This window comes from Symsagittifera roscoffensis, chromosome 5 (genome assembly GCF_963678635.1).
Source record: "Symsagittifera roscoffensis chromosome 5, txSymRosc1.1, whole genome shotgun sequence".
NCBI lineage: Eukaryota > Metazoa > Xenacoelomorpha > Acoela > Convolutidae > Symsagittifera > Symsagittifera roscoffensis.
In genome coordinates this window covers 20,241,486-20,313,574 of record NC_087066.1, presented here as the reverse complement: position 1 = coordinate 20,313,574, position 72,089 = coordinate 20,241,486, and positions in this window count along the sequence as shown.

The window sequence follows — 72,089 nt, the reverse complement described above, 5'->3', positions numbered from 1 at the left end:
AATGGCCTGGTTTTATTTGCTTTCTTTGAGATTTTCGCGATTTTCCTGAGATTTCTGAATACTCAATTGTGATTGGCTGAAAATAAGAAAATAAGCCCAAGTAAAATTCAAGCATTCGGTCCCTCCAGCATGAGGGACGCCACCTAATTTTGAGCGCGTTTTCACAAAATCCCCTGAAGATACAATTGGCGTTTTGATGAAATCCCTTTGACATACAATTGAGCCCACTTTTGAGCGTGTTTTCACAAAATCAATGCAAGAGTAGCGAGATGAAAGATTTCAGTAGTTAAATAGTTATCGCCTCTTAACTCTTTACATCTAAGTTTATGCTCAATTAATTAATTTTAAAAAAACTTTGCAAGTGATTGTTAATTATGGCCGCCAAAATAAAATACTATAATTATGTTAGTCTAAAAAAGATTTAGAATTATATAGATGGTTCCAAATCTAACAAAAAATTGCCAAAAAACTATTTTGAACAAAAATAATCAATGAATATTCAAAGTTTTTTTTTCTGATAAAAATGTCTGGCTGATTTTGTCTCCCGTATCGAGAAAATTAATCATTTCTGACCGGGATTACTTTATACCTAGTCTTATTTATTGGTCAGAAAGTCTTTGTGAAATGATGCAACAATGTGTAAATAAAACCGGGATTTTCTTAATTTTGTTTAGATCTCATCTTTTTTCTGATCAAAAATTAGCTAAGTCTAGGCTATTTCTAGCTAAAAAAAAGTCTTCGGCTGCTGTGCTAACTGCCAGGCCACATGAATTGACAATATTTTATAGTTTAGCAATCTAATGCAAAGCAACAATTGTTATAACAAGTGTTCAATTACATTGTATTGCAACTGCTATTTTGTATACTCGAAGCATGTTTATCTCGTTGCGGCTGAGCAGTGAACCGATTTCTGGTTTTTTCTATCCAGAAATTATTTGCTTCTAAACTAAGGAAGGAAAGATCATTTCTGTACAGAAAATACAAAAATTTTAGCTAGGTAATCCAATAACTTTTCTATCTAGAAAAGCAGCATCCGCTAGGTACGGGATGTTACAGAAAATTTTGAATATCGCAACAGAAGTTACAAATTAAGAGGTTTCTCAAAAATTGAAGAAATTTTTTTTGCTATAAGTGATAAATAAAGGGTCTACTTAACAATCCCCCCTATATACTTACTTAAGAATCTCCACCCCTATAAATAAAAATAGTATTTAGCGCCAGAGCTTTGTATTGAGAATTTTAATTTTGCTGCATTCTGGTAGGTCGAAAAAGATTCTAAATAAATTTGATAATGGGTTCACGGATTGATATTGCATGGAAATTCATTAGTGATTCATTGTTATTGCATTGTTATGACATGTTTCATGAAAGTAGCAGACCAAAAGAATGTATTAACTATGTTTATTCCTATGTTCATTGTTTTTCTATAACTTATTACGGAAACATTGATGTAACATTGATGAAAACTCAATGTGACATCTATGTTATGACAGTTTTGTTCATTGATGTTACATCGATGAAACCTCTATGTCACATCCATGTTTGAACTAAGTTTCTCTTTTTACGAAAATTCGATATTTGTTTTCAAAATTTTGTTACGTGTCGTTACAAAAGATAAAAACGATTAAAATGGCCTTACCGTATAAAATCTGCGAGAAACCACGTAAACGCGCGGTTTTTTTTTTGCAACAAAATAGAAATTTAGCTTGGCAGGGCTAGCCTTGGGAGAAACCGGACGTGAGAAACTGAATTTGTTTGGAAATGGTTGATTTTCTTTAAAAATACTGCAAAAAATTTGTATTCACCCCCACAGCTGAAAACAACCAAAAAAAAAGTTTTGGGCCGCAAAAAAGTTGAAATGTGTTAGCGTTGGTAGTTGAAATGCTTAAGTAACTAAATTTACCTGGAAACAAAAGGACATCGGCAACATGAATGATACATGGATGCAAAAAAATGAAAGTTTTTGATACATTTCTGAAACACAAAACAACCTCAACCCGGGTTGATTGAAGCATATTTGGTTTCATAAAAACTTTCGAAAGTTGACGGTTTTATTCTGTTCAAGTTTCACTTTTAAAAATTATTACAATAATAAATGGCACAAAAAAGTCAAAACTCACATAACATGGCTTAATTTCTAAAACCTATACTTAAAAGCTTTTCTAGAACTTCGCCTGGTTCGTGCAGGAAAAAGGGTTAGTTCATAAGAAAACCAGCTTGGTTCAGGTGCTTAGCGAACGTTCACGCATAAACAGAACAAAAAAATTGATGCTTTTTTAATCTAAACTTACACGTTTAACTAAAACCTAAAAAACATTTGAATTTAAAAGCTAAATCCTGCTCTTGACCCTTGATTTAGGAGATAAGCTTTACAATTTGAAATTTAACATCAATTAAACCTCAAGTTCAACTTCATGAAAAAGTGTGTGAACTCCTTCAACAACTTTTTATCCTGAAAACAAAATTGACTGAAACAAAATGATTTAAATAGGTTTCTCCACTTCGTTCACTGAAAATGAAAGAGAATTGTTAGTAGTATTGTATCGTGTCCCGGATCCTAAGGGGGGGCCTTCATGAGGGGGGGGGGGTCCTTCCTAAGGCGGGGGGTCCTCATGTAAAGCAAAATCCTAGGAGAGGGGTTGTCAATTTTTTGGAGGACTCTCATCCTAGGATTTTGTAAACGAAAGAAACTTTCCAATTGAAGATATTGATAATGAATATTTACAATTAAGAGTGTTTTCAACCGCAGAAAAAAACTCGTTTTTCAAACTCTGTAATGAACGCTACGTCGTCTTTCTCGAAAGGGCAAGGGAAATTTCAAAGAAAGAACACGAGTTAGTTTTCAAATAACAAATTTATTTTAGCGAGCTTCAACAAATATCTTGGTGCATTTGTACAAAACAAAAGCATGGTACTGTGAGCAATTTGAATATTGCTGATTATGAAAGTGTATTCGACTGTTCGTTTGATTTTAACTCAATATGGGTTGATAAAGACTTTAGAGAAAAATCCGTCTATACTTTAACAAGCTATCAAAATACAAAAAACTTCCGGTGGTTTATTTAATTTTTTTCGACTGTTATCTTAATGAGTCTAAAAAGTATCTGCAAGGTTACTTTTATTTCCACTGGCTTGAAATTCAGCAGGTTGGAGAGGTGTTGGAAAAAGCAAACAAAAAAATTGCAAAAAAGCAGAGTAACTCCTATTGATTTAAAAATATTTCACGAAATTTATATGTCTTTGAAACAAACTTATTCTGATAATTCTAACCAACGAAACTATTTTTTAGATGCATTTTCTCTGTTTTTTGTTATATACGTCATTACAATCCCAGGAATCATTGTGTCATGAAGAAAAGGAAGTTTTTTTTGATTGGTCTGGTTTTCGATTTTATCCGGCTTGGTTGGTTACGTAATGTCAAATCCGAGGATATGAATAAAGTGATTGATACTTCGACAAGTGTTTTCATGCCGAGAGTGAGACCCTCAGTATCCGAGAAAACTGAGTTAATCTTCAATTTTTTGATGGGAAGTACTTTTTAACCTAAATTTGGAACCGTTCTATATCTTTACAAAGAGATGCAACCTGCATTCTCAGAAAAGTGTCTTCTCGCGAAGTAAAAATGTGATGTTCAAGAAACTCAATAGATTCAAGTTGTTAAGAAATTTAGAAAATGTTTTTCAAGTTTTCGATGATTTATGTGGAGACATCTATAATGACAAGGAATTTGTCAGATTAGCGACAACGGGTAGACATAGCGGGATAGATGTAATATATGTTAAACAAAACTTGTTTCAACAAAGTCGATGGTCGCGTACGATTGATTTGAACGCTTCACACATCACTTTGTTCAAATCTTCTCGTGAGGATGAGTAACTAGATCTTTTAGGAAGACAATTGAATGTATCAAAAATTTTGAGAAGCTGATACGAATTAGCTACCAGAGACAGAGACTTTTTTGGGCATCTTCTAATCGACTTGGACCCTCGTATATCAGATTGTTTTAGATATTGTTCAAACCTCACACGGACTGGGCCAACAATTTTTTTAAACCCTTATCTAAAGCAGAAACTACTCCAATCGCAAATGAAAAAAAAACGTGTCTAATAAAAAAAATGGTACAACTGACACCTGACCAACTAAGACGTTTAATTGGAAAATTTTCAAATCGCAAATATCGAACGATTAGATACAGTAGACAAATAATTCATAACTTCAAAAACCAGTGTTGTCAAAAAACGTGCGATTATTTTGATTGAAGAAGGAAATTCAAAAAAAAAAAGTTTTTTTTTCCCAATTTGCTCAAACTTACCTCAGACTTATTATGTTGTCAAAAAATGAAATCAAAATTAAAAATACGTCTTATAAATCTATCAAAAAAGCAGGTAAATTTTATAGTATCTCGAGCACATTTCTAGTGGTCGCGTTCAAAATTTAAAAAACATAGTTTTTTGATTTTTTTTCTTCATTTTTAGCTTAAATTATTCATTCTCATTTCAAATCCAAGTGAATGTGGTAGGAAATTTTTAGCAGCTGCCGGATGCCTAATTAGGGCAAACGTAGAAATTTAAAATTGTTTATAGCCCATTCAGTTAGAGTAGACGCTTAAAAAACTTCGAGATTTTGAGAAAATCTGATTTTTGAGTAAATATTCATCAAAAATATGGGAAAAAAATTATTAAAAAATCTATTGAAAATACACTCAATGAAATTGCTTCGATTTTTTGAGCAGGATTAAGGGTCATGTTCAATTTTCGAAAAAAAAACATAAATTTTCATTTTTTCATTTTTTTACCAAAAAATTGTCAGTTTTACATCCAAAACGTGTATATAAACGTAATATAAAGAAAAATTATGGTCTAAAACACTATATTTTGAAAAAAAAGCAACATCTTGAAAAGGATTTTCCAATTGGGGTTCACTAATGAGCAAGTGTATTTATCTCTCTCTTTCATTCTTTCTCAAACAACAACTTTAGCAAAAAATTATATTCGATTTATGATTTTTTTTCTAGTTTTTTCTCTTACATTTTGTTGAAAACTTTACAGAGCAAAGTTAATTGATCTACTAGGCTAAATAAAAACTGAAACAAACAATATACTCACGTTAAAGCTAAAACAACTTAAAAATCAAATCAAACTAAAAAATACAAATCCTTGGAATAATTTTTGAAACAAAGGAAAGTTTTTTGTTTAAGTTATTAGAACTCTCGAAACTATAGTTTTCTCTTTTTTGGCGCATAGCAAGCTGCATTTGGAGGGGTACCTTGAATGAGATCTGGGTTCACTAGATCAATTGCTTCCGCACTCTCTGTCGATGAAACCCGAGCATCCGAATAGGAAGTTGATTGTTCTGGAGTTGAAACTGTTCTCTTACAAACGAATCGAGATACATTGCTGTCGGAATATCCCAATCCGCTCCACGCTCTGCATAATCACGAATCCATCCCTCCTGATTTTCTTACAACGGCTTTGACTCGCAGCCATACGCGAAGAGAATTTTTCTGGGAGACTGCTCGAGCGAGGTTGAGTCGTTGATCTCAGTCTTTTTTAATGCCGGATAGCTCTCGTAAACAGTGCAACTCTCCTACATTCGTTTTCGATTCTGTCGAAGTAGATCGATCTGATCAAGGATGTAGTTCGGTAGCAAGATATGACTTTTTGTAGTCCATTCCTCATTTTGATTTCTGTCGTTTTATCGGGGAGCCAATTCATTGAACGGACTTGCTCTAGACGGAGAGACTCTCTCTTTCCGTTGATGGATGACTGCAATCGACATCGACTCTCTCGTGTATGTTTGGTAGATAATTGTTCTTTTTCGATCAGACTCTGATTTAATTTGTAAAGGACTAGTCATGACTTGAAGATGTTTTAAAATTTTTTAAAATAAAATGACTGAATTACCGAAATGAAATTGAGAGAATGAAAAGTATGAAAAGTTTATTAATGAGATTGAGATCAGAAAAGGGTTGGCATGGTTCGATTAGGTCAAAGCTCATAATAATGTTTTAGGTGAGGCTATCAAGTTTTATTTATTCTTTCACGCATCACGCCTGAGGTCATGTTAAGAATGTATGTGAAAACCCGACTTTTTAGATTTATGTGATAGATTTATTATAGCGGCTACGGGCGAAAGCACTCAAGTTCAAGTTTTCTTGATAAACTGCCAGACATTCTTTGTCAAGCTGTTTAAGATTCTTTACCATGATTCAATGCAGTCATTAAATCAACCGTCACAAAAACACTAGAAGTTTTTAAAGTTAGCCGGTGGAAAAGCGAATAAATACCCGAATAAAAAAGATTTAGAATTATATAGATGGTTCCAAATCTAAGAAAAAATAGCCAAAAAACTATTATGAACAAAAATAATCAATGAATATTCAAAGTTTTTTTTCTGATAAAAATGTCTGGCTGATTTTGTCTCCCGTATCGAGAAAATTAATCATTTCTGACCGGGATTACTTTATACCTAGTCTTATTTATTGGTCAGAAAATCTTTGTGAAATGATGCAACAATGTGTAAATAAAACCGGGATTTTCTTAATTTTGTTTAGTTCTCATCTTTTTTCTGATCAAAAATTAGCTAAGTCTAGGCTATTTCTAGCTAAAAAAAAGTCTTCGGCTGCTGTGCTAACTGCCAGGCCACATGAATTGACAATATTTTATAGTTTAGCAATCTAATGCAAAGCAACAATTGTTATAACAAGTGTTCAATTACATTGTATTGCAACTGCTATTTTGTATACTCGAAGCATGTTTATCTCGTTGCGGCTGAGCAGTGAACTGATTTCTGGTTTTTTCTATCCAGAAATTATTTGCTTCTAAGCTAAGGAAGGAAAGATCATTTCTGTACAGAAAATACAAAAATTTTAGCTAGGTAATCCAATAACTTTTCTATCTAGAAAAGCAGCATCCGCTAGGTACGGGATGTTACAGAAAATTTTGAATATCGCAACAGAAGTTACAAATTAAGAGGTTTCTCAAAAATTGAAGAAATTTTTTTTGCTATAAGTGATAAATAAAGGGTCTACTTAACAATCCCCCCTATATACTTACTTAAGAATCTCCACCCCTATAAATAAAAATAGTATTTAGCGCCAGAGCTTTGTATTGAGAATTTTAATTTTGCTGCATTCTGGTAGGTCGAAAAAGATTCTAAATAAATATGATAATGGGTTCCCGGGTTGATATTGCATGGAAATTCATTAGTGATTCATTGTTATTGCATTGTTATGACATGTTTCATGAAAGTAGCAGACCAAAAGAATGTATTAACTATGTTTATTCCTATGTTCATTGTTTTTCTATAACTTATTACGGAAACATTGATGTAACATTGATGAAAACTCAATGTGACATCTATGTTATGACAGTTTTGTTCATTGATGTTACATCGATGAAACCTCTATGTCACATCCATGTTTGAACTAAGTTTCTCTTTTTACGAAAATTCGATATTTGTTTTCAAAATTTTGTTACGTGTCGTTACAAAAGATAAAAACGATTAAAATGGCCTTACCGTATAAAATCTGCGAGAAACCACGTAAACGCGCGGTTTTTTTTGCAACAAAATAGAAATTTAGCTTGGCAGGGCTAGCCTTGGGAGAAACCGGACGTGAGAAACTGAATTTGTTTGGAAATGGTTGATTTTCTTTAAAAATACTGCAAAAAATTTGTATTCACCCCCACAGCTGAAAACAACCAAAAAAAAAAGTTTTGGACCGCAAAAAAGTTGAAATGTGTTAGCGTTGGTAGTTGAAATGCTTAAGTAACTAAATTTACCTGGAAACAAAAGGACATCGGCAACATGAATGATACATGGATGCAAAAAAATGAAAGATTTTGATACATTTCTGAAACACAAAACAACCTCAACCCGGGTTGATTGAAGCATATTTGGTTTCATAAAAACTTTCGAAAGTTGGCGGTTTTATTCTGTTCAAGTTTCACTTTTAAAAATTATTACAATAATAAATGGCACAATAAAGTCAAAACTCACATAACATGGCTTAATTTCTAAAACCTATACTTAAAAGCTTTTCTAGAACTTCGCCTGGTTCGTGCAGGAAAAAGGGTTAGTTCATAAGAAAACCAGCTTGGTTCAGGTGCTTAGCGAACGTTCACGCATAAACAGAACAAAAAAATTGATGCTTTTTTAATCTAAACTTACACGTTTAACTAAAACTTAAAAAACATTTGAATTTAAAGCTAAATCCTGCTCTTGACCCTTGATTTAGGAGATAAGCTTTACAATTTGAAATTCAACATCAGTTAAACCTCAAGTTCAAATTCATGAAAAAGAGTGTGAACTCCTTCAACAACTTTTTATCCTGAAAACAAAATTGACTGAAACAAAATGATTTAAATAGGTTTCTCCACTTCGTTTACTGAAAATGAAAGAGTATTGTTTGTAGTATTGTATCGTGTCCCGGATCCTAAGGGGGGCCTTCATGAGGGGGGGTCCTTCCTAAGGCGGGGGGTCCTCATATAAAGCAAAATCCTAGGAGAGGGGTTGTCAATTTTTTGGAGGACTCTCATCCTAGGATTTTGTAAACGAAAGAAACTTTCCAATTGAAGATATTGATAATGAACATTTACAATTAAGAGTGTTTTCAACCGCAGAAAAAAACTCGTTTTTCAAACTCTGTAATGAACGCTACGTCGTCTTTCTCGAAAGGGCAAGGGAAATTTCAAAGAAAGAACACGAGTTAGTTTTCAAATTACAAATTTATTTTAGTTAGCTTCAACAAATCTCTTGGTGCATTTGTACAAAACAAAAGCATGATACTGTGAGAAATTTGAATATTGCTGATTATGAAAGTGTATTCGACTGTTCGTTTGATTTTAACTCAATATGGGTTGATAAAGACTTTGAGAGAAAAATCCGTCTATACTTTAACAAGCTGTCAAAATACAAAAAACTTCCGGTGGTTTATTTATTTTTTTCCACTGTTATCTTAATGAGTCTAAAAAGTATCTGCAAGGTCACTTTTATTTCCACTGGCTTGAAATTCAGCAGGTTGGAGAGGTGTTGGAAAAAGCAAACAAAAAAATTGCAAAAAAGCAGAGTAAATCCTATTGATTTAAAAATATTTCACGAAATTTATATGTCTTTGAAACAAACTTATTCTGATAATTCTAACCAACGAAACTATTTTTTAGATGCATTTTCTCTGTTTTTTGTTATATACGTCATTACAATCCCAGGAATCATTGTGTCATGAAGAAAAGGAAGTTTTTTTTGATTGGTCTGGTTTTCGATTTTATCCGGCTTGGTTGGTTACGTAATGTCAAATCCGAGGATATGAATAAAGTGATTGATACTTCGACAAGTGTTTTCATACCGAGAGTGAGACCCTCAGTATCCGAGAAAACTGAGTTAATCTTCAATTTTTTGATGGGAAGTACTTTTTAACCTAAATTTGGAACCGTTCTATATCTTTACAAAGAGATGCAACCTGCATTCTCAGAAAAGTGTCTTCTCGCGAAGTAAAAATGTGATGTTCAAGAAACTCAATAGATTCAAGTTGTTAAGAAATTTAGAAAATGTTTTTCAAGTTTTCGATGATTTATGTGGAGACATCTATAATGACAAGGAATTTGTCAGATTAGCGACAACGGGTAGACATAGCGGGATAGATGTAATATATGTTAAGCAAAACTTGTTTCAACAAAGTCGATGGTCGCGTACGATTGATTTGAACGCTTCACACATCACTTTGTTCAAATCTTCTCGTGAAGATGAGTAACTAGATCTTTTAGGAAGACAATTGAATGTATCAAAAATTTTGAGAAGCTGATACGAATTAGCTACCAGAGACAGAGACTTTTTTGGGCATCTTCTAATCGACTTGGACCCTCGTATATCAGATTGTTTTAGATATTGTTCAAACCTCACACGGACTGGGCCAACAATTTTTTTAAACCCTTATCTAAAGCAGAAACTACTCCAATCGCAAATGAAAAAAAAACGTGTCTAATAAAAAAAATGGTACAACTGACACCTGACCAACTAAGACGTTTAATTGGAAAATTTTCAAATCGCAAATATCGAACGATTAGATACAGTAGACAAATAATTCTTAACTTCAAAAACCAGTGTTGTCAAAAAACGTGCAATTATTTTGATTGAAGAAGGAAATTCAAAAAAAAAAAGTTTTTTTTTCCCAATTTGCTCAAACTTACCTCAGACTTATTATGTTGTCAAAAAATGAAATCAAAATTAAAAATACGTCTTATAAATCTATCAAAAAAGCAGGTAAATTTTATAGTATCTCGAGCACATTTCTAGTGGTCGCGTTCAAAATTTAAAAAACATAGTTTTTTGATTTTTTTTCTTCATTTTTAGCTTAAATTATTCATTCTCATTTCAAATCCAAGTGAATGTGGTAGGAAATTTTTAGCAGCTGCCGGATGCCTAATTAGGGCAAACGTAGAAATTTAAAATTGTTTATAGCCCATTCAGTTAGAGTAGACGCTTAAAACACTTCGAGATTTTGAGAAAATCTGATTTTTGAGTAAATATTCATCAAAAATATGGGAAAAAAATTATTAAAAAATCTATTGAAAATACTCTCAATGAAATTGCTTCGATTTTTTGAGCAGGATTAAGGGTCATGTTCAATTTTCGAAAAAAAAACATAAATTTTCATTTTTTCATTTTTTTACCAAAAAATTGTCAGTTTTACATCCAAAACGTGTATATAAACGTAATATAAAGAAAAATTATGGTCTAAAACACTATATTTTGAAAAAAAAGCAACATCTTGAAAAGGATTTTCCAATTGGGGTTCACTAATGAGCAAGTATATTTATCTCTCTCTTTCATTCTTTCTCAAACAACGACTTTAGCAAAAAATTATATTCGATTTATGATTTTTTTTCTAGTTTTTTCTCTTACATTTTGTTGAAAACTTTACACAGCAAAGTTAATTGATCTACTAGGCTAAATAAAAACTGAAACAAACAATATACTCACGTTAAAGCTAAAACAACTTAAAAATCAAATCAAACTAAAAAATACAAATCCTTGGAATAATTTTTGAAACAAAGGAAAGTTTTTTGTTTAAGTTATTAGAACTCTCGAAACTATAGTTTTCTCTTTTTTGGCGCATAGCAAGCTGCATTTGGAGGGGTACCTTGAATGAGATCTGGGGTCACTAGATCAATTGTTTCCGCACTCTCTGTCGATGAAACCCGAGCATCCGAATAGGAAGTTGATTGTTCTGGAGTTGAAACTGTTCTCTTACAAACGAATCGAGATACATTGCTGTCGGAATATCCCAATCCGCTCCACGCTCTGCATAATCACGAATCCATCCCTCCTGATTTTCTTACAACGGCATTGACTCGCAGCCATACGCGAAGAGAATTTTTCTGGGAGACTGCTCGAGCGAGGTTGAGTCGTTGATCTCAGTCTTTTTTAATGCCGGATAGCTCTCGTAAACAGTGCAACTCTCCTACATTCGTTTTCGATTCTGTCGAAGTAGATCGATCTGATCAAGGATGTAGTTCGGTAGCAAGATATAACTTTTTGTAGTCCATTCCTCATTTTGATTTCTGTCGTTTTATCGGGGAGCCAATTCATTGAACGGACTTGCTCTAGACGGAGAGACTCTCTCTTTCCGTTGATGGATGACTGCAATCGACATCGACTCTCTCGTGTATGTTTGGTAGATAATTGTTCTTTTTCGATCAGACTCTGATTTAATTTGTAAAGGACTAGTCATGACTTGAAGATGTTTTAAAATTTTTTAAAATAAAATGACTGAATTACCGAAATGAAATTGAGAGAATGAAAAGTATGAAAAGTTTATTAATGAGATTGAGATCAGAAAAGGGTTGGCATGGTTCGATTAGGTCAAAGCTCATAATAATGTTTTAGGTGAGGCTATCAAGTTTTATTTATTCTTTCACGCATCACGCCTGAGGTCATGTTAAGAATGTATGTGAAAACCCGACTTTTTAGATTTATGTGATAGATTTATTATAGCGGCTACGGGCGAAAGCACTCAAGTTCAAGTTTTCTTGATAAACTGCCAGACATTCTTTGTCAAGCTGTTTAAGATTCTTTACCATGATTCAATGCAGTCATTAAATCAACCGTCACAAAAACACTAGAAGTTTTTAAAGTTAGCCGGTGGAAAAGCGAATAAATACCCGAATAAAAAAGATTTAGAATTATATAGATGGTTCCAAATCTAAGAAAAAATAGCCAAAAAACTATTATGAACAAAAATAATCAATGAATATTGAAAGTTTTTTTTCTGATAAAAATGTCTGGCTGATTTTGTCTCCCGTATCGAGAAAATTAATCATTTCTGACCGGGATTACTTTATACCTAGTCTTATTTATTGGTCAGAAAATCTTTGTGAAATGATGCAACAATGTGTAAATAAAACCGGGATTTTCTTAATTTTGTTTAGTTCTCATCTTTTTTCTGATCAAAAATTAGCTAAGTCTAGGCTATTTCTAGCTAAAAAAAAGTCTTCGGCTGCTGTGCTAACTGCCAGGCCACATGAATTGACAATATTTTATAGTTTAGCAATCTAATGCAAAGCAACAATTGTTATAACAAGTGTTCAATTACATTGTATTGCAACTGCTATTTTGTATACTCGAAGCATGTTTATCTCGTTGCGGCTGAGCAGTGAACTGATTTCTGGTTTTTTCTATCCAGAAATTATTTGCTTCTAAGCTAAGGAAGGAAAGATCATTTCTGTACAGAAAATACAAAAATTTTAGCTAGGTAATCCAATAACTTTTCTATCTAGAAAAGCAGCATCCGCTAGGTACGGGATGTTACAGAAAATTTTGAATATCGCAACAGAAGTTACAAATTAAGAGATTTCTCAAAAATTGAAGAAATTTTTTTTGCTATAAGTGATAAATACAGGGTCTACTTAACAATCCCCCCTATATACTTACTTAAGAATCTCCACCCCTATAAATAAAAATAGTATTTAGCGCCAGAGCTTTGTATTGAGAATTTTAATTTTGCTGCATTCTGGTAGGTCGAAAAAGATTCTAAATAAATATGATAATGGGTTCCCGGGTTGATATTGCATGGAAATTCATTAGTGATTCATTGTTATGACATGTTTCATGAAAGTAGCAGACCAAAAGAATGTATTAACTATGTTTATTCCTATGTTCATTGTTTTTCTATAACTTATTACGGAAACATTGATGTAACATTGATGAAAACTCAATGTGACATCTATGTTATGATAGTTTTGTTCATTGATGTTACATTGATGAAACCTCTATGTCACATCCATGTTTGAACTAAGTTTCTCTTTTTACGAAAATTCGATATTTGTTTTCAAAATTTTGTTACGTGTCGTTACAAAAGATAAAAACGATTAAAATGGCCTTACCGTATAAAATCTGCGAGAAACCACGTAAACGCGCGGTTTTTTTTGCAACAAAATAGAAATTTAGCTTGGCAGGGCTAGCCTTGGGAGAAACCGGACGTGAGAAACTGAATTTGTTTGGAAATGGTTGATTTTCTTTAAAAATACTGCAAAAAGTTTGTATTCACCCCCACAGCTGAAAACAACCAAAAAAAAAAGTTTTGGGCCGCAAAAAAGTTGAAATGTGTTAGCGTTGGTAGTTGAAATGCTTAAGTAACTAAATTTACCTGGAAACAAAAGGACATCGGCAACATGAATGATACATGGATGCAAAAAAATGAAAGATTTTGATACATTTCTGAAACACAAAACAACCTCAACCCGGGTTGATTGAAGCATATTTGGTTTCATAAAAACTTTCGAAAGTTGGCGGTTTTATTCTGTTCAAGTTTCACTTTTAAAAATTATTACAATAATAAATGGCACAATAAAGTCAAAACTCACATAACATGGCTTAATTTCTAAAACCTATACTTAAAAGCTTTTCTAGAACTTCGCCTGGTTCGTGCAGGAAAAAGGGTTAGTTCATAAGAAAACCAGCTTGGTTCAGGTGCTTAGCGAACGTTCACGCATAAACAGAACAAAAAAATTGATGCTTTTTTAATCTAAACTTACACGTTTAACTAAAACTTAAAAAACATTTGAATTTAAAGCTAAATCCTGCTCTTGACCCTTGATTTAGGAGATAAGCTTTACAATTTGAAATTCAACATCAGTTAAACCTCAAGTTCAACTTCATGAAAAAGAGTGTGAACTCCTTCAACAACTTTTTATCCTGAAAACAAAATTGACTGAAACAAAATGATTTAAATAGGTTTCTCCACTTCGTTTACTGAAAATGAAAGAGTATTGTTTGTAGTATTGTATCGTGTCCCGGATCCTAAGGGGGGCCTTCATGAGGGGGGGTCCTTCCTAAGGCGGGGGGTCCTCATGTAAAGCAAAATCCTAGGAGAGGGGTTGTCAATTTTTTGGAGGACTCTCATCCTAGGATTTTGTAAGCGAAAGAAACTTTCCAATTGAAGATATTGATAATGAACATTTACAATTAAGAGTGTTTTCAACCGCAGAAAAAAACTCGTTTTTCAAACTCTGTAATGAACGCTACGTCGTCTTTCTCGAAAGGGCAAGGGAAATTTCAAAGAAAGAACACGAGTTAGTTTTCAAATTACAAAATTATTTTAGTTAGCTTCAACAAATCTCTTGGTGCATTTGTACAAAACAAAAGCATGATACTGTGAGCAATTTGAATATTGCTGATTATGAAAGTGTATTCGACTGTTCGTTTGATTTTAACTCAATATGGGTTGATAAAGACTTTGAGAGAAAAATCCGTCTATACTTTAACAAGCTGTCAAAATACAAAAAACTTCCGGTGGTTTATTTAATTTTTTTCCACTGTTATCTTAATGAGTCTAAAAAGTATCTGCAAGGTCACTTTTATTTCCACTGGCTTGAAATTCAGCAGGTTGGAGAGGTGTTGGAAAAAGCAAACAAAAAAATTGCAAAAAAGCAGAGTAACTCCTATTGATTTAAAAATATTTCACGAAATTTATATGTCTTTGAAACAAACTTATTCTGATAATTCTAACCAACGAAACTATTTTTTAGATGCATTTTCTCTGTTTTTTGTTATATACGTCATTACAATCCCAGGAATCATTGTGTCATGAAGAAAAGGAAGTTTTTTTTGATTGGTCTGGTTTTCGATTTTATCCGGCTTGGTTGGTTACGTAATGTCAAATCCGAGGATATGAATAAAGTGATTGATACTTCGACAAGTGTTTTCATACCGAGAGTGAGACCCTCAGTATCCGAGAAAACTGAGTTAATCTTCAATTTTTTGATGGGAAGTACTTTTTAACCTAAATTTGGAACCGTTCTATATCTTTACAAAGAGATGCAACCTGCATTCTCAGAAAAGTGTCTTCTCGCGAAGTAAAAATGTGATGTTCAAGAAACTCAATAGATTCAAGTTGTTAAGAAATTTAGAAAATGTTTTTCAAGTTTTCGATGATTTATGTGGAGACATCTATAATGACAAGGAATTTGTCAGATTAGCGACAACGGGTAGACATAGCTGGATAGATGTAATATATGTTAACCATAACTTGTTTCAACAAAGTCGATGGTCGCGTACGATTGATTTGAACGCTTCACACATCACTTTGTTCAAATCTTCTCGTGAGGATCAGTAACTAGATCTTTTAGGAAGACAATTGAATGTATCAAAAATTTTGAGAAGCTGATACGAATTAGCTACCAGAGACAGAGACTTTTTTGGGCATCTTCTAATCGACTTGGACCCTCGTATATCAGATTGTTTTAGATACTGTTCAAACCTCACACGGCCTGGGCCAACAATTTTTTTAAACCCTTATCTAAAGCAGAAACTACTCCAATCGCAAATGAAAAAAAAAAACGTGTCTAATAAAAAAAATGGTACAACTGACACCTGACCAACTAAGACGTTTAATTGGAAAGTTTTCAAATCGCAAATATCGAACGATTAGAGACAGTAGACAAATAGTTCATAACTTCAAAAACCAGTGTTGTCAAAAAACGTGCAATTATTTTGATTGAAGAAGGAAATTCAAAAAAAAAAAGTTTTTTTTTTCCAATTTACTCAAACTTACCTCAGACTTATTATGTTGTCAAAAAATGAAATCAAAATAAAAAGAACGTCTTATAAATCTATCAAAAAAGCAGGTAGATTTTATAGTATCTCGAGCACATTTCTAGTGGTCGCGTTCAAAATTTAAAAAACATAGTTTTTTGATTTTTTTTTCTTCATTTTTAGCTTAAATTATTCATTCTCATTTCAAATCCAAGTGAATGTGGTATGAAATTTTTAGCAGCTGCCGGATGCCTAATTAGGGCAAACGTAGAAATTTAAAATTGTTTATAGCTCATTCAATTAGAGTAGACGCTTAAAAAACTTCGAGATTTTGAGAAAATCTGATTTTTGAGTAAATATTCATCAAAAATATGGGAAAAAAATTATTAAAAAATCTATTGAAAATACTCTCAATGAAATTGCTTCAATTTTCTGAGCAGGATTAAGGGTCATGTTCAATTTTCGAAAAAAAAACATAAATTTTCATTTTTTCATTTTTTTACCAAAAAATTGTCAGTTTTACATCCAAAACGTGTATATAAACGTAATATAAAGAAAAATTATGGTCTAAAACACTATATTTTGAAAAGAAAGCAACATCTTGAAAAGGATTTTCCAATTGGGGTTCACTAATGAGCAAGTGTATTCATCTCTCTCTTTCATTCTTTCTCAAACAACAATTTTAGCAAAAAATTATATTCGATTTATGATTTTTTTTCTAGTTTCTTCTCTTACATTTTGTTGAAAACTTTAGAGAGCAAAATTAATTGATCTACTAGGCTAAATAAAAACTGAAACAAATAATATACTCACGTTAAAGCTAAAACAACTTAAAAATCAAATCAAACTAAAAAATACAAATCCTTGGAATAATTTTTGAAACAAAGGAAAGTTTTTTGTTTAAGTTATTAGAACTCTCGAAACTATAGTTTTCTCTTTTTTGGCGCATAGCAAGCTGCATTTGGAGGGGTACCTTGAATGAGATCTGGGGCCACTAGATCAATTGTTTCCGCACTCTCTGTCGATGAAACCCGAGCATCCGAATAGGAAGTTGATTGTTCTGGAGTTGAAACTGTTCTCTTACAAACGAATCGAGATACATTGCTGTCGGAATATCCCAATCCGCTCCACGCTCTGCATAATCACGAATCCATCCCTCCTGATTTTCTTACAACGGCATTGACTCGCAGCCATACGCGAAGAGAATTTTTCTGGGAGACTGCTCGAGCGAGGTTGAGTCGTTGATCTCAGTCTTTTTTAATGCCGGATAGCTCTCGTAAACAGTGCAACTCTCCTACATTCGTTTTCGATTCTGTCGAAGTAGATCGATCTGATCAAGGATGTAGTTCGGTAGCAAGATATGACTTTTTGTAGTCCATTCCTCATTTTGATTTCTGTCGTTTTATCGGGGAGCCAATTCATTGAACGGACTTGCTCTAGACGGAGAGACTCTCTCTTTCCGTTGATGGATGACTGCAATCGACATCGACTCTCTCGTGTATGTTTGGTAGATAATTGTTCTTTTTCGATTTGACTCTGATTTAATTTGTAAAGGACTAGTCATGACTTAAAGATGTTTTAAAAATTTTTAAAATAAAATGACTGAATTACCGAAATGAAATTGAGAGAATGAAAAGTATGAAAAGTTTATTAATGAGATTGAGATCAGAAAAGGGTTGGCATGGTTCGATTAGGTCAAAGCTAATAATAATGTTTTAGGTGAGGCTATCAAGTTTTATTTATTCTTTCACACATCACGCCTGAGGTCATGTTAAGAATGTAAGTGAAAACCCGACTTTTTAGATTTATGTGATAGATTTATTATAGTGGCTACGGGCGAAAGCACTCAAGTTCAAGTTTTCTTGATAAACTGCCAGACATTCTTTGTCAAGCTGTTTAAGATTCTTTACCATGATTCAATGCAGTCATTAAATCAACCGTCACAAAAAACACTAGAAGTTTTTAAAGTTAGCCGGTGGAAAAGCGAATAAATACCCATATAAAAAGTGGTTTATCGTTAAAGACATTATATCCTTGGTATTTTATATCAGTATGGGTTAACGCGCTCTTAAAAGTTATCACCATAAATTTTACTCTGGGAATGCATGATCTGTCTCGTATACTGTGATCAGTCATTCTTCAACGTTCCACACCAAAATCTAGTTGGTTGTTATTCATTTATAGTGTACACTTCTCTAGAAATGAATGTTGACTATTTCGATGATTTTCGGGATACACCTTTGAATGATAAACGTTTTGTTAGAGTCGGTGCAAAAAATTTCGCACAGACCGGTGCTTATATAACTATCGAATTGTACACAAAAGACGAAGAGGGAACTTTCAAGTATCGACAAGGAATAACTTTGTCAACTGGTGAATGGCGGGCAATTATACAAAAATCAAAAGATTGACGAAAGGAAAAAATGCGACGTGACTGAAAAACTAAGAAAAAAGCAAACAAATCTTAAAAATCTTTATGCTCGGAAAAGGAATGCGAAAGTGAAAACGATGATAACTGTCTGGTGGAAAACTTTTTATAATTATTACATGAGCAACATAAATACAAAAAAGTCCGCATAAAACTGAATCAGCTGATTTTGTTGGTTTTTTCATCAGTAGTTGATTTCCCTCGTGAATTGTACGTTGCATATTCTTGTACACGAGGGGATAATCATATAATCTTTTACCTAGAAGATCTGCGAAAAATATGTGTCTTCCAGCTTGAGCAAAAAGCAACCAGTGGGTTCCAGGTTGATCCGATGGCAAAGCATTTATAATCATGAACGTATTTTCAGAGTTGAAGAGAATAGTGATTATGCCGGGAAAACACCTCTGAAGCGTTATTTCAAATGCTTACGATGGTTAATTAGTTCCATTATTTGAAGATTATCTATGTCTAGCTTAGGTCATAGGAGTGTTTTTGGTAATTTTTCTAACTGAACGCACATAAACTGTTGATGCACACTCTCCCATAAATAATAACTCGACGTTATTACCGAGAGTTGCGTCAAATTTGAGTTCACCCGAAATAGTGCAAATGGTCAACTCAGGATGAATGAAATTGTGTGCAGCCTCCTGAGTAGACGTGAGATCAAAAGCCATAATATGATGATTATCATAATTAGCGAGACTGATTCCATGAATAGTGTTCAAAACAAAATCAAGAGCCTCAAGCGTATTGTAATAAATTCTTTTATTGTCTGATGTTGAGATGGGAGTTCCGGCTATGGGTAGGCCGTTTCTGTATACAATGATCTCATTCAACGCAAACTTCTGGAAATGAAAAGGGTTTGCCCTATTAGTACCCAAGTATGCTTCGTTTATGCCCATTGCTACAATCATTCTTTGAACAGGTTCTTTTGCGAAACATCCTCTTGTCGCCAGCTTTGTATTCCTGCAGTTGCGAGAAAAGTTTTTGGTACTACTTCGATGTAATTGTAATTTGCCGGGTTCTTTAACAAAGTGTTTTCTCTTGATAAGATAACATAGTCAGTCACAGTCATCTTTCTGACACAGAGAATAGCTTCGATTATTTGAATCTTGTAGTGTTTAGCTGCATTTTCAGATATAACAACAAAATTGCTGGGGAACGTCTAACAGACCATCTAATCGTCACATCACCATGTTTTCTTGGCATCATAACCGTATCGAAAATCGGTCTCAATAAAGCTTTTATGGGCAAAATTAGCGTTGGTAGTTGATATTTTCGCACCATTCAGAGACAGTGTACACTGAAAATAAAGATCATAAAGGATTGCTAACTAAATACGGCGTATCTCTGTTTGCCACCTCTGTAGCATGTGTTCTAAGCACGGTTCCATTGCTTCGAATAATTCGTGCAGCTATTTCCAAACGAGTACGTGGACGATCGATGAAAATGTTTCTGTCGCCGAGTACTACTTGAAAATGTTTCTGTCGCCGAGTAAAGGCGGTTTTTCAAATAAGTCAACGAGCTGTGAGTTGCTTCCCTCGGGATTAAATTAGAAATCATTTTGAACCCTTGTAAAGAAATCGAAGCGATTTCTCTGTGCAGCTCGTTTTCTGATAATGACGCGTCTCGTTTTTCGTTTCACCACCGTTGTTCTTTTCGTATGATTTTTCGAGATCTACTTCTTTATTCTACCTCATTTTTGATTGTTTTTCTGACGGTGTTTTCAGTTCCTGCTTAGGGCTTTTTCTTTTTGTTGCAACTTCTATCAGTTCTGGAGCTGCCTGAAGAAGAAGTTCTTTTTCGATCTTTTTTGCTGCTGTTATGACAAATTTTCGAGCCAATGGAAGTTCCACTCTTCTTATTCTCAGGGCTATTGCACCGAATTCACTGCCTCGTTTTGTATAATGCCCCTAGAAATGTGGTAGGTTTGCTCAATATGAACCCATATTGATCAATTGCTAAACTTTTGAAATTTCAAATTCGGAACAATTCCCCCCCCCCCAGCGAAAGGAACAAGTCCTCCAGTTTCTGTGTGCAAGTTCAGAGAAACATTAGAAATTTTGTTGTCCGAAAGTTTTTTAAAATACAAACTTTTAAACACTTTACAATAATTCGGTTCAACTGTACATGCGTAATCGTTTTTCACTCGACGATTTGTGTCAATGACCCGTAAAAGGGGTGCTTTTGTGTCTCCCACTATTTGATAATGAGTTATTTGCAGGTATATAAACATAAGCTGAGTTCCAGCGCATATATCAACGGAATAGTCAACAATAAGATCTTGGGTAGAGAATGTGCTTTGTCTCGAGCTTCCTTGTTTGTAACCTATATGATAATCAGTTCCATCTCTGATGCCTTTGAATCCAAGTAGACTAGGAATTCGCGGGCTTGAAAAAGTTATACTTTCTCAATAATGCAGCCATGATAAAAGATGTTTGGTTATTGGATCTATTACGTAATCCAATTTTTCTATACGTAATCCAATTTTTCTATTTGTGTCTTTCGACAAATCTCATCCAGTATTTGTTTAATGCTCATATACTCTCTTTTTGTTAGTTTTGCTGTTTCTCCATGGTAAAGCCTGGAGATTTTATCTTTCTCATCTTTCATGCTTGCTATAACCCGATCTTTTTTGTAGTACAGTTACATTGTTTATCTGAGTAGGGAAGGTAATTTCTGTAACTGCTTCTTTCCATTCACCTTGCAAATTTATTTCTTCACTCAGAAGAATTTTGAAATTGACCAGAGTGTTATCTTTAAAAACGTTCATTGATGCAGACGAAACTGGTGTTATTGTGAAGAAAGGGGGAACATTATGGGTGAAAAGGCTGGAAGTGACCTCAGCCATGATTGTTTGTAATTTCTCCTTCTCCAGAACGCGAATTAGTTCAGACTCGTAAAATTTATCTCAATCGGTTCTCTATTAGTATCAATCAAATTGTATGTTGGAGGATTTTGTGATGGTAAGTCAAAAACTTCAAAGACTTCATCGGGGAACGATTGTTTTAAGCCCTTGCGAAAAGGTATGTCTTATTTGGCGAGTCTAACATAACCACCGATATAAAGCTTTGAACGTCGAACTAATTTCAATGACTTTTCTGCTCTTAACGAAATCGAGCAAGGAACATATTTTTTAGTTATTTTGTTTGATGCAAGATTTGTGACACGACTTGTTCTCGAATTAATTGCATTGAAAAAATCTTGCAATTTGTCAAAGTATGAGGTAGTCCATTTATCCTCCAAGTACTGATAAATAAAGTTTTTCACGGAACGGATATTTCTCTCAGCGAATGCAGACTTTTTCTTGCTCTCTGTGCTATATGTTTTTATGCCTTTCTTTTTAAATATTGCTTCGAAGGACCCTTTAAAATCTGTGCCCTTTTTTTGGTTGTTTTGTCGTTATTATTAGTTTGAACGCTTCTGATGTTGTAGTAGCATACTTTGATTTCAAGGGTTGCACTCTGAGATAGCGATACATGTAGTCAACTGCAGCAAGCAGTTCCCTAACATCATGGTTGTACCGGGCAAGTTAATCAACATAGGCCTGATCTAATGACCAGATTTCGTCAATATCGTAAAGTATGACCTTGAGACGCGGCGTTTTTAGGATGACAGTTCGATATTTTATGTAAGCAGGTTCAGTATGAAGGAAATGTTTAACTTTCTTTCCCGACAAATTGGCTGCTTATATCAAGTTGTTTCATACTACCAAATAACGCGGGACCTTTGTCACCGTATTTAGTTTTCAACAATTTTTCTTCAATCTTGGTAATTTTCCCATTCTTTTGTTTTCGCCTTCGTCTTTTCCGACGTTGGAGTAATTGAATCGTTATAGGGCGTTCCGTGTGAGTCGGAGCTTTCTCGTTTTTGGCTTCGGGTTTTTCTATTAGCGCTAAGGCTTTTTGTTTTTTGTCTTTTACTTCTCTTAAGGTTTGCGCTACTTCTTTCCCGCCAAGCGGGAATGGTTGGGCGTGTTTTTGAAGGTTCGGGTTTTTGTTTCTCTTGAGTGTTAAAAGACACTGACTGAACCGCGTGTTTGCCATTTCGATTTATTACCAGCCTTTCATTCAAATTGAGAGCAGTTAAAATGATAATCAACGCCGGATTGTGTACTTTTTTTGTTGGTTGTTGTATGACGTATAAAAATACTGCAGTTTTAAGTCCTGCTGGTACTTTATCCACATATATCACCTCATTGTCATGATTTATGCTACACTTTCTGAAATTTTTATGATTTCAAGTATGGTTTTTGCTCTAATAAACTTTCTGTCCTCTGAAAATTTTAACTGTCCGGAAATACTTTTGGTCTGACTACCGTTTTTCTCTTCTAATATTTCGTCTTTATCACGTTCGACCGGAGCTCACCATTTTCCGTAAACTTTTTTTTCGTTGCAGTAGTCTTACTAGGTTGAGGAGTAATTGGGGTCTAAGCCGGTTAGGGTAGGATAGTTGAGCGTTTTTATGTTTAATAATATTATCGTGAAGAAAACGTACAGCATGTGGCTGCTGTTCAACATATAAGTGTTTTGGAAGTGGAATGATTATTTCAGCAGTCATTATTAAGTCGTGAGGTACTTGTAACAAAAATAAAGTTTTTGTCGCACTAAATGGAAACCTTCTTTACTCAAAATAATCGCCAGTTTTTTGACAACACTGGTTTTTGGAGTGATTAAATATTTGTATGCTGTCTCGAATCGTTCGATATTTCCATTGACTACATTGCGGTACATTTCCATTGACTATATTGAGCAAACCTTCACATATAAGTTTTATGATCTCGCGATTTGAAGTTTTCTAATTAACCGTCTTATTAGGTCAGGTGTCATTTGTACCATATGCCGCAGAATAGATACGTTTTTCTTTTTCATTTGTGATTGGAGTAGTTTCTGCTTTAGATAAGGGTAAAAAAAAAGTGTTGGCCCAGGCAGTGTGATATTTTAACAATCTCTAAAACAATCTGATATACGAGGGTCCAAGTCGATTAGAAGATGTCCAAAAAAGTCTCTGTCTCTGGTAGCTATTTCGTATCAGCTTCTCAAAAAATTTGATAAATTCAATTGTCTTCCTAAACGATCTAGTTGCTGAACCTCACGAGAAGATTTGGACAAAGTGATGTGTGAAGTGTTCAAATCAATCGGACGCGACCATCGACTTCTTGAAACAAGTTATGCTTAACATATATTACGTCTATAACTCTATGTCTACCCGTTGTCGCTAACCTGACAAACTCCTTGTCCTTATAGATGTCCCCACATAAATCTTCGAAAACTAGAAGAACTTTTTCTAAATTTCTTAAAAATTCGAATCCCTTGAGATTCATGAACTTCGCATTTGTTTCGCGAGAAGACAATTTTCTGAGAATGCAGGTTGCATCTCTTTGTAAAGATATAGAACGGCTCCAAATTTAGGTTAAAAGTTTTTCCCATCAAAAGTTTGAAGATTACCTCAGTTTTCCCGGATCCTGAGGGTCCCACTATCGCCATGAAAACTCATGTCGAAGTATCAATCACGTTATTCATATCCTCGGATTTGGTATTACGTAACCAACCAAGCCGGATAAAATCGAAAACCAAACTGAAGTTTCTTCACAACTTAATTTAGTGAAAGAAAGTTTGAGAATGCAGTAAGTTAGTAAAATTAGAATTTATATAATTTGCGCAACAAAAACTAGTTCAGACCTTGGCAATGTTACATTGTTACAAAACTTCCATGATTTTTTTCACTGTTTGTCTCGTTATAAACAAAATCCTTTACCGCTGCTGCTGTTTCTGACATTTGAGATCTGAATTAGTCTACAGACTGTGTATCTATTTTTCTCACTGTAAATGAAGCTTGTAAAAAAAAACAAATTGAATTAGTATTATGAACAGTACAAAATTTCATAACGTGTCAAGTCTCTATCATTTTTGTCATGCATTTCAAGAACTAAGTTGCAGATTTGCAGTTTTTTCATAGTACAATGTTTTCTTCACAGTATCTTCTTTCACAATCTTCTTCATCTCATCTGGCAATTCACTGCTGTGTAGATCCATCTGAATCCCTGGCTTACGTTTGGTTACTAAGATATACTCTTCGCTTGCTGGCTAACATTTCTGATCAACCTAAATCTCTGGTTGTATTCAAATTTATCAATAACTGGAAAAACTCTTTAATGTAGACAACTCTTCTTCGGATATTATTATTTGCTCCTTCCTCTGAATAATTTGGCCGCTGCAATCAATACGCTGTATTCTAGTTAATGAAATTTTAATATAACCCTCTGGAGTCATCCACGCACAAAACATTGAATTTGGTGACAAGTTTGTATCCACTTTCGCTGATCTCTTGCTGTTGTTCGTTTTTCAACCAATCATAAAAAACCTTGCTTTTCTTCAGGGCACAATGATTCCTGGAATTGTAATGAGGTATATGTCTATTTTATTGCAACTTGGATAATTTTTGAATTATCAATTTTCAACCCGAGGGCAGCCCAAATCATCTAGGTTTTCAACCTTTCGGTCCAAATATTTGGCCAAAAGTTCTGTCTTTTTTTCCTTTAGCGTAAAAAACGGCACTGGAGATTGTTGAAATAATTTGTTAACCAGCTGTAAGCTTTTTGTTTGAGCTTTGGTAGTATATTGAAAGTCACTGGAGATAAAAAAAAATGAATCGGTCGCTGTAGTCTGAAGTTGTTATTGCTAATTTTTTAACCACAAAAGCATTTTTTTGTAACAAAAGCCTTCCATGTCAAGCACAACTGATTTCTCGCTTAGGATTCTAGTGAATGATAAACTTATGGTTTTTTCAACTTAATGAAAAGGCAGAACGCTTTTCCACTCAAATGTCCCAATAAGCTGTTGTTACCTTTACAGGGCAACATGTAATAGTACGTGGGACCCTGTTGGTAAAACTCGTGTATGAACCCGACCGCATCGTGCAAAATAGCGTGCAGTCGTAAAATTGTTTAATTTTTCAAGTATTTGTCCAAGGGAAGAGTTATCAATACCAATCAAGCCACCATAAGGTCTCAAACTAATTAAAATGTCGTAGTTAAGATTATCAGAACTAAGAAAAAACAGAGCCCATGCTGCTAGAAAATAGTTTCGTCGGTTGGAATTATCAGGATAAGTTTGTTTCAAAGACGTATAAATTTCGTGAATTATTTTTAAAACAATAGGAGTTTTTCTGCTTTTTTGCAAATTAATCGTTTATTTTTTCCAACACCTCTCCAACCTGATATATTTCAAGCCAGTGGAAATAAAAGTGACCTTGCATATACCATTTAGACTCAATAAGATAACGATGGTAAATAATTAAATAAACCACCGGAAGTTTTTGTATTTTGATAGCTTGTTGAAGCATAGACGGATTTTTCTCTCCAAGTATTTATCAACCCATAATGAGTTAAAATCAAACGAATAGTCGAATACGCTTCCATAATCAGCATTATTCAAATCGCTCACAGTACCATACTTTTGTTTTGTAGAACTGCACCAAGAGATTTGTTGAAGCACACTAAAATTAAATTGTTCTTTGAAAAAAAATAACTCGTAATCTTTCTTTGAAATTTCCTTTGCCTTTTCGAGAAAGACGACGTAGCGTTCATTACAGAATTTGAAATTTGAGTTTTTTTTCTGCGGTTCAAAACGTTCTTAATTGTAAATGTTCATTATCAATATCTTCAGTACACCAAGTTCCCTCTAACTTCATTTTTTTTATTTCAAAATTTGACAAATTTATCATTTGGTATATTTTGCCTAGAAATGGCTTCCGCCTTTGGAGTGTAATTTCAATTTACTGCCTTTTCACCATAGAATAGAGGTCGAGTTAAGGAAATATTTTTCTGCTGCCAAGAGTTAAGCTACGCTGCCAAAATCGCCGGCGATTTTCTATCATATACCATAAAAGTCAATTCCCCGTTCACTAACAAAGTTGTATTTCTTTTTTGTATCGTGTCTCTTGTTGTTAAGCCAAATTTAGCAAGATCCTAAAAAGGGGGTCTTCTGCTTTTTGGGTGGAAAATTTCTTTCGTTTACAAATTCCTAGGATGAGGGCCCTCCAAACAATTAAGGATCCCTTTCCTAGGTTTTTGCTTTGCCTGAGGACCCCCCTCCTTAGGATCCGGGACACGATACAATACTACTATTGTTCATGAAATAGAGTCATAGCAAAAATAATAAGTTTTCTTCAATAACCTTCTATATCATTGTTATAAACTGAAGTACAATTTTTTTGCGTTGAACTGCTTGTGTTTCTTTTTAAATATACATTTTTCCTCGCAACCTCGCTCTCTCATATCTCTTTATCTTTCCATTTTTCTCCTTACCGTTCTCTTTCTCTCCCCTTTCCTCCTTTCTCACTCTCTCTCTCTCTCTCTCTCTCTCGCTCTCTCTCTCTCTCTCTCTCTCTCTCTTTCTCTCCTCTCTCTCCTATCTCTCTCTCTCTCTCTCTCTCTCTCTCTCTCCTCTCTCTCTCTCTGTCTCGCTTTCTTTCTTTCTATCTTTCTTTCTTTCTTTCTTTCTATCTTCTCTCAGCTTTCTACTTCATCTATCTTTTCTTTATTAATTTTCTCTCTGCTCTAATCGTCTTTCTTTAAGTTTGAAGCAAGGCCTAATTGTCTAAAAAATTACGGAAAACATTCAATTTTGATTTTTTTCCCTGAATTTTAACTTTTTAAAACTTTGAATAAAATAATAAAAGGAATTTAAAGTCAAAATGGAAAGACTCCACATTAGCACTTAGTTCATTCTTTTTGGTTGAGTAATTGAACTTCACTTTAAAGCAGCATCAAAAATATCATTGGTTTAACATTGATTAAACCAGCATCATTGGTTAAACAATTTTTACATACACGGAAACAATTGTGAGGTAGTTTGTTGCCATTTAAAACACCATTGATGATTCAGTTCCAACATAAAAGTAAATTAGTTTAAGTTTATCTCTCATTGTTTATCAGAGATGTTTATCTCTCATTTTGCAGGACATCATGTGATTCGCATTCCTACAATCAATACACAATTTTTATTGCATGTTTTGGCTAACAGCCATTAGAATACATGTTTTTTAACAGTTTGATTTGCCTCATTTAATGATTTCATAGTCTTAAATCTGCTTTCAGTCAATAACCGAAGATGATTTCTGTTTCTGGTGGACGACAGCGTTGTTTGTTTCCGGGAATGATGAGTAAGATCCAGGAGGCAATCATTGGCAAACAGAAGACTAATGCTATCAAGGATATTAAACTGAAGCTCAGATTTGATCCATCGGTCACCATGAACCACATAACCGCAGTCGCCACGATGACAACTTCTATTAAAAACAAATAAAGAACTTTCTGAATAAACGGCCAAACAAATTTTATTGATTTTTAATATCTTTTGTTTTTCAAGTGAGTAATGTCCTTTTTTATAAACAATTTAGTTAGAGAGCTCGAAAAGAAATCAAAAATAAACTGCCAAAAATACATATGTGAGTGTGAGTTGGAAAATTTCATTTAGTAACAGAAAATTGCCTTTAAAATTTCTCGAGCAAATAGTGTTTTCTGTTAATAAATCCGTTTACTAGGAATCATTCTTCCCTGACACGGAATGTCTAGTACCAGGGGCTGACTTAAGGGGGCGGTGGGGATTGCGGACGCCTTTTCCTCAGGAGTTCTACCCACTGCCGACCCAAAGGGTCCCCCCTTTGGTACTATTTTGACTGTCAGACACTAAAAATTTTCTACAGGCGCCTTTGGCGCCATTATATACTAATTTTGAAAGGGCTCGCGCGCCGAAAAAAAACGCAATTTTTCTATCAAAATTTTTCAAAAAATGTTTAAAAACGCCTTTTTGGCCTGTTTTTTTTTCAAAATTTTGCAGGCGACGCAAAAATTTGGGCCAAAATAGGTTCTTTTTAGATCTTTGCAGTCAACCTTAGAAAAAGAGCGTCACAAATTTACGAAAAGCTTTTTCAATCAATTGAGATTTAATCAATTTTTAAATTTCCCAGGTGCGAAAAATTTTTAATGAGTTATACAAAAAAGATCAATCAAAGTTATCTGTATAAACAATTTCAACGTTTAATTGATAAAACTTGGATCAAACTGTTAAGAAAATATAGTCTTCATTTAACAAATCGAATGACTTCTAGATTACTCAATGGACAATGATGTTTTATTAAATGCAAAGTACCCGTGATTGTGTTGAGAACCATATGAATTGCTCTGTATAATTCATTTTCCGAGGAGAATGATCGGAGAGTTGCCATGCCGCACCACAGAACCAAACACAGCGAAGTTCCCACGATAGCGAGAAAGTAGAGAATCCTAGGCACAAGACCAGTAGTTGCTGGAGCTGAAACAGAGCAATGGATACAGAACCTAAATTGATTTCACAATTGAACTCATTGACTTGCACAGGAGTTTTTTTGCAGCAGAAGTTGGTATTCTAAGTTTTTGTTATTCTTTCTTTCAGGCAAGTCGAAACTATCTGATCGCGTTAACTTTTTGAAAGTTTTTTTTTGTGCGCTTGTTCTTGAAAAATTTGGCTGCAAAAAAGAAGGCGGGGGAGGCGTTTGCCACCCCCCCGCCCTCTGGCCACTACTGTTTGACCTATGCTAGAATAAGAACTGCTGAAGTAAGAAGCGAAGCTGGTCACCTAACAAGCGAAATAGTAAGTTATACTGAATGTCCCCACGATAGTTATCTGTGCTAGGAATTAGCTCTAAAAAATTGTTTTCCAATTATTGTTCCGAACATTTGAAAAATGCTGATGAACTTTGTATTCGGGTGTGTTTTAATTTTTCTCTTTTTGCAAAATCAGGTATTAAAAATAATCATTGGAATGCGTTGAGTTAAATAGCTTGTTAAAGCCCTTTTGATCCTGATATGAACAACCTTTAAAAAGTTTCAAATTCTTTTCTCAAGTTCAAATATTTTTTCTTGAGAAAATTTGCTTTCAAATTTTCAGTTTCCGATTTTTGTTCTAATTTCCAGCTATTAAGATCAGCAGGCTTACATATCTTATTTAACCTTAATTGTATTCGGAACATTATGTGCTATGATGATTGGAACATTATGTGCTATTTGCACTGTAACTGGCTATACTTGTGGTTCCGACTATTCAAAAAATATGTAGGATCATTGTATTCGGATGTGTTTAGTTTTTTCTTCTCGTTTTCCACCCAAAATCAGGTACCACAATTAAACATCGGAATGGTTCAAGTGATAAATCATATTGAAACCCTTTAAGTGGTGACTCGGAAGATCTAAAAAAAAAATTTGAAATTTTTTTCAGTTCTGACAAAAAATCCTTTAAAAAGTTTCAAATTCTTTTCTCAAGTTCAAACATTTTTTCTTGAGAAAATTTGCTTTCAAATTTTCAGTTTCCGATTTTTGTTCTAATTTTCAGCTATCAAGATCAGCAGGCTTACATATCTTATTTAACCTTAATTGAAGCCGTGAAAACTAATTTTTACTCGAGCAAAGTTGGTTTTTGGGTTTGTAAACACCATTTTTGAAATCAAAAGTTTCAACAAAAATTCAAAAAAATTCCGGAAAAAATATTGAAAAAATTGTGACATTTTTAAATTCTTCTATGATTTTTTCTCGCTTTTTCTAGAATTTTTCTTCAAAAACTGTTTTCCAATTGGCGCGATTGACTAAGACTGTCGAATATTCCTAACTTCTATCTTTTTGTTCAAATCTTTTTATTACACCACACAGAAAAAACGGTACAAAATAGGAAAAAAAATTGTATTTTGCTAAAAATGATTGGAACATTATGTGCTATTTGCACTGTAACTGGCTATACTTGTTGTTCCGACTATTCAAAAAATATGTAGGATCATTGTATTCGGATGTGTTTAGTTTTTTCTTCTCGTTTTCCACCCAAAATCAGGTACCACAATTAAACATCGGAATGGTTCAAATGATAAATCATATTGAAACCCTTTAAGTGGTGACTCGGACGATTTAAAAAAAAATTTGAAATTTTTTTCAGTTCTGACAAAAAATCAGTTTGATTTTGTTTTTGATTTTGATTTGATTTTGATTTTCATTCTAATTTTGATTTTGAGTCTAATTTAAAGCCAATAAGGTGAAGCTAAGCAATCTTACATAAGCTTATTTATTCTTTAATTAGGCCGTGAAAACTTATTGAATTTTTGTTTATTTTTAGAAAATATATAGAATTTTTAACAATTTATTTCCGTTTTTCTTGTCTCTGATCTACAAAAATTAATTTTCAATTGGCTAATTTCACTATGAATGTCGAATATGCCTTAAGTTCTTTTTTTTCATTCAGATTTTTCTATTACATTACGCAGAAAAACGACAGAAGTGTGAAAAACTTTTTTGTTATTTTAAAACAAGTTTTGAAAATTCTGTGCTCTTGGACATTATTCGGCTGTTTTTTTTTGGTTAGTTTAACTATTTACCTTTTTGGTACCTCGTAACAAATTACTCTCTCTAAAACGAAATAAATCAATGGTTGAGCATATTCATATTTTGTACCTAGTAACAGTATTCCCACCTTTTGCAACAAGGGGGATAGGTAAAGAGATCTATATTTTTGCACATTTTTGATTCTGTTGTGGTTCTATAAAATGCATAAATTAGGCTGGCTGAGCATTTAAGTATCATTAATTTGTAGTTCAAAGATTGTTGAAGAGTCCAACGAAGAAATGCTGAATGTTCATTACGAAACCAAACTGTGCTTTGGATAGGCGCACAGTTTGATGTCTACATATTTCTGGATTCCAGAGACAAGTCTTTAAACATTTTCAAAATTGTATATGGGTTCCACCTACAAAAGTTCCGTGGATTTCGCCTGCAAATACTTGTAACGTTAGTTTTGTCGGAACATTAGTTTTATTGCGGATTCCGCAACGAGCGAATATCAAATATTGGTAGTTGTTCCGGATTCAGCAATAGTAAGTGGATTGCGCAAATTTTATGGGGCCTCCGCTTACAATTTGCGGATTCCGCTTTTAATTTGCGGAATCCGCTTACAATTTCTGGATTCCACTTACAGTTGCGGATTCCACAAGAGCTTAATTTTATTAAAACACACATATAATTATTTGTGTGTGAGTTCTACAAACTGTTCCGATTTCCGTAAAGTTTGTTGCGGATTCCACAAAATTGCCTGTTTTTGGAGAAAAATTGAGCAATACAGTGTCTTAGCTATTTTTAAGTTAAATCCAAAAAAAAAGAAAAAAAATTAAAAAGCAATGTTGCGGATTCCGTAACAGTTCTGTTTTTGGCTGGTTGCGCAATCCGCTTACAATCCTCAAAATGCCCTGTTTTGTTTCGTAAATGTTGGATAAAATTTCCGTTCGCGGCAAGTCGTGTACGATTTGCAAAAACTTCAGAAAAATTTTTTTAAACACCGAGAGAGACCACATTTTGAGTTCATACTGCAACAGCGTTTTCAAAAAATGATTGATTTTTTAATTGAATATAATATAATTGAATAAATTTTTCAATTGTAAATTTTCATATTTGAAAATTTTTGGGAATAAGAAAATTGTTGAGGTTTTATATAGAATTTTTCTGAATTAAAGATTGCGTGAATTCACACCTGAAGGAAAAATTAGCACTATTTTTAGTATATTCATCTAGGTTATTTTTTTTTTCATTTTTCTAGAATCAAGTTGCCTTACATTTTCTCTTTCTTTCATTTTGACGTCAAACATGCGCTTTATGAAATGCTATCATAGAGTGTCTAGGTGATTCTGCCAAGCTGGATTCCCATTTGTTTTCATGGGGCGAACTGGGGTGGAACAAAAGTTACAATTTAAACCGGCCTGTTTTTTTTCTAAATTAGCTATCAAAAATCAAAAATTATCGAATAAAGTTATTGGAGACTTTAGTTGAAAACTCTTTCTACCAAATATATGATAACCTGCTTCAAAAAATTCTAGGCTACCTAAATTCGGGGTAACCGTTCAACGTCTTCACGAGGAATCCAAGATTAGAAAACAAAAAATCTGAGGAATATCTTTGCAACAAATATTTTTTCTGAGGTTTTCTGAAGCTATCAAGTTTTGCGAAACGTTCTGCCAAACTAAAGTTTAGGTTCTTTGCGCGCTTCAATTTAAAAAATATGCATAAACATTGGCACAAATAAAATTTTTAAAAAACGTGGAAATTTTTGGCCAAAAATCAATGTCGCAAAACGGTTGAAAGTGGGCCTTTTGAAAGGTGAGGCCATCGACTTTCCCAAATCTGACTTAGCTTATGACCCGCAAATTGTTCAAAAGTATTAATTGAAAATACATGAGTGGACAAAATGAAGCGCAAATTCATGTTTTAATTCTCTAAAATGTCAGTTTTTTTAAGTCCATTTTGAAAATCAATTATTTCGATTTTCAGTAAAATTTATACATAGACCAAGAGCAAATGATCAGAGCTGCCCTCTATGAAATTTTCAAATTCAGTTTTGAATACTTTCAGTCTGAAAATGGCAGTTTTCACCATATGCACTAAGTTTTTCATTCCGCGTGAAAAAGTAAGAAACATCCTAGTTAGGTAAAATTTGAGCACTTAATATTTCAGTTTTCTCGAAAACAAGTCTTTGAAATCAAATATTGATGATTTCATTGAGGGCAGTTCTGACCATTTGCTCTGGGTCTATGTAAAAATTTTCTTGGAAATCGAAGTAAATTTGTACAAAATGGACAATCTAAACACATTTTTAGAGAGTAAAAACCTGAATTTGCGTTTAATTTTCTCCTCTAGTGTATCTTTGCTGAAATGATATCTTGATTTTTGCTTTCATATATCTAGTATATATCATCCAGTTTGTTTTGATTTCGACGATTGCGTGTTTTGATACGAAAAAAGGCAAGTTTTCATATGATAATTGACTTACATTTTTCGTATCCAGCAATCCTATTTTCTGGCATATTTGCCCTGATTGGTTCGGATTCCACTTGTTCCTGTGGTGCCACGAATGGTTTGTAGAGGGCGACCATTGCTACGAGAACACTCGCAGAAAGAAATACAGCTACCAAAGATAGGCTATGCATCTCTATCAAAAACCAGAATTTGCGGCTATTTGTGAGGGCCATTTGACTTTTTCGTGTTTTATTACGAGCTCCCGTTTGCTCACCCAAAAGTCAAAATAGAAAGATGCTTTTCTCCGACCAAGTTACAGGATAGGCTTAAACATTAGAAGTCAAATCTCTGAGTGAGAAAGCAGAAGTCAAATTATCTGCGCAAAAAGCGTCAAAAGGTAACCCGCATTTAAGAAAAATGAAAACAAATCGATTATAATGGATTTTTGTGGTCTATAATGTTGTAAATATAATCGATTCCCATGTTACGTTCAGACAACAAAGTTGGACTAAAAATGGATTTAAATCCATTTTTTCTCGCCAAAACAAAATGCATTATTAATCATTTTGAATCCATTATAATGGGTTTTATAATAAGTAGGAAATCACATTAAAATGGATTTTTTTCCACTTCATTTTTGTTTCGCGCGTCGTGCAAAATTTTGCAAGAATATCAGCATTTATCAGGTGAGTGATGCGGAAACTTTGCAAAGCGAGTGTACGGCCTGGCCCAATGCATTTCAAAACCTAAACTCAAATTGCAAAAAGATTCCGTTGAGCTCCCCTCCCCCAACGTTTGCCCCTTTGATCCCTCTAAATCCCCCTAACGTGTGTCCCTTTGCTCCTATCCCCCCACTGAACCCCCCCACCCACCTGAACACCCCCGCCCCCACCTGAACAACCCCCTCCCCACCTGAACACTCCTCGCCTGAACAACCCCCCCCCCCCCCCCACATGAACCCACATACCCCCCACCTGAATCTACCCCCCCAACTGAATCCAACACCCCCGCCTAAACCCACCCCCACCTGAACACCACCACCCCCCCCCACCTGAACAAAAAAAAATCGATTATAAATTAGTTTCATTGTCAGTGTCCACATAAGTGAAAAAAAATTGGGCTCTTTTCCAGTTTCCCCCACACCTTTCAAAATACCGAGTTTTATGTTTGTTTTACGTGTTATTACGGCTAAATGCGTGATGTTACGCTGTAAAGTATGAAGAACTAATCTGTTCACAGATGTCGATTTGTTCACTACGCCAAATTTCATTGCATTATGACAACGTTAAATAAGCTTTTCAAAGTTGAATTTGAGAGGGGGGGGGAACTGGAAAAGAGCCAAAAATTGATTTTGATTGAAAAAAGGATTTTGTTGCCTCGAAAAATAGTAATATTATAATCCATTTTCAATTTATCATAATTGATTTGTTTTCACTTTTGTGGACACTGACAAGAAAACTCAATTATAATCGTTGTCATTTGTGACAACAAACACTTCTAGAACAATCATTGAGTGCGAGAAAAAAATTCGGAAAAATAATAGTTTACTGTGGAGAGTGGTGTGCGCAAAAATTTTTCTGCGGTGGTTAGGAGGCGGTTTTTCGAAAAATAATTCAAAATACTGCTGACCTTTTTTTTTAGTTCGGCCAATTTGTGTTCCCGAATTCTCCGAAAATACTATAGAGATCCAATTTTGTCAAAAATTTTCTGCGCTGAAGGCAAAGTTTTCAAGAAACAGGCCAAAAAATGAGTTTGTAGGCAACGCTACTGAGCTTATAACAAAATCGCTTGAGTAATTTTAACTCAGACCAAGTCCACTTTTTGAAAAAATCATGTATCCCGCATTTAAGAAAAGTGAAAACAAAAAATAAATAATGGTATTTCGTGGTCTAAAATGTTGTAAATATAATCGATTCCCATGTTAAGTTCAGACAACAAAATTGAACTAAAAATGGATTTAAATCCATTTTTTCTCACCAAAACAAAATGCATTATAGTTTATTTCGAATCCATTATAATGGATTTTTTAATATGTAGGAAATCACTTTAAAACGTAGAAAAGACTTTATATGCATTGAAAATCGCATCTCAGTAAAGTGGAAAAAATTAATCATAATTTTTTTTCAATGTCAGTGTCCACAAAAGTGAAAAAAAAATTGATTACAATGGATGAAAAAAGGATTTTGTTGCCGCAAAAAATAGTAATATTATGAATCATTTTTCCTTGATTATAATCGATTTGTTTTCACTTTTGTAGACACTGACAAGGAAACTCAATCATTATCGATTTTTTTTTCATGGAACTCCAATGCGGGAACTAAGTCCAGCATGAATTTTTTGATTTTTTGAATAATTCAGATCAATTTTTTGAAAACATTGAAAACCACTTCTCATATATTTTGTAAAATATTCCATATCTACAGATAATTGTACGAAAACTCTAAGATAAGCATTTTTTGATTTATCACAATTATTTGACAAGCATTTTTCCAGAAATTAAAAAACCATAATTTTTGAGTTTTGCTAAATATTTTTGTGGTTTCTCCGAAAACACGAGAAATAAGGACCAGTCGGACGCGACCAAGTTTAATGATCAAACGGTTGCAACCAATTTTTGGTATTGAGAATTATGAAATTTATTGATATTTTGAAAATTATATTTGCATAAAATATTCATTTCAAATGAGCGCGCTGAATTTACTACTGGAAAAATGTTTTATAGAAAAGCTGTTTTATCCTTTTAATAGCGTAAATTATTAATCATAGTTTGATATCAATGATTTTTTGACTTAATAAGGTCTATTTTTGCCCTCGAAAGTCAATTTTTGAAAAACGAGTATTTTATCCCCATAAATCGATTTGGGTTGGGGGAGGGGTTGTACTGTTGATACCATAGTAACACCATGGACAAAATTCGTTTCAGATTGCGGCGTGTTTTATTGTAGATTTATTCACCGCAGACGCTTTAAAAAACTGGATCCCCCTGGTTGACCAAAAACGCTTATGCTACAATTTATATAGATATTGAAAAAAGTACAATTACATACCTTCAGAAAATTGTCAGAAAAATTTAAGATGAAATTTTTTTCATATATCATATTTCTTTGACAAGCAATTTTTCCGTAATTCAAAAAAACATAATACTGTTTTGCTAAAAATTTTTGTGTTTTCTCGGAAAACATCAGAAAAAAGGATTTTTTCACAGAAGAGAAAATCCATGTGTTGATGGGAAGAAATCTCGCAGATACTCGTCATTTGAGTAATAAATGCATAAGATAATATTTCATGCTTAAGCCAAAATTATGAATACAAACCTTAAACCTTGGTATATGTCAAGAAAATTTTTAGTCGCAAATTTTAGGGCCTGATTTTTTTTGGAACAAATTAAAAAAGATCTTAAAACATAAAAGCAGCAAAAAATTCTAGTTTAGAATTGAATAAAAATAATTAATCAATTTTATATCTTTCCTTTGAAAATTTAACGTGGACAAATTTTTGCATCAATTTTTCCTAGAACATTTTTTTGAGCGTGAAAATGATATTGAAAATCAAAATAAAGATAAAAAATTTTCCTGAAAATTTTTGAAAATTTTTTTTTGCGCTACCTATCGTACAGTATATGGAGATTGCATGATAATTTTTTCCCATTCATACCGTGTGTGAAATTGTATCATATGAATTTTTTTATATGGAATCGTTCGATAAGCGCTTTTTGTTTATGGAGGTCAACCCGGGCAATTAGCGCACGTTTATAATCCCTAACTTCCCAAATGGACAAATTTCATATCCATTTTGTCGTCTAGTCAAATGCATAGTTATTTGCAATATTGAATCATTCAGCTTGCCCTCTTTCAGATTGTGATGATTGCTGAACCGGATTACTTCACAGCCTGAGTCACCCTTAAACAAAATGGCAAATTCTGCTCGTATTATATTTCTCAAACAGGCAAAATTAGCATCTTGAAAACCTTTAAAATGTCACAATCAGTATTCACAAATGGAATAGTTTTTGAGTTCGAGTTTCTCACCACAAAACTTTTCATTAGAAAATTCCGCAAAATTTTTTTTTTAAACTAGCTGTTTTACAAAGAAAAACCACGTTGACCTCAAATATTGGACTGTTTTCTGGAAAGTTGGAACAAAATTATTATACTAAGAACAAGACTGCTCATATTAAGGCAAAGCTTTGAATGTTCCGACTCTCTATAAACTGTTCTCGAATAATTTTTGGTTGTCAGAATACTGAAAAAATATGAATTTGAAGCTGATTATGAAGAATCGTGTTTGGAATTAACAGAATCAATTAGCCTGAATTTGGGACGATTTTGTGGCAAGAATAATTCTCCATGCGTAAGAAATGCGCATTAATTTTTCAGCATCATACTATCACAGCGCGCTTATAGTCACGTTAGTATATCACTGAGCGTTTTACAGCAATTGTTATGCCAGGAGATTATAGCGGTGAGCGCGTCCCTACTGGCACCATGGATCGGTCACTCGAAAGAATAATTTTTGATATTTGGTCTGCATAAAAAAACCGCCCCTAGCATATATTCCTTACTTTTTTACCGAGGTGTTGCAAGCAAATAAAAACTTATATACAATTTTGTTTAATAAAAAAGTTACTCCTGCAGTTTTTTGTGCAACGTATAATTAAATTATTCGTTTAAATCTGCTTGTTTAAAAAATAATTGTTTTGAAAAATTGTTTACAAAAAAAGTAAAATAAATTCACTTTTGCAGCTTTTAGTCTTTTAAAAGCGCTAAACTAGGCAATAGCTACTTTTCGGCAGCTAAAAAACCAAATATATGTCAAAGAACAGAATAAATCTATATCAAGACCTTTTCGAATCACACTTTTGCTTTAACCGCTCCGACTTGGACTCAAAATCAAAAGATTGAACCCGATTTTTTCTCGAAAATGAGAAAAGTTTCTGAAATTTTTTTATTTCGATCAACTCCCAAGCGAGGTTCGCGTTATGATGTATCAATCACTCTATCCATTTTGATAGTTAAATGGGGTATTTCATTTTGCATAGAAAGAAAGAGTAAAAAATATACTGAAACACATTTATTGACAAAATTTCTCACACTTTTAGTGATATTAAGAAGCCTTCTTGTTAAATCAACGAAACAATTTTGTTAAAATCATGCAAAAAAAAATCTTCGATTTAAATAGTAAATCAGTTGAAAGCATTTCAATTACATGTTCCAGTTTGTCTTATTGAAAATTGTTCAATAAAAATTGCTCACATTTTTTAATGAAGTTTTATAATTTGTACATTTTCCACTTAATTAAAAAGTCCCTTTTAATCCATTGTTCAAGTTTTTAGATTATGTTTTTTTTTTTTTCAAAATCTTCGAAAAAAGTAACTGACAGTACATTTTTTCAGAATTCGATTCGTAGCTTTTCGCAAGTTTTCGAGTTGAAACTCTTCAGCAAATCTGCACCAAGACCGTTCGTATCAGTGTGAAGTGGAGATGAAACTGCTTCGAAAAAACTGCTTTTTACAGAAAAATTTTTTTAAAAAAAAAAGAGACCCGATCCCATACACTAAGGGCCCAGCTAAAGCTGGAGGTACCTGTTTGATAAGTTTTTTAGTTTGTTGTACTGAAGCAGGATGGAAAACGAGGTTATTTAAAAAAATAAAAGCCTGGGTCTTTTCCAAAATCTTGTTTTTTTTCTAATAAAAATAGTTTCTCTTAATTTTGATTTTCTAATAAAATTTTTCATTTGTAACAAAAATGAAAAACTTAAGAATGCGGAATTTTTCAATGTAAAAAAATTCATCATATAATTTTGAGGTCGTTGCCGTTTATGCACGTCGTCGAAGTTTATCTCGCCGTTTATGCACGTAAAATTTCTACAACCTGATGCCTTGATTGAACCATTGATATCGGATTCGCCTACGTAGTTTTCACGAAGAATTCAACAGTTTCAAAAGTTAGTTACCAGACATCGAAACATTGAGTTTTCTAAGGGCTATAATCAAGTTTGTTAAAAAAAATTATACGTTTCCCATTATACAGGGGAGCTTTTTTCATTTCATTCTTTTAATTGAAACCTAAAACTCAGTTTTAGGGAGACAGTTTTCGAGACAAGTCAAAAACGTTCTAAAAACGTCAAAAATTCATGAAAAATGTTTTCAAAATTTTGCCATAAATTTTGAACTCATTTTTTAAAAGCAATTTTTCGATTGTGCCTTAATTACTTGTTTGTATAAAGCGCTTGACACACAGCGCACAAAAAATACCACATTAAAAAAAAATTGAGTTTTTTTATGACTGGGTTCTCTTCATTGAACACGTTCTATTCATGGAAACAAAAATCTCTGACTTGGGAAGGTAACTTTTGAGAAAAATCAAAAAATTTTCAAAAAAGGTCAAAAAAATAAAATTTTCTCAATCTCAAAAAATTATGCGTAAAAAACGTAAAACGGTTTTTACTGCTTATGCAAGATAACTTCCCATAATTCGATTTTTCTAAATAAATCAAAATCTCAGATTTGGGAAGTCAGTTTTTGAGAAAACTTAAAAAGTTTCAAAAACGATCGAAAAATGAATAATTCAATTTTTCCAGAGCCATAACTTTGTATGCAAAAAAGTTGGGGTAGTTGTTAATATATGGAAGTTGAAAGGAAGAAGAAAAATCAAAAAAGTTTCAAAAAACGGTCAAAAAACTACATGTGTGATTTTCCCGAGGACCAATATCTCTAGCGGAATAAAAATTAGACCTGACTGTTTGGGTAGAGGACCTGAAAAGCCCCCTTTTCTTCAAACTCAAGCCAAAATCTCAGATTTTGGAAAGCAGTTTTTGAAAAAATTTTTAAATTAAAAAATGTGGGTCAAAAATACCCCCGTCACACTTTTTTGAAGACTCTAGAACAAGGAGTAAGGTAAAAAGACTAGATTATTATACAGGCACTCAGGGGAGTAAACGGAAATTCTTTGGTACCAGTTTTTTGATCATCGGTTGCGTAGTTTTCGAGAAAGCGTCTCAAAAATAAAAATAAGAAAACCCGATCCCATACACTAAGGGTACAGCTTAAGATCGAGGTACCTGTTTGGTAAGTTTTTGAAATTTTTGTTTCTATACATGATAAAAAAAACTTATATAAAAACAATCAAAAACCGAAAACTTTGATTTAATCTAATAAAAAATTGTTTCTCTGATGAAATTAAAACAAAAATTACGCGAGTTTTGAATTTTTTCAATGTCATCTGGTTGTTAATATGATTTTGAAGGCGTTGCCGCTTTCGCAAGGAGGTTTTCCCTGTTTTTTTTGCCTCGGTTGAACCATTGATATCAGATTAGGATTTGTAGTTTTTGTGAGGAATGAAAAAGTTTTCAAAAAACAGACAAGAAATCGAAACATTGAGAGTTGTCTGACGGCCAGAATAATTGTAGTTAGAAAATTGGAACGTCGCCGCTTATACTTGGAAGTTTTTTTTCACTCCAATGTTTTGATTGAATCCAAGTTTTCAGACTTGGAATGATAGTTTATAACGCAATGAAAAACTTTAAGCAAAACAGTCAAAACTCAAAAAATTTTGCCATAAATTTTGAACTCATTTTTGAGAACAACTTTTGTCGATCATGCTTGATTTACTTTTTTTTTATCCGTTTGTTAAAGATAATAATCATAAAATGCTCAAAATGTACCCTATCTAAGAGAAAAATTTTGTTTAAAGGGAGCTTTTCACAACTCGTTCTCTTCAGTGAACCAAAAATCTCAAGAAACAGTAAAAAAATTGAAATTTGTTCTTTTCCACAAATTTTTCGCAAAATATTTGGGCGTAGCCAGCTATGCATGTAGCTCACCAATCCTCGAATTTTCTATTTAATTCAAAATCTCGGATTTGGGAAGGCAGTTTTCAAGAAAAGTCAAAGTCAAAAAGTTTGAAAAACGGTCAAAAAACTTTATAGGCAAAAATTAGGTGTAGCTGTTAACATACGGGAGCCCCACCCAACGTTTTCATTCGACTGAAACCAAAAATTCTGATTTGAGAGAATTTTTTAAAGAAAAATTGAAAACCTTAAGAAAAATGGTCGAAAACCACATGTGTGATTTTTCCAATGATCAATACTCCTGGCTGAAAAAAAAAGTTTTTTTATTCCTCATGCAGGGGAGACCCTTCACAGACCCCCTGTGATTTACTTTGAAGCCAATATCTCAGATTTTGGAGAGAATTTTTTCAGAAAACAAGAAAATTTAAAAAAAAAACTGAAAAAAGTAAAAAGTTCGATTTTTCTAAGGCGTAAAATGTTTGGTTATAAATAATTTGGTGGTAAACGCTTAACCTAGGGAGTTTTTCTGAGTTATTTTTTTCCATTGAACCCATTGAACCTAAAATCTCAGATTTGGCAGGGAATTTTTCAAGAACTACGGAACAGTAAAAAACCGTATAGAATATAGAGGTTAGTTTTCGAGAAAAGTCAAAAAGGTTGAAAAAATGGTCAAAAAATCAAAGCTTGACTTTACCGAGGGCCATGGAATTTAGAGTTTAGATTTTTGAGCGTAGTCGCTTATGCTAGGAAGCTACCCACAAATCGATTTTTCGGTTGTAGATTTGGTAAGATAGTTTTTGAGAAAAGTTAAAAGCTCGAAAAAACGTCAGAGAAATCAAAACTCTGACTTTCTCGAAGTTCTTAATTATCGCTAAGAAAAATTTAGCGTAGCGGCTTATGCAAGAAAATGTAAGCCAGTTCGTTCTTTTGGTTCAAATCAAAACCTCAGATTTCGGAGGATTGTTTTTAAGAATGGTCAAGAGGTTTCAAAAAAACTATCAAAAAATCGAAATTTTTTTTTCTGATGTCCATAACTAGATAATTCGGATAAAAATTAACGGAATAGCTAATGATTATTACAATTTACCTTAGATCATAACATAATTGTTTTCTTGTTTTGATTGTGATAAATCGTTCCTTGCAAAATTTTGATAAATCGTTCCTTGATAAATCATTCCTAGATGTCCATAACTAGATAGTGTAAAAAAATTTGTTTGTAGTCGTTTGTGCAGTGGAGTGTCCCATAACTCGTTTTTTTTTCATTGAATCCAAAACCTTAAAGTTGGGCGGTAATTTTCTTGAAAATGAAAAAATCCAAACGTTTATGTCAAGTAACCCCCCTCAGACTTTTTTGAATGTTCTAAAAAATAGGGTAAGATAAACGAGAGGAGGAGACTATACAGCCACACAGGGGAATGAGTGGTCATTCCATTGATACCACTTTTTTGAAAATCGGTTGAGTAGTTTTCGAGAAAATTGAAAATTTTTTGAAAAACGTCTCAAGAAACCCGATCCCAGTAATTTTTTCATGCCACCTGTTTTCATCGAACAGGAATTTCCAGGGCTAACAGGAATTTCGAATTACTCTATAGAGATTCAATCGCAGTAGGAACAAACAGGGTTACGCACTGATACGAGCTGTCTTGTTGCTTATATGTCCAAACTATAATCTGCGTTTTCTTATTTGATTTGAAGTATTAGTTTGGTTTCTCTATTACAACAATTCTCTACTAACCTCAAGTTTTACCAATAAAGCGAGTTGGTTTGTTGGCCAAAAGAAAGACTAGAAGCCGGAATTTATCAAATAAGGAACGCTTTCTCAGCTTTTCTCGGTTGAGCTTAAAATGATCCAAATAACTAGTTTAGATAAATCCTGATAACTCTTGATCAATAAACTAACGGTACTGTTTTAGCAAAAGGAAAAACTTTGTGCCAGTTCAAGTCAACAAATTTTATTTTTTTTTCATGCCTTTTGCATCATTACGAGGCCAAACTGTGCATTCTGTGCATTGTAAAGGAGTTCCGCAACAGGCAAAAATCAGATTTGTCGCGGAATCCGCAACATTGATATATTTCTTTGATCTTCTCTGCTGTTTTGGATTTCACGGGCAAATAGCTAAAACACTCAAAATCGCTCCAAAATGTGTGGAATCCGGAATCAATTTGTGGATTCTATGAACAAATAATAATATATGTGTTTAGTAAACTTAAGCTGTCGCTGAATCCGCAATTGTAAATGGAATCCGCAAATTGTAAGCGGAATTCGCAAATTGTAAGCGGATTCCGCAAATTGTAAGCGGAATCCCCAAGTTGTAAGCGGAATCCGCATAAATTTGAAGAATCCATTTAAATTTGCGGAATCCGCTCACATTTGCGGAATCCGGAACAACTACTTATATTCGCTCGTTGCGGAACCCGCAACAAAATCAATGTGCCGACAAAAATTACGCTGCAGCTATTTGTACGCGGAATCCAATAAAATTTTGTAAGTGGAATCCACTTACATTTTGGAACATGTTTTAAGACTTGTCCTCTGGAATCCAGGAACATACAGACACAAAATTGTGCGCCTATCCAGTGCACAGTTTGGCCTCGTAATGATGTAATCTGAAATGTGTCTCAACTTCCTGTTTATTTAAGTGGCAATGTTCCACTCAGGGAATTGGACCCCTTTCCCTCATGGAATCGCCCCCTGCCGACCCAAGGCGGGTCCTAAAACCCTAAAAACTTTTTAAATATATACTGTTTATACGCCAATATATTCTAATTTTGAGGGGGGGGGGAGCGCGCGGCGAAAAAACGCGAATTTTTGGTCCAAATTTTCGAAAAAGTGCCTAAAAACGCCTTTTTGGCTTGTTTTGTTTTTTTCAACCTTTGGCCTGTGGCGCAGAAAACTTGGCCAAAACAGGGTCTTTTTCATGCTTTGGGAAAGCTCGGAAAATCAATTTGGTCGACCTAAAAAAAGTCGATAAAATTTTTGAAAGTTTTTTATACCCCCCCCCCTTTGAGAAAATCCTAAATCCGCACCTGATCCCATTTTTTGGTCAAAAAAGTGTTCAATTTGCATCCTCTGTTTCTTCATTTCAGATGAGAATGGATGTAAGAACTCAATGAATAAAAAAAATTGCAAGGAACGATTTATCACAATCAAAGAAGAAAACAATTATGTTATGATCTAAGATAAATGGTAATAATCATTAGCTATTCCGTTAATTTTTATCCGAATAATTTTTTCATTGAGTTTAAATACAAATTCAGCCACAATAACTTCATGTTTAATCTGATACACGACAATTAACTATTTTAATTATTTATCACCCTCTCAATATAAATTTACAAATATTTGATTGTTCGAGTTTGTAGGGGTTTATGGAAGTTTTTGGTTTTTGATCGCACGGTGCCTTCAGATTGTGCTGATAACAGGAAACGAAGCCGAATGCAAAAATGAACACTTACGGCAGCAAAACATTTTTTTTAAACTTAAAATCTGTAATTGATGTTTCTGAGTTTTGGAGTTCCAATAGTATACAGTTTGCACAACCTTCTTTGAACGCCTACTGATTTTTGATCACCTGATTTGCAAAAAAAAGACATCTCAAACTTAAGTTTTATTTGTAAACACTTAACGGTCAATTTATTCATGGTTGAACTCATGCAGAATAAAAGTAATTTCCGTTTTCAGTTGAAAAAAAAACGTCTTTTTTATACATATGTATGATAAGTTTCAGGCTCGCGTTAACTAGTTGACTGGTTGATTTCTCAACCAGTTTAATAAACTTCGAAGGCGCAAAACTTCTTTTTGGCGTCAATTTATTCTTGACACTCCAAATTCAGGTCATCAATTGACCGAATGTTTTCGGCCACAAAACTCATTCTGTTTTAAATTTTCCAGCTATAATCGACAACCAGTTTCTACAAGTGAAACTCTCGTTTGAGATATCTGTTTGTAATCAAATAGCAATTATGATTTTAGTCTGCGAGGGCATCCAGCGCTGGATCTGTGCGGGACAGAGCAGTAGCATCCAGGCGATAAACATGGGCGCGCTAAATGCGACGGCGATGAGGCAGAATATGTTGGAGCTGAATGTTGGTCCGTCCGTCACCAGAAACCAGATCAGAGCATTTGTGACAATAAACACTTCTAAAACGATCAGTCGCTGCGAGAAAAAATTCGGAAAAAGTATGCTCAGCTTAGATCAAAATTACTTCAGTAATCTCACTCAAACAGTGGAAGTTTTTGAACATTTCATATAAGGCATCGGAAATGTCATATATAACATCAAGAATTTGGGTCGAAATGTTTTCTTAATATTTCAGTGCTCGAACGAAAGTTGGGCGGAGCACCAACTCGAAACAAACCTCGAGCAATATACAATATAATCTAAACATACAATATTTTAGTCACAACATAACATATATTATATACATCGTCAAAAAATACATCAAGAACGGTCGAAACATTCTTATTTGGTCAAAAAATACTCAATGAACCACACGGCCGAAATATAAATCAAACATGCTCGAAATTTATATCACATGTGGTCGAAACATAAATAAAACACGGGAAAAAATACATCAAAGGTTGTCAAAACAAGTCCAAACTTGATCGAACATGATAAAAACATACCCAAATCTGTTTGAGCACAGCGCAATATTTTTTTGAAAACATTTTTAGTCAGAAAGATATTGTTTTGGTCAAGGAAATCGATGCTCAAGGAAACATCTGCATGGGATAGTTCTACAAAAACCAATACAATCAATTGAAATGAGTTTGAATATTTTTGACGCCAATTCAAGATAGAAAAACTCAATTCAAAAATTATTTTATCTTTCCGTGAACTTAATAAATCAATTGGAGTTCCTTGCTAAAGCCAACTTTAGTCTGATTTTGCCAAGATCTGATCGAAATTACCTGTCGTTTCTGAAAAAGATCCTGCAAGGTCATATGACATGATAGCAATGTTACTTTAATAATCAAACAATTTTAACCTTCTGTAAAAGATGGTCAAAATCAAACACCGGTTCTTAAATTCAAAAGATCTCAGACACTACAATGTTCATAAGTTCAAAAAGTCTTAGTTTCGATGGATTTGACACCAGTTTTTTTTTGATTTTTCGGATCACTACAAAAAATGATAAGTAATTGACGCTTAAAAAGTGTTATCAAGTTTACAGAAAAAATCCCAGAATATATTCATTGCAATTCAAAGAACAAATTAAACCTACTTTGAACAAATTAAACCTAGGTTCATATTAAACCTACTTTGATTGAAAAAAAATCTTCTGATAAAAAATCTAGTTGGAGAAATGTATGGCTAAAACTTTTTGTAATTTAGCTGGACTAACTAAAAATTGAATTCCATCTAAAAAATCTAGTTGTGGCGCTATTTTTACATGTGCATCAGATAAAATTGAAACGATTTTATAACAAAACAAAACTTCTCGTATCAGGGCAAAAAACTGAATGTTCCGACTGCCTTTAAGGTCTATTGGAACCTGATCTAAACTACATTTTATGATTGGATAAATTAGATATTTTACCAATGTAAAGTATTTAATATTAACCAATCATGATCCATCTGACTAACAATCCACTTATTTGTAAGTGCTGAAATTACTTGTAATTTCAGCACCAGAGAGATTTGAATTTAACTTAGAAGTTAGTTGAACTCTCCCGAGTACTTCAGCAGCCGCAGTAAACCAGTATACCCTAGATCTATTGAGCCTAGCAGAGACTAGTTAAACAACCTGAGACTAGATAGTATGAGAGTAAGATTAGGATCGGTATTAGACTAAGAAGTTGCACGAATCTATCCGGCCGAAAATAAGATAGCGTGACGAGCAGACGGTGTACCCTATCCGAAATTACTCTATGAGTTATACCCATCGGTCCTAACTCATCTGGTGCGACCATAAGTCTCGAACAAGACCTTAATAGCTTAGAATTAACCAATAATAGATTAGAATTTAGACAAAACATTTACAAAATGTTATACGACAATAATTTAATCGAAATGCATTCATAAACTCACTAATATCATAAAAATACTAAATCTTTTTTTTTACACAAATTTAAAACATTTTAAACTTAAATTCACTTAATTTTAAAATCAGATCATCAAGGCTTATCCTTGGATCTTAAATCATTTTCTATTCAATTAAATTTAAAACTTGATCATCAAGGCCTATCCTTGGATCAAAAAGAACAACTTTGTTCTCCCCCACCCACTTAACTAGTGTCTAACGACCTCAAACGTCGATTCACTATCCAACCCTTTCTAAAAACCCAGGACTAATAGAAATTTTTGAACAAAACTAATCATTCAAATTAGGATAAACAGTGAAGAACTTCGGTTATTCATCCTTCACTTGATCCCCCCTCTTACCAGACCCAGGATAAATCTTAGACTTAGTAAGTTTAAAATAGTATCTAACGAACTACTCGCGTTCTAATTATACCTGAACCTTGTGGATCGATTTACTATTCTCCAACCCTGAACACAATCACTACCCTTAAGTAAGATTAAGTAAGTTAACACCTTAGCTTATACTAGCCACGAGAAAGTATAAAATCATTCTTCGGAATCGATATACTTTTCTCCCCAACCCTGAACAAATAGACCCAGGTTAGGCTAACAAAAAAATCGTAAGGACTAACAGTTTAAGCAAATAGAAATCATTTAACAACCTTTTGCACCCGTCATCCTAAACCTTATGTCATTTAAAAACCTAGGAAATAAACAAACAATCGTTTTACACAATTGTGAAATAGATAACAAAAAATACGACCTTGTAATCACACCTCATACACAAACAGTTGGATACATTAGAACAAAACGACAAACATTAAAGAGAAAAATAATAACTAAACAAAGACAAATAACACGAAAAAGATTTTCAAAAAATCGAAACGCATTTTCAGAATCAGAAACCAACAGTTTAGACGAACTTTATAAACTAAAAGAATCAATAGATAGAAATTGCCCAATTCACGATCAATTATATTTCTCTGACTCAGAAACAACTTCAAATTCATCAAAAAGAGGAAAAAGAAGAATAAAAAAGCAGTATAAACACAAACCAGTACATTTATACAATTGGAATCAACCAATTAGACACATTGATAATTACATATTAACAGTCATCGAACGAAAAAATGAGCTCAACGCACACCTCAGGTGAAGAAAGTCCAGATGATGATGATATTTTCCCCTTTATCGTGGATGCAACCACTGATAGAGGACAGCATATATTCTGCAAAAATTTACTCTTAAATTTGTTTGAACCCGGAATCAGTCCATGTAAAACAGAGTTCCCAGATGTAAAAAACAAAAGACAAATTATCGATCACTATCTAAAAGATATATGTAACCTAACACAACAATACGGAATCTACTCCATAGAATTCAGCTCACCAAACCAGAATCACAATAAATATATAATTCAAACAGACGACCTTGATTTAGAATTTTCAAAAGTATTCTCAGAATATATAAAAAGCATCCAATATCATAACTCACAAAGAGCAAACTCCATATTCACCAATGAAGTTTTTGCGATAATATATAGTTATATATCGATATTAGAAAACGAAATCCAGATACCAAATGTCTCACCGACAGAAACATCTAAACATATAAAAGTACGACATGAAATCACACTACTCTCTAGTTTTCTAAATATAATTAAAGAAAATTTCACGAAAGATGAAGTTTCCCAACATACAAAACACGACTTACAAAAAATTTTGGCATGGTTCATAATAGATTATTTCACACATAATATTGATTTAATTTCACAAGAAAGAAAAAATTTTAGACCCCAAAACTCAAACGATGATACTGCCATCACAGAACAATCAGACTATGTTTGGGACCCCGAATGGTCTCATCCCGCATTCATAAACTTCCCACAATCAATCTCAAGTCAAGCAATAAGTACGATATCTTATGTAAGAGATTATGTAAGAGTAATACCATTAACCATTGATGCAACACCATTAAACTATAATACATTTTTACCCGATATGCAAAATAATAGTTTAAACTCTACAGTCATACACAATGAAAACCTCAATGGAACTAGGAATCTTACTCAACAAGATATCCAGACACCATCACACTTCATAAATGAAGAAATCGTACACACAACAACTACACAACAAATTATTTCACCAATACGTCCAAACTTAACAACACCAAGAAATACAAACCCTTCACAAACACAGGTAACCTTACAATCAACCGTTAAACCTTCGATTGCCCCAAAATATTCACACATGGATTACCAAACATACAGACCCATGACAATACCGCCAAAAACACGCAAAACGTTCACTAGAAACAATTTTGCAGACCATAATTATAATTACACACATCCATCAAAAACAAATCATCAACCACGAAAAAATTTTAGTAATTATACAAGATCTCGAAACTGGGATAACTCAATGGCACCACCTAATTCAGTAAATTTCCAAACAAATTTACATCCTCCACAGGATCGTAGTGAAAACTATCCATTTTTTCAACAAAATAAAAATAAAAAACAAACATCTTATCAAATGGATTACTTATCCTCAGATGATGATTTCTTACAACCAGATATATTTGCACCCTATAATCAAAAATATCGTGGACAAGGAATACAGAAACCACATACATATCATAGAATTTTTTCTCCACAACCAATAGATACACAAAATCAACAACCAATTCAGCAATAAAACCCAATTAATACACAATCTTTTCAACCAATTCAGCAACAAAACCCAATGATTGCAAACTCGTACCAACCAGCACAAATGCAAAATGAAATACCACTCCCATATTATCTTCAACAACACGAAATAACAAGAAACCAACTTTCAAATTTTTCTCAAATGCCAAATGCAGCAGAATCATTACAAATGACGATGAATCCATACCTTATGGGTGGATCATCAATAACATCAAATAAACCTTTAATGGTATTCACAGGAACAGACCCTGAATATTCTGTAGAAGATTATTTAAATTTAGTCACAGCAAATTTAATTTTAAATATAGGACCAGAACCAATTAATACGCCACTACATCAAAACTGGATACATCGACGCACAGCGTTGATACAAACAACTTTAGATGGCGCAGCCCAAAAATGGTTTTCAGTATTGCCTATAGAAATAAAATCAAATTGGAAAAGGTTTACACAAGAATTTTCAAAAATGTTTGACTCCGAAAGAAACAAACAACAACAAAGAGTTTTATGTAATGAAATTCGCAGATTACCAAACGAAACCATCAAGCAATTAGCAGTACGAATCGAAACACTAGTTCGAAAAGCATATTCATTAAACACACATGACTATAAAAACACAAAGATGACAGAAATCTTAAGATGACCTTAACACCGCAATTGAGAAAAATAGCAATTAAAAAGAGAGCATCCCATCCTTCTTCAATTCGAGAACCCGATTTAGATTTTCGAAAACTAGTAGACAAACTAGAACAAGCAGAAATCACAATGAAACTCGAAGAAACGGAAAATCTGAAATTACAATACGTTAACAGAATTGAAACAGCTTCCACAAATATAAACAATATACAGGAATCAGATACAGACCTCGTTGCAAAAATCACGGAAATACTCAATATTTACGAAAAACACCCAAACTTTAAAGGCAAACCATCTTTCAAAAAATGGTGTAATTATTGCCGACGATACGGACATAGTATTTCTGAATGTAGACAAAAACAGCAAGACAATCAAAATAAACCTCAAAAATATAAAGAACCAAATAAATCATTCTATCAATACATGAAAAAAGATCAAAATCTACCGAACAAAACAGTCTACAGCAACAACAGTTCAGGAAAACCACTCCCGAACAAAACAAATTATACAAGAAATCAATCACCATATAACTCAAGTTATAGAGGAAGATCACCAGAACGAAGAAACACGCAAAATTCATCACAAAATCACTACAATAGACCAAATAGTCGAAATAACTATTCCAGATCAAATTCAAATACACAACGATTTGTTTCTAGATCTAATTCCCAATCAAGAAATAATTACTATCCAAACAATCAATCACGAAATTCATCATACAATAGGAATAGAAACTACTCCAATAATCGGAATAGAAGTTATTCAAACAACCGAAACCAGAATTACCCAAACAATCAATCAAGGAATAATTCATATAATAGATCGAACTATAACAGACCAAACAATAATTATCAAAACAGATCGCGAAATAATTCACAAAATCGACACTCAAGTTATAATAATCGTTATAGAAATTATTCCCAATCACCACACCGGAATAATAATAACTATAATAATTCTAATAATCGCCACAGAAGTAGTACACCTAAACATCAAAGACATATTAATCAAGTACAATCTAATCCAGAAACAACATCAGACCCTCCAGGTATTGATGACACAGTAACTTATACGTTACAACTCAATCAAATAAACTGTGGATCATCAGATTCAGAAAGTGATGCAGAAAACACTCTCTCCATCAATATGATAAAAGTCGAAAATGACTATGAACCTGTTATATATGAACAACCTTTTTCATCACACATATATGAGAATCAATCAGAACTCCTTCACAATTATTATATTGAACCCATCCATTCCACACCGACGACACAAAAAACTAATGAAATTAACACTACAAATCAACCCAATGAGAACGAAAAAACAAAATGCTTGAATACAAATCACATCTATCAAAACATACAAAAAGAACAACCCAAAGAAAAAATTTGGACAATACCATTTCTTTTAGAAAGTCCAAGAAGCAAAGAATTTCAACCACCAGATCTTGAAATTGATTTTTTAATTGATTCAGGAGCAGAATCAAATATAATAAACATTCCCACATGGAATGAAATAAAAACCTTACACCCAAAGCTAACACCTCTTGAAACTTCCAGCAAACTAGCAACAGCACAAGGATCAACATTAATAAACTACGGAAAAATTCAATTATTTCTTCTCCCCACAAGAACAATGGAGCAAAACAAAATTTTAACCAAACCATTTAAACAAATATTCCATATCACTGATATTACACACAATATCATTGGAATACCATTTATCTCTAAATATATACCAACAATCAACATCTTGAATAGTAAAATATTAATCAAAGATAAATATACAAAAACAAAAGACACATCCCTAACATTTTTTCAAAGATTAAATAAACAACCACCATTCTTTTCAAAATTTTACCCAATATATAACCAACAAAGAAAACACTTGAAACCACTATCAGGAAAAATTTATAATTTTTCAATCAAACAAGTTCACCAATATGATAAAAAACAAAACAAACAAAAATTTTATATGTCAGATTTTGAATTCAAACCTATTCATAAGTTTTTCAAAATCACAGTCTCATCAATAAAATATTTGAAAAACTCGAATTCAGATATTATTTCCTTACATGTATACAACAATACACCTTACCAAGTAACATTACCTTTAGGACTTTTAGGCTATTGCGAAACCAACGCTACAATATCACCAATACACGAAAAAGCATATCGTGTAAATAATATACTCCAATTACTAGATATTTGCCAATCCACAATCCTTAATAAAGAATTATCTATAAATAATATAATAAGTAACGAAAACAGAAATACGGATTATTTCACAAAAACCCCATATTTCAAACCTACATTCAACATAAGTAACTACACAGAAAATCAACAGAAATTTTTAACAATGTTTAATTTCCAACATTCACAAATAACACAAGACGAATTTGAAAAACTAGCCAAACAGCTAATTAAATATTCATCAGTCTATGCAACATCCAAATTTGATGTTGGCAAAATCAGCTCATCACTACATCTCCCATTAAAACCAGACGCAGTTTTCAAAAAACAAAGAGCAAGTAAAGTACCAATTCACTTACACGATAAAGTGAACAGATTACTCGACATTTTAGAACAATACAACATTATATCACCAGTAAACAAAGAAGAACAACCAAAAGGCAACACATTTATCAACCCTTTTATCATTCTAGCCAAAGGAGAATCATTAAAAATTGTTCTCGATGCTAGATACCTCAACTCACTCATAGATGAATCAAAGTGTAATTGGCCCATTGAACCAATACAAGTTATTTTAACAAAAATAAACGGAAAATACTTTACCACCGCCGATATGAATAGTGCATATAATCAAATGCCATTAGATGAACAATCACGACGTTTAACACAATTTGTTATTGGAAACCAACAATACGAATTCAACCGCTCATTCTATGGAATATCCAGCAGCATTTTCAGCTTTTATGAGCAAAATTTTTCGACCACTAATACTCAAGAAAAACGCAATCACCTATTTAGACGATGTTTTTATGCAATCACAGACAAAAGAGGAAATGTTCAATGTTTTAGAACAATATCACCAAATACTTCAGAACGAAAATCTGAAGGCCGCCCCCGATAAATCACACTTCTTTTTGACAAGAGTTAAATTCTTAGGACATAATATAGAAAGGAAAACGATCACTCCATTGAAATCACGTATAGACGCTATTCAAAAACTCCAACCACCAACAAATAAAAAGAAAATCCAAGAATTCCTCGGAATGTTAAACTTTTTAAGCAATAAAAAATAAACCTCAAAAATTTAAAGAACCAAATAAATCATTCTATCAATACATGAAAAAAGATCAAAATCTACCGAACAAAACAGTCTACAGCAACAACAGTTCAGGAAAACCACTCCCGAACAAAACAAATTATACAAGAAATCAATCACCATATAACTCAAGTTATAGAGGAAGATCACCAGAACGAAGAAACACGCAAAATTCATCACAAAATCACTACAATAGACCAAATAGTCGAAATAACTATTCCAGATCAAATTCAAATACACAACGATTTGTTTCTAGATCTAATTCCCAATCAAGAAATAATTACTATCCAAACAATCAATCACGAAATTCATCATACAATAGGAATAGAAACTACTCCAATAATCGGAATAGAAGTTATTCAAACAACCGAAACCAGAATTACCCAAACAATCAATCAAGGAATAATTCATATAATAGATCGAACTATAACAGACCAAACAATAATTATCAAAACAAATCGCGAAATAATTCACAAAATCGACACTCAAGTTATAATAATCGTTATAGAAATTATTCCCAATCACCACACCGGAATAATAATAACTATAATAATTCTAATAATCGCCACAGAAGTAGTACACCTAAACATCAAAGACATATTAATCAAGTACAATCTAATCCAGAAACAACATCAGACCCTCCAGGTATTGATGACACAGTAACTTATACGTTACAACTCAATCAAATAAACTGTGGATCATCAGATTCAGAAAGTGATGCAGAAAACACTCTCTCCATCAATATGATAAAAGTCGAAAATGACTATGAACCTGTTATATATGAACAACCTTTTTCATCACACATATATGAGAATCAATCAGAACTCCTTCACAATTATTATATTGAACCCATCCATTCCACACCGACGACACAAAAAACTAATGAAATTAACACTACAAATCAACCCAATGAGAACGAAAAAACAAAATGCTTGAATACAAATCACATCTATCAAAACATACAAAAAGAACAACCCAAAGAAAAAATTTGGACAATACCATTTCTTTTAGAAAGTCCAAGAAGCAAAGAATTTCAACCACCAGATCTTGAAATTGATTTTTTATTTGATTCAGGAGCAGAATCAAATATAATAAACATTCCCACATGGAATGAAATAAAAACCTTACACCCAAAGCTAACACCTCTTGAAACTTCCAGCAAACTAGCAACAGCACAAGGATCAACATTAATAAACTACGGAAAAATTCAATTATTTCTTCTCCCCACAAGAACAATGGAGCAAAACAAAATTTTAACCAAACCATTTAAACAAATATTCCATATCACTGATATTACACACAATATCATTGGAATACCATTTATCTCTAAATATATACCAACAATCAACATCTTGAATAGTAAAATATTAATCAAAGATAAATATACAAAAACAAAAGACACATCCCTAACATTTTTTCAAAGATTAAATAAACAACCACCATTCTTTTCAAAATTTTACCCAATATATAACCAACAAAGAAAACACTTGAAACCACTATCAGGAAAAATTTATAATTTTTCAATCAAACAAGTTCACCAATATGATAAAAAACAAAACAAACAAAAATTTTATATGTCAGATTTTGAATTCAAACCTATTCATAAGTTTTTCAAAATCACAGTCTCATCAATAAAATATTTGAAAAACTCGAATTCAGATATTATTTACTTACATGTATACAACAATACACCTTACCAAGTAACATTACCTTTAGGACTTTTAGGCTATTGCGAAACCAACGCTACAATATCACCAATACACGAAAAAGCATATCGTGTAAATAATATACTCCAATTACTAGATATTTGCCAATCCACAATCCTTAATAAAGAATTATCTATAAATAATATAATAAGTAACGAAAACAGAAATACGGATTATTTCACAAAAACCCCATATTTCAAACCTACATTCAACATAAGTAACTACACAGAAAATCAACAGAAATTTTTAACAATGTTTAATTTCCAACATTCACAAATAACACAAGACGAATTTGAAAAACTAGCCAAACAGCTAATTAAATATTCATCAGTCTATGCAACATCCAAATTTGATGTTGGCAAAATCAGCTCATCACTACATCTCCCATTGAAACCAGACGCAGTTTTCAAAAAACAAAGAGCAAGTAAAGTACCAATTCACTTACACGATAAAGTGAACAGATTACTCGACATTTTAGAACAATACAACATTATATCACCAGTAAACAAAGAAGAACAACCAAAAGGCAACACATTTATCAACCCTTTTATCATTCTAGCCAAAGGAGAATCATTAAAAATTGTTCTCGATGCTAGATACCTCAACTCACTCATAGATGAATCAAAGTGTAATTGGCCCATTGAACCAATACAAGTTATTTTAACAAAAATAAACGGAAAATACTTTACCACCGCCGATATGAATAGTGCATATAATCAAATGCCATTAGATGAACAATCACGACGTTTAACACAATTTGTTATTGGAAACCAACAATACGAATTCAACCGCTTATTCTATGGAATATCCAGCAGCATTTTCAGCTTTTATGAGCAAAATTTTTCGACCACTAATACTCAAGAAAAACGCAATCACCTATTTAGACGATGTTTTTATGCAATCACAGACAAAAGAGGAAATGTTCAATGTTTTAGAACAATATCACCAAATACTTCAGAACGAAAATCTGAAGGCCGCCCCCGATAAATCACACTTCTTTTTGACAAGAGTTAAATTCTTAGGACATAATATAGAAAGGAAAACGATCACTCCATTGAAATCACGTATAGACGCTATTCAAAAACTCCAACCACCAACAAATAAAAAGAAAATCCAAGAATTCCTCGGAATGTTAAACTTTTTAAGCAAATATGTTTATAAAATGCAATTATATCTACGACCATTCTATAATATACTTAGACAACAAAATAATTTTGAATGGAATACAGAACATCAAGCACGATTTGAAGAAATTAAAAAACTTCTAACTGAACAAATTTCAAACACAATTCCAGATTCAAATCAACCATTTTATGCAATGTGCGATGCTTCGAACTTTGGCATCTGCGCAGCATTATTACAATCACATAATGGTACAAATAAAATGAACCTCATATCAGCAAATTCTCGATTATTCACTCAAGCAGAGCTACGACTCTCAACTCTAATGAGAGAATGTACAGCCATAATATATACACTAACAGAATATGAATTTCTGATACTTGGATCAAAACATCCCACAGTTCTATTCACAGACCATAAACCAATCATCTTTCTTTTTACACAAAAGTCTAAACCAAACCACCGAGTTTATAGATTTCAACTAATTTTAATGAAATTCCCAAACTTACATATAGTTTGGACCGCAGGAAAAAATTTTGCATTACCAGACACCTTAAGTCGAAATACGCCACCTGAATTACTTACACGTAAAACCACAGTTGAAATACCCAAAAATATAAAATTCTACCTTGCAGAAAATGAAACATCACCCCGATTGGAATGCAAATATGCAGTAAAAACTGACGTTGAACAATCACAAATAAATAATTTACAACATTTCCCACTTTATTTAGATTGTCAAAATAATCACTATGAAGTTGATCTACTTGGAACAGCAACTTTTAAACCAATCCCATATTCACAATGGATAAAAAATAACACCCAACAAAAAAGAATAAAACAACACCCGCCTAAAAAAGACCATTTTCCACTAATTGAAAAAGAAAATTTAACTGATAAAATAAACTTATCAGGACCACAAACAAACGATTCAAAATACACAATAAATCAAGTTTTTGACCTCCATGACCCACTTGATACAATACCCTTATCTAAATTAGAAATTGAAAACATTTTTCTCCCCCCAACAGAAAAAATTACAATTTCAACACTGAAACAATATCAAAACCTTGACCCAGTAATTCGACAACTGAAATCATGGCACAAATATAAAACTAAACCTATCAAAGCACATTCAACTATTCTAGGAAACAAAACACTCCTCCGATATTTTCGAAAATTCAATAATACAACAATTAACGAAAACACAGACCTTCTAGAATACAAACTAAATGAATCTACAGTTCCCTGTCTCCCTTTAAGTATGATTCTCATAGCTTTTAATATTTCACATACACAAAATATTAAAGGACACTCTGGATCCGAGAAAACATATTCAAATTTTATACAAAACTTTTATTTCCCAAATACACCAATTTGGATAAAAGTACTATGCAATGACTGAATAACTGAATAAACCTGAATAAACCTTACCCAAATCAAAAACAAATAGCACAAAAACAAGATTTTAAAGGACAAAGTTTGTACTTTAATCATCGTATCTCATTTGATACCAAAGGACCAATTTCACCCTCATCCGAAGGAAACTCCTACATTATGGTAATTGTTGACGCATTTACACATTATGTAGCACTTAACCCAGTACTACATTGTAACGCTTATTACGCTTACACAACACTCTATGAACACTGGATAGCAAAATTCGGACTACCAGAAATTTTAGTTACAGACAACGGTACAGAATTCATAAATAATGAAATCATCACACTATGTCATTTATATAACATTAAACACAAACCACGTACATCTCACGCACCTTGGACAAACGGCTTAGTCGAAGGTATGAACCGTTCATTACAAGAATATCTCAGATGTATCATCAATGGAAATGATACAAGATATACCGAATGGTCAGCAGATGTAAAACTATTTCCCTTAGCATATAATTCACAAATCACGACAACTTTAGGAATGTCACCATATGAAATGGTTTTTAACCAAAAGCCACGCAAACCAATAATGTTTACAGCAAACTCTCATAAAAACGCACAAGGTTATTGTCAACCAAATAAAGATTCAATTTGTTATAACCTACCATTACATACACACGATGAAGATCATTTTCATCACCCACAAATTCTTAAATTAGCCTCCGGTACACACACCGAATGGATTTTAAACAGAGATAAAAAACACAATGAAATTTACCAAAAAGTAACAAAAAAGTTGTTACAAAGGCAACATATTAATGAACAAATAAATTCACGCTTTACACCAGCCTCCGATTTAAAAATTGGAACATTTGTTTTAATACCCAATTTTAATACTCAAAAAGGAATTTCAAAAAAGTTACAACCCCTTCGTAAAGGACCATACCAAATAATTGCAAAACCCACTGATGTCACATATAAAATCACCGACTCAGACAAAAAAGAAATCGTTCAACACCGAAATAACCTATTACCTTATTATCCAAAAGAATACGCACTCCGCGAACTAACTCAATTATATTCTTTTACAGGTTTAAAAGTTATTCAAAATGACCCACATACGGAAAACATAACAAAGGAACAAAATGATATTCACCTCGGAAATCAAAATACAAAATCAACCACCACAAAAAACAATACAAAATATCTAGATCAAAATACATCTCAAAAAGAAAGAAAAAATAGAAAAATGACAGAACAAATAATACCCCAAGAACAAATCGACAAATCAGAACATAGAGAGTCTTCACGACTTAGAAATCAACCACGTAAAAATTATAAATTATTCATCCCACAATCTAAAATATTAAAGAAAGTTGAATTTCAAAAACAACTTTAATTCTACATTTAATAATCTTTGCACCTCTGAAACACGCAGCGATTCTAGTTCAAAATTAGCCAATAGGATTCATCCAATCCGTCACCTTCTATAACTTTAACACAAACCAACTAGACAAAAAATATTAAACTCCAGGCATATCTATAACTATAACTCTACGACCTCCAGGTCAAAAATAAGCAAACCACTCCAACTTGACAACTAAAATAAATATCACCATAATATCATAACCCTCCCTTATCTAATAAACCAAAGATCAACAATATTTCCCCAACTCAGACCTCAAATATCCCCCAAACAAATATGTTAAATTAGCCTAAAGTAAAAGAACGACCATTTTATTTAGCCTAAAGTATAAAAATCTCAAAAATACCCCAGATCATTTGACAAATGAAAATAAAGACAAAGAAGACCTCCCGATCACCATAAAAATTGCCCCCAACAATTTTTTACAAAACTCAACCCACTTGTCAAAAAACTAATAAATAATCCGACCACACTTGAAAATTGCCCCAAACAACAAAAAATATTCGATCACGAAGTCATTTCTTAAATGCTCTTCTATCAAACAGTCACTAAAATTATCACAAACCTCAAACAATTTTTTACGATACTTGAAACTTTCATAATATTTCTTTTTGATATCCTTGAATCTTTTCTAATAATCTTAATCATTTTTTGTAATATTTTTAAAATTTTCTACACTATATTCGAACTATTTCCCCAACTTTCAAAAACCCTTGATTATATCCACAGGTACGATTTATAAAACTTGTCTAAATGATACGAACTATTTTCAGTAGAACTGATATTTTTCTACTATTTGTAATTTTCATAACATTTCTATCATCCCTCATTTTGACCATATGCAAATGTATAAAGAAAGCAATCATCACATTCGCTCTAGCAACAATCCTCCTAATTCTTTTCTTAGAAGAATACTATAATAAACATTAACTTTTTCACTAAAAGAATAGACCAAAAAGCTATCAAAAATTGCTACCCAACAGTCACAAAGTCAGTCTTCACCGACATCATCCCAAGATAACCCAACAACACCTTCAACTACCCAAAATCCTCAAACATCTACACGAATTTCCTTTCAAGATAACCCATACACTTTTGAAGAACGACACGCTCGTTTATCATAACCACTAGAACCAGTTCAACGACAAGCACCTCTAAGCGAACCAACATATAACTTATACCCAACACTACCACAAGAATTAAGTAGAATAAGAAATCCTAGTCAAAACCAAAATACAGTCGAAATAAATAGACAAATTATACATCCTCGGCGAAACAGAAATTTTCAAACTCCCCGAGTTCATTTTGACATACCTCAATCCCCATCACAAAACACTCCAGAAAACCCCATTGGTATATTACCAGAAACCCCTACGCTTCTTTCACAACGTAGCACCTCAAGCCTACCATCAGATTACTTAGGTTCAACACCAACATCTGAACAAATACGTGAAAATCCCTTTAACCCCCCAAACCAGGCATCACGACTACCATATTGGACAACACATTCATTTACACAAGGTGAACTAAATTTAGTCAATGATCCAATAGATATTTCTACGGGTACAAGAACATCCTCATCACTACCAGAAACATTATCACTACCATCAACACCATCAATAAGCCAAATTTCACCACCACCTTTTAACTTAAATTTTCCAAATAATCTCGACGCCAGATATCGAGAACAATCATCAACAAATATCCCTTTAAGACTAGATTGGAATACATTTACAGCCCCTCCACCATTATTTGGACAACATCTAGAAAGTAATCGCCTTCACAACTGGGCACTTAATAGATTACAATACCGACAAGACATTCACGACGAAATCCGTGATCACAATATCCAAATACTGCAACAAAACAGTTTACAATTAAAGTTTGAAATCACAGTTAAATTAAACAACATTACTCAACATCCCTACCCATTAAACCCACCAAACATAACAGCTCAATCACTACCACCACCATTTATAACCACTGAAGTAATATATAAATACGACAGATATACCAAAAAGACAATTGGTTACATCACATTTTATAACCCATACTCAGGATTATCATACACATGTATATTCTAAAACTATTAATTTTTCTCCAACTCCTTTTTCTAGTAATCTCAAATCAAAACATAAACCCTTCTCCCCGCACAGGACCCCAAGATTTATTAGTAACACATTACGATTGTGAAGAAAACGAACAAAAAACACTACACAAGTATGCAATAAATCAAGTATCACAATGCGAAACAGAACCCCAAGCCATAGAAACTACTAATGTAATAACAACACTTTATTCAAAAGTCCGAGCAACTACAGTTATAGGATATAAATTCACAGCAACATTTTCTGAAAAGAAAATACATTGTTCACAAGTCTCAAACGGAAATAAAAACCGACTTGACCATGAATCATTCTACCAGAGTAATATAGAACGACTTTTACATCTCAATCCCGAAGATTGTAAAAACGAGTTACTCCGACTAAACATCACAAAAAACAAAAACACAGATAGAAATTTAGTATATTTCCAAGTTTTTTCAGATTCTGTACATCAAGCAGAACTTGAAAGATATCAAGGACATATAAAATTAGATGAAAAATACCCATACAACGGCGCACACGGACGATTAACCTATGACATGCACGATAAACACTGGATACCACACATTGGTATAAATAACCCATCAAACTGCAAAGCAGACATAAAAAATAAAGGATACCAAGAAATAATGTTTTTCGATTGGAAAATACAACTCGAAAAAATACAACTCACACGAGATTTATCAGACAACACAATGATTTATCAAGGAATTAGATTACCTTGTAAAAACGACCAAGGTTATTGCGACCCTACAACAAGAACACAAGCAACAATTGTTTGGTTCCCCGAAGACACATGTACAACATTTCAAGTAGCAAAAATACACGCTCGTATGATAAAATTTCACGAAAAATATTTTATACAATCAATACCATATGAACAAGTAAATCCCTTACGAAAAATAAGTTCTAATTTTAGAAACATTCATAATATAGAAAATAAATTAACACGTTTTCAAATATATCAAGAAACAGAACTTGCATGTAAATACAGAAACCCACTTCACAAAACACAATACTCTGAAATATTAATTGAATACGAAAATGGATTCGACATGACCACTGGAAAAATAAAAGTCGACCCATACGCCACAAGTCATCCCCTAAATGAAGGAACATCATATATACCAGTTAATTTTCAAAAGAATACAGGTCAACCTGGTGGACATTTAAAGCCCCAAGACGATCAAAGCACACGTTTACAAGAACTATCACTAATGAATAGTACATATTTTGGTAATATCCACTATGATATTCACTTAGATATGAAACTAGACTACACGATTAGCCGAATTTTTCAAGAAATGTCACTCTCCGAATTAGAAACACTACACCAACTATGCGAATTAGAAAGAACACAAATATTACAATCACTTGCACTAGCAGTATTAAAAATACCCTACGCAGGATATTTACTATCAGGAAATAGATCAAATTATTTAGACTATGAAGGAAACATCTTATGGTTTTATACTTGTACTAAAAAAGTATCACCACTATACGTTTTTGAAGATAAACGATGCTATAAAAGAATCCCTATCTTTTATAAGAATAAAGTACATTTCGTTGACACACTTTCACGGAGAACCTATTTCTGGGATACCGCAGTCCCATGTGGATCAGAAAATAGCCACAACGTAGTACAACTAAACCCTGATGAAGATAAATATTACCTTCTCACCCCATATCCCACATTAATGCAATCACTCAAAAAATTTTCACCAGAAAGCATTCGCGCTATCGCTCGAAACCCAAATATAGACTTACAATCAATAGGAATATACTCAAAATCAGATATTCAACATCACATTAGAACACAACAATTCCAAGAATTATTAACACAAATGGACACAATACAAAGACAATCAATTGACCAAAACTTACGCAAACTTGCCGAAACCGCAGGATTTGCTGACATCTATACGCAAGACTATAGCGGATATTTTAAAGACATTAAAGATTATATATATCTAAACGGTGAAAAATACCGTCCCCAAGATATATCACCTATCAATATTTTTAGCTTTGTTACACTCAAGAATGAAATTCTTGACTTTCTAGGATGGCCCTACTATATCTTAGAAAAACTGACTATTTTATACGCAATGTTTAACTTTATTGGATTTCTTTTTTCACTCTTAAAAGGAATCTATAACACATGTGCTATACACACACAAGTCAATAGACAAGCAAGTGTAGCACGTATACTATTTGCAGGATTTTTTGGAATCTTTTCTACATCTATAAACAAAATTCTTTTAGACGCACAAATAAAAGAATATAACACAAAAATAGCAACAAGACAGAACACATACGACGAAGAACATAACAATGTAGACACAACACCAACAGCACCACAGTTACCACCCCTACCACATAACCATCCATTATCCCTAGTCCCACGAAATTTTCGAATTTAGCCATAACACATAATCAAAATTTTAGACCAACCATATCACAAAGTCCCATCCAACATATAATGCTACACCACTCACAAGATGAAAATACTTATGAACAAATTATAGAACAACCCCATAACACCGCTTTTCAGTCTCAAAATAATAATTTTTTTAGCCCACGATGAGCCGACAACTTGGATCCCTACACCGATCAAATTCCCACCCAACCAACCTCACCATTCCAATCCCAATAATACCACTTTTTGCTTTTCCGCCACCCGATTTCCCCACCAGTAATGTAACATCCGGCATGAATTCCGATACTAATTCACACATCTCAATTTTATACTCCATCTCACAACTCATTAACCCGAATATTGAAACCCCCGATGAATTTGCCGACTCTGAACCATCTCCATCAAATAATTTTCACACCAATTCCTCAAATTTTTCCCAACCCCCTTTTCAACCCATACTACCAAATAACCCTGACCCATTCAATTCTACACCCTCTTATGCTTCCCAAGTCACCCCAACCTACTCCTCACTTCACTCAGACCAATCATCTCATTCTCCAGACACCCCTCGAATCTCCCCAGAACTAGATAATTTCATTACCCTACAACAACAACCCTATCACCTTGACACCCCAACCATAAACCAAATCTCATCCACAATAGATTCATCCAACCCTCCTACCCCTACACCCTCTTCAATTTATACTGAATCATTAGCACCATCATCCACAACTACTGAATCTTCACTCAGCACTAATAGAGCTTACCGCACTTTTAAAAGAAAGTTCCCCAACCATCCTTTCCCAGCGAAACCAGGAACAGCCCGTGAATATATCAACCATCCAAAACATACTAACACAAAAGAATTTTTAGCTATCACCTTACCCTCATTTCCACAATACACCTTAAACACCCCTCACGACACTAACGAGACACGTAACTTTGTAGACGAACACGTTTTAATGCCTACCCTTCCTTGGACCTCATATTATCATTTTACTAATCCCCTTTGCTTACCTTTATCTAACACTCACATCGATATAGAACGAAATAAGGACATGCTATATCGACTCACTACACCACTAACACCTAGACAATTTACTTACATTGGATATAAAAAATCACTAAAAACACACACTGCACCCCGAGCAAATGAATATACACTAGAATATTACGATCATAACATCATCAGAACTAACCAAGATCAATTCTTAGACGACGATCGCTTCGCTAACCCACAAATCACCGAGAAATTTTTCATTAAAACACCATATGTATTTACACTAAATATCTTCGATCGCAAGTTTGACCACATTATTTCAGAAGCACTAACAGACACACAAGCCTACGAAAGTTTTAAAGAACGCTTCCAAATATTTTCACTAACCTTTCATTTCCTTGCACCACATGAAAGAGATTTGCACTGCTCACACGATATTATGTTGCGCACTAAACAAACACACACATATACTTATTATCGTTTTATCCAAAATCACTTCGACCTACACACTCCCTCCAGACAACCACACCATCGTTTTCAATTCATCAATTCCAAATACACCTCACCATTCTTTCTTAACTTCACATATTGCATTAAAGATACTAACCTTCATGGTATTCTTCGAAATTATGATCCCATAACCCAAATGTATATTTTTTGTCCCATCACCAAGACCTTCAACGCAGAAGAATCCCGACCCTTCCTTATCCCACACGAGTTTGTACAACCTATAGAAATCCCCATTTTAGAATTCATCCATAACACTAAATTCAATCACAAATTATATAATCTAATCCAAAACACACCTTATGAATTTGCAGTTGGCACTGAAGAACTAACCACCATTAAAGCACTTCAATTGCTTTGGCCACTACTTCAAACTAAAAATATCATCCGCATTTTAGCTAAATTACTAACAACTTCAGATCTCCACGACATCTTCCCCCACGGTTTCTTCCCCGACGACTAACAGGTAAGTATGAATTATACATATTACTAACTAATTTAAATATTAGAAACTCACCATTCTTTATCCATGTTTTCTTTAGAATTTTAGCCTTCATCCAACGATCATCTGAAAAATTCACAAAAGAAAAATAAAAAATAACAAACTTCTTCAAAACTGTTTAAAACCCTATTAAATTTTTGCACCAACAATTAATTAATTATAATACCAATGCAGTAATTTAATTTATAAATTTTGCCCCCACAAGCAGTAAATCTAATAATGATGAAAATTTGTAACTTAATTTTCCCCAACAACTAGCAGTAAAATTAAAATTCTATGTAGTAAATCAATAAGAAGCAAATGCAGTACTAACCTTTTGATATTTCCATTCATTCGCACAGAAATTCTATCCACATTCGCACAGCTCGCCCACGAAGAATTGTTTAAATAATGAATTTCAGTTTCAAGCTTTCACAACTCAACAACTCTAACACACGATAACAAGTTTCAAACTTTCCTTTAACCCGGTTGGAAAGGAATTATATACTAAACAAAACTAACAAATGCAGCTTACTAAACACCACAACACATAGCATAACAGCATGACTAAGAAAAGGAAACCAACGGTACCCAAACCGGATTAACCCAGTTTAAAACTGGATAATTTATTCTTTTGAAGACTATTATAAAGTCTAAGAAAGAAATAATAAAACACAAAAAAGTCGAAAGACAAACCCATACCACAAACAATTTGATTTTTGAAAAAAGGACACAACCAACAAAACATAAGAAAAACCACAACAAACCCAACATAAAACGTTGTCACATAACAAGACCTCTCACAAAAACCGCATGCAATCATACTCCCACTCCTGGCCTAACCCACCAGGAAGGACGTCCTGAGCATGCTCTATAGCCGGCCTAACCCACCGTGCTACATCCACGCTTTGTGACCACACTCCTATTTTTAATAAGAGCTACTCAAGGGTGAGTAACTCTTCAAAATAACTGAACTAAAACAAAAAGCTTTTGTGAAAACAACTAACTAAAATCATAATTAAAAAATATTAAACTAATAAAAGTTTTATAAAATGTAAATTACATTATGCAATACATAGATCAGAATACAACACCAAGGACGAACATCCAAAGACAAAACGACCCTACTACACTCGAGAAAGAATGGCCAACTACAATCAATATGCCGCCCACAATCACAACTCAAAGGATTTAGAGTACGACTTGACTTCGCAGAAAAGGACTTCATTGAACTAGACCAATGACCACCTCGATGTTCAAGTATACGTACAGATCCGAGTAACCAGGCATCCCCTCCACGCACAATCTCCACGCCATTCCCAGACAAGGTCAAACACAAAGAAGTTCTCATCAATGAAACAGAAAAACCTGACATAGCCAACCAGTCTGATTTTGCCAAGATCTGATCGAAATTACCTGTCGTTTCTGAAAAAGATCCTGCAAGGTCATATGACATGATAGCAATGTTACTTTAATAATCAAACAATTTTAACCTTCTGTAAAAGATGGTCAAAATCAAACACCGGTTCTTAAATTCAAAAGATCTCAGACACTACAATGTTCATAAGTTCAAAAAGTCTTAGTTTCGATGGATTTGACACCAGTTTTTTTTTGATTTTTCGGATCACTACAAAAAATGATAAGTAATTGACGCTTAAAAAGTGTTATCAAGTTTACAGAAAAAATCCCAGAATATATTCATTGCAATTCAAAGAACAAATTAAACCTACTTTGAACAAATTAAACCTAGGTTCATATTAAACCTACTTTGATTGAAAAAAAATCTTCTGATAAAAAATCTAGTTGGAGAAATGTATGGCTAAAACTTTTTGTAATTTAGCTGGACTAACTAAAAATTGAATTCCATCTAAAAAATCTAGTTGTGGCGCTATTTTTACATGTGCATCAGATAAAATTGAAACGATTTTATAACAAAACAAAACTTCTCGTATCAGGGCAAAAAACTGAATGTTCCGACTGCCTTTAAGGTCTATTGGAACCTGATCTAAACTACATTTTATGATTGGATAAATTAGATATTTTACCAATGTAAAGTATTTAATATTAACCAATCATGATCCATCTGACTAACAATCCACTTATTTGTAAGTGCTGAAATTACTTGTAATTTCAGCACCAGAGAGATTTTAATTTAACTTAGAAGTTAGTTGAACTCTCCCGAGTACTTCAGCAGCCGCAGTAAACCAGTATACCCTAGATCTATTGAGCCTAGCAGAGACTAGTTAAACAACCTGAGACTAGATAGTATGAGAGTAAGATTAGGATCGGTATTAGACTAAGAAGTTGCACGAATCTATCCGGCCGAAAATAAGATAGCGTGACGAGCAGACGGTGTACCCTATCCGAAATTACTCTATGAGTTATACCCATCGGTCCTAACTCACTATGGTGCAGTAATAACATAAAAAAAACTAAATTAATTAATAATTTTTTCAAATTTGGTTGGTATTTTTTTTTCAAATCATCCTCCCACCGCGTTAATTAAAGTTGGAATGATTAAATTTGGAACGTGTGCTCGCCATGCATGAAATAATAAACGAGCTTTCACACAATATTGTAGCAGGATACTAGAGTAGTGTGCACACTCGTTTGGGCTCATGCAGATCTAGGGATTAATTTCTCAAGAGTGCAAATAGTTTTTGGAATTTGTTGCGAATCAAAGTTATAGCGTAAAGACAGTTTGAAAATGAACGCAATGTATGAAACACAGCTGGGAAATATGAAAATTAAATTTCCATTTGGAAATCGGAGGCCAATTACGGTTTTCGTGACTTTTCCACTTTTGCTGTTTGATAGTGGAGTTTGCTTTCTTTTTAACAGAGGAAAAGAATTGAATTTAAAAAGAAACAAGACTGCTCGTATCAGGGCAAAGCCCTGAATCTTCCGACTGCCTTTTAAGGTTTATGGAGCAGCAGTAATAACATTTAAAAAATTAAATGAAATAAAATAAAATGAAATATTTTTTTTCTAAAATTTGAAATTTTTAATGAAAATCATCCCCCCACACGCCATATAAAGTACACAAAGAGAGATTTCGTTCCTTGTAACAAATCAAGTATGGCAAATAAGCTTCGTTCAACCAATTTGGAACGATTTATAGGACGGATTAAATCTCCGCTTACGCGGTAACAGCGCGAATTATATCGCTCGTTAATTGTCCCAATTTTGTTTAATTGGTCAAAATGGCAATCTTTAAACCCTCATAACTTTACGAAAAATGATCACAGGTAAAATATCTTTTCAAATTTAAGCTCAGGACAACAATACCTTTTAAATGATAAAAAAAAATTCCGTCAAAAATGGCTAGTTAAAAAGTCGAAATTTGTCTGATGAAAAAATTCCACCCCGAGCACAAATATTCCGTTACTTTCGTATCGAAAGTCGGAACAACAAAGTCAAAACGCGAAAAAATAAATATAAGCCTGAACAAATCGTGAAAAAAACGAAAAAAAAAGGTCATTGCGATTCATATAAAGTTCTAAATTTCTATCATAGACTCTTAAAAGTCAGCCACAGCACTTATACCCGCACCGAAATTTCATGCTAAAAACAATTAAACTGGAAAAATGATGTCTTTTAATCCATTATTGTTGCAAATTTATTTAGACCATGAAATCGACCATTTTATCTTTATAATACAAAATTCTCGTGATGAGACAATGAATTATAATCCCTTATATCATTCAAAACCCAATTTAATTGATTAGAATTGATTATAATCAAGTATAATTTATAAATTTTTTGCAAAGTCATTTGCAAAGCTTGCAACAACTTCTGCATTACTCGCAATCTATTCGCAATCCAAACCTACTCAATTTCATAAATAGGCAAATGTATACCTAGGTTACCACCACCACGTTTACCCCGGAACAAATAATATATAGAAAAAAATTAGTTAAGCTTTGAATAGTTAAAATAAAAACAAATTTTGAAAACAAATCGAATATAATTTGAGATTTTCGAGGATGTTTTTCTCCCAAAGTATTTTCAAAAATCAATTTTGTGCGTCTCCAATTGAGAACATCTCTAATTGCACAAATATGGCCGAAAAATAGCTCTAAATTAGAGTAAAAACAAAAACTTCTATCAGATTTATCTTGTCAATATGAAAATTTTTTTGATAATCTGGACAGCTTTTCTGATTGAAAACTGTTAAAAAAATTTAAAAAAGCACATGTCACTCAAGTTATTCTGAAAACGTTTCATGCACCTGGCTTTGCATTTACGAAAAGCTGACAAAAAAACTGAGTTTGACCTGGAGACAAATTTTCCCCCACTTTGATTACAGAATGTTCCAACCACAGTAACCGACTGAAGCATTCAGTAGATGAGCAAACACAAAATGCAACAAGGGTAGTCGGTTGCTGTGCAAGTAGCACGGATTTTTGGACGAAATTTTTAAAAATCATAGCAATCAGACAGGTAAAAAAGAGCCAATGAAAGCAAGTAAGAAGAAAAAACCACTGAATTGTGATTCGAAAAAACCCCAACTTTCGAATTTTGAAAAAAAAAACAACTAGATGCCCTTAAAGCACTTAAAATTTCTCGAACAGTTTTAAATGTTTTAGATAGTTTTTTCTCGACAACATGTAGTTTTTGATATATTTAAATGGAGTTCAAATCTCGGCTTCCACATGATACATACCACTCAACCCATTTCGATGATTCTGTTTGACAACTATTTTTGCGTGGAACAAAATGGAGAAAAGAAAACTATAACTCTCCCAAACACAAAGCTCCTCCCCATTGTTATTGGTTGGAGCAATCAATATTCAATGACAAAAAAATACTTTTTTTAGGTTTTCATCCATTTTGTAGTCGTTGGAAGGTTGCAAAGAATAATCTGCAAGAATGAGTTAATAATTGCAAAAAGTTACATCAAACGCAGTAAAATTGAGTAAAAACATGATTTTCTTTTTCATTTATTCGTGCACATTAGCAAGAGACGCAGACCATTATCTCTCGACATTGACCCTTAGTAATGTACTTTTTTTTGGAACGGGAACTTCGACTAAAGGGCTTTTTATGATACCACATTTGCCCTATACGAGCTTTCATTGATGTAATCAAAACCACCCGGAAAAATAAACCCTACGCCTAGTTTTCTTCCCTCCTTGTGAAGTGGTCGGAACAAATGGTGTTAGTTAAAATTCCTTTAGTATCTGTACCTGTGATCGTGTTGGCCAATATTTGAACAGTTTTAAACACATCATTTTCGTCTGAGTACTTTCGCACACTTGCCATGTAGATCCAAAGAGTCAAACAGAGCGAACTTCCAACAAGTGCAGCGTAATAGAGATATCGTTGTGTGTATCCAACGCTAGGCAAACCTGGAAAAATTTTTAAACAATTCGAAAACGGACTCACCGCAAAGTAGAGCAAATCTGTATGTTTAGGTGGTGGTGGGATTTTTAATTCAACCAAACAAGAATTTGACTATAATTTTTTATATGACCTGGATTTAAACTGCAAACTTCAAGAAAGTTCTAGAAGTTTAGTGTATTTGGTTGATAGAGACTTAGCTTAATAGATATCAAGGTAGTGCGAGTCCACAGTACTCATAATTTTTTCGAGGCTAAATATGTCAAAAAACTTTTTCTCAAATCCACGACTTAAAAGGTTTTAATATGCGATAGATATCATTTAAGCTTCGTACAAAGTTTATGTATTCTACCTCTTTTTGCGTGTAAGAAAACTCCGACAAACTAAAATTATCTAATCATCCTTGGAGATCGGAAGAGATAATAAGATGTATCTGAAGTTCAAAATTGGTCGCAGAGCCAAAGTTTTCAGGAATTTTCGAGAGAAGTTTTGAGAGAGTTGGCGTGGCTCATTAATTGAATTTTTTAGGAGCAGTAGCGGATCTATCATTTTCTCAAAGAGGGATTGAAAAAAAAATGTACAAAAAACTTGGTCGACTTGTTTTCTGTGAAATAAATAGAAAAAAGGCGTTTTTGAGCACTCTTTGGAAAGTTTTCGCGTATTTTCTGCGTAAATTTTTGAAAAAAAAGAATATTTTTGCGCGCGCTACCAACTAAAGCTAGTATGTAGTATATATGTGTTTAGGAGAATCGTTTACCAAGTATTTGGGCATACCCGCACTCAGTAAAAAGAGAAAAAACTCGATTATATTATAATTATAATCGTAATTTTAGCAAAATTATAATTAATTATAAGCGCCAATTTTAGATATTTAAGCG